The sequence below is a fragment of the Equus caballus genome, chromosome X, assembly GCF_041296265.1.
Source record: "Equus caballus isolate H_3958 breed thoroughbred chromosome X, TB-T2T, whole genome shotgun sequence".
Lineage (NCBI taxonomy): Eukaryota > Metazoa > Chordata > Mammalia > Perissodactyla > Equidae > Equus > Equus caballus.
The window spans coordinates 144,860,284-144,931,925 of NC_091715.1; the positions used below are offsets into that span (position 1 = coordinate 144,860,284).

The window sequence follows — 71,642 nt, forward strand, 5'->3', positions numbered from 1 at the left end:
CTAATTAAGCAACTAAATAGCAGCACTGTTTATAATAGCCAAGGGCTGGAAACTATCCAAACACCCATTAACAGTAGAATGGATAAACTGGAGCAGTACAAAACACTGCCATAAAGTAGTAGGTAGCTGCCAAGAAATTCTATCACATAAAACATGGAATTGTGTCATTGTGGGATTAATGGGCCATCCAAACCTGTTCTGATCCTGGCAGTAGTTTTGTGGTAGGTGTTGCTCTGGCATAAACATTGATGGAGAAGATTCTGGGTCCAGTGTCTGGCTGGGACTTCCAGGACAATGGCAGTAACTCTGGGAACCTCCCAGTTAGTTGAGGACTTGTTTTATTGACTTGATCTGGGGAGATTGGGCTGGGAGGATACTGGGGAGACTCTCCCTCTGTCTTGCTTCTTGAGACAAGGTCATGTGCCTCTTTGGTACCTGGCTTTACCTTCTACTCCATGACTTTCTGCTGAAGGTAAAAACTTTAGCCTGCCTCTGTTTGAGAATGGGGGCTGGGCAGGGGAAGGGAGTCAATAACCAACTGGGTTATGTCTGATTTTTAGCTATTCCTGGTCTAATTGTGTTATCAGGTTGTGTTATCTGTTTTGTTTCTTGTGTTATCTATCATTTAATGGAATATTTACAGCAGTGAAAATAATGAACTAGAGATATACACAATGGCTCGACTGAATCTTTCTTAAGCCTTTTATTGTGAAATACAACACACATACAGCCAGAGGCACAAACCAAATGTACAGCTTAATACATCATTATAGACATCAGTGTAACCATCACCCAAGGCAAGAAATAAAACATTGCCATAGCTCCAGAAAGCCCCTTGTATCCTTTCCAAATCACGACTCTCTCCCTCCTCCCTAGGGGTAATCACCACCCTGATTTTTATGTTAATCTTTTTTTCTTTTCTTTATAGTTTTGCTATTGTTTCAGTTATCTATTGCTGTGTTACAATTCCTCTTTGTTGTTTTCTCCTCCTCCTTCTCTTCCTCCTATTGCCTTTTAAAAAAATCACTTATTGGGGTATGACTGACATACAAGAAGCTGTTCATATTTAATGTACACAACTTGGTGACTTTGAGGATAAGTATACACCCAGGAAACCATCACCACCATCTATGCCATAAAGTTTCCTCCTTTCTTCATCATCATCATAATCATTATCATTGTTATTATTTGTCTGTGGGTTAAGAACACTTAACATAAGATCTACCCTCTGAGCAAATTTTAAGTATACAACACAGTATTGTTAGCTATAGGCACTGTTCTGTATAGATCTCCAGAATTTATTTATCTCACATAACTGAAACTTTGTACCCTTTAATCATCATCTCCCCATTTCCCCCTCACCCAGATCCTGGCAACTACCATTCTACTCTCTGCTTCTATGAGTTTGACTATTTTAGATTCCACATATAAGTGAGATCAGACAATATTAGTATGTGGCTTCCGTATTTCCTATGTAATTTTCGTATGTGGCTTATTTCACTTAGCATAACACCTCCAGGTCCATCCATATTGTTGCAAATGGTAGAATTTACTTCTTTTTAAGTCTGAATAATATTCCATTGTATGTACATACCACATTTTCTTTATCCATTCATCTGTTGATGGTTATTTAGTTTATTTCCACATTTTGGCTATTGTAAATAATGCTGCAATGAACAGGGGAGATCCTGATTTCAATTTTTTTGGATAAATAACCAGAAGTGGGATAACTAGATCATGGGGTAGTTCTAGTTTTAATTTTTTGAGGAAACTAATACTGTTTTCCATGGTGGCTGCACCAACTTACATTCCCACCAACAGCGTACCAGGGTTCTCTTTTTTCCCCATCCTCACCAACGCTTGTTATCTTTTCTTTTTGAAATAATAGCCATCCTAACAGGTATAAGATGATATCTCATTGTGGCTTTGGTTTGCATTTCCCTGATGGTTAGTGATGTTGAGCACCTTTTCATGTACCTTTTGGCCACTTGTATGTCTTCTTTGGAGAAATGTCTATTAAGGTCCTTAGACAATTTTTTAATTGGGTCATTTGTTTGTTTGATCTTGAGTTGTGTGAGTTCCTTACATATTCTGGATATTTACCCCTTATCAGATATATGGTTTGCAAATATTTTCTCCCATTTGGTCTCTTGCCTTTTCGTTTTGTTGATGGTTTCTTTTGCTATGCAGAAGCTTTTTAGTTTAATGCAGTCTCTCTTGTCTATTTTTGCTTTTGTTGCCTGTGCTTTTGGTATTATCTCCAAATAATCTTTGCCAAGACCAGTGTCAAAGAGCTTTCCCCCATGTTGTTTCTAGGAGTTTTACAATTTCAGGTCTTAAGATTAAGTCTTTAGGGGCCGGCCCTGTGGCCGAGTGGTTAAGTTCACGTGTTCTACTTTCCCCATTGTGTATTCTTGGCACCCTTGTCAAAGATTAGTTGATCATATATGCATGACCTTATTCTGGGCTCTGCATTCTCCTTCATTGGTCTATTTGCCTGTTTTTATGTCAGAACTACATGCTGTTTTCATTGTTGTAGCTTTGTTATTTAATTTGAAGTCAGGAAGTGCGATGCCTGCAGCTTTGTTCTTCTTGCTCAAGATAGCTTTGGCTATTTGGGATCTTTTGTGGTTTCATATGAATTTTAGGATTGCTTTTTTCCATTTCCGTGAAAAATGCCATTGGAATTTTGATAGGGATTGCTTTGAATCTGTAGATCTCTTTGGGTAGTGTGGACATTTTTATTTTACAATATTAATTCTTCCAATCCCTAAACACAGGATATCTTTCCATTTATTTTTGTCTTCTTCAATTTCTTTCATCAATATTTTATAGTTTTCAGTGTACAGATCTTTCACCTCAGTTAAATTTAATCCTAAGTATTTTATTGTTCTGATGTGATTGTAAGTGGGATTGTTTACTTAATTTCTTTTTTTGGATAGTATGTTGTTAGTGTACAGAAATGTAACTGATTTTTTAATGTTGATTTTGTATCTTGAAACATTACTGAATTCATTTATTAGTTTTAACAGTTTTTTAGTGGAGTCCTTAGAGTTATCTATATATAAGATCATGTCATCTGCAAACAGGGATAATTTTACTTCTTCCTTTGTGATTTGGATGCCTTTTATTTATTTTTCTTGCCTAACTGCTCTGGCTAGGGCTTTCAGTACTATGTTCAATAGAAATGGTAGGAGTGGATAGCCTTGTCTTGTTCCTGATATTAGAGGAAAACTTTCAGCCTTTCATCACTGACTATGATACTAGCTGTGGGCTTACCATATATATTCTTTATTATGTTGAGGTACATTCCATGTATACCTAATTTTCTGAGATTTTTTTTTTATCGTGAAAAGATGTTGAATTTTGTCAAATGCCTTTTCTGCATCTATTGAGATGATCATGTGATTTTAATCCTTCATTCTGTTACTGTGGTGTATTGAATTGATTTATTTGCAGATGTTGAACCATCCTCACATCCTGGGGATAAATCCAACTTGATCATGGTGTATGATCCTTTTAATGTACTATTGAATTCAGTTTGTTAATATTTTGTTGAGGATTTTTGCGTCTATATTCATCAGGGCGATTGGCCTCTAATATTTCCTTTATAGTGTCCTTATTTAGCTTTGGAATCAAGGGAACTTTGGCCTCATAAAACAGTTTGGATTTGTTCCCTCCTCTTCAATTTTTTGGAAGAGTTTAAGAAGGCTTGACATTAATTCTTCTTTAAATGTTTGGTAAAATTCACCAGTGAAACCATCTGGTCCTGGGTTTTTCTGTGTTGAGAGGTTTTTGATTACTGATTCAATCTCCTTACTCATTATTGGTCTTGAACAGCTTTTCTATTTCATGATCTAGTTTTGGTAGGTTGTGTGGTTCTAGGAATTTGTCCCTTTCTTCTAGGTTATCTAATTTGTCAGCATATAATTGTTCACAGTAGTCTCTTGTGATTATTTGTATTTCTGTGATATCAGTTGTAATCTCTCTTCTTTTATTTCTGATTTTATTTATTAGAGTTCTTGCTCTTTTTTTCTTGGTAAGGTTACCTAAAGGTTTCTTAACTTTGTTTATCTTTTCAAGAAACTAACTCTTAGTTTTGTTGATCTTTTCTAGTCTCTATTTCATATATTTCTGATCTAATCTTTATTATTTCCTTCCCTCTGATAACTTTGGATTTAGTTTGTTTTTCTTTTTCTAGTTCCTTGAAGTGTAGAGTTAGGTTGTTTACTTAAGATCTTTCTTTTTTCTTAATGTAGGCATTTATTGCTAAGAACTTTCCTCTTAGAGCTGCTTTTGTTGCATCCCATAAGTTTTGCTATATTACGTTTCCACTTTAGTAGGTCTTGAGATATTTTTGATTTCTCCTTTGACCCATTGGTTGTTCAGGAGTGTGTTGCTTAATTTCCATATGTAAGACTTTTCCAGGGAGTGGCATCAGCATTGTGACAAAGTGAGTTGTTCCTTTTGTCTCTCCCCTCTAAGCTACATCCAGTAGGACATTCATTTACCAAAAAAGCACTCTCTGCACAGCACACCAGGACACCTGAGAGACCCATACATCTATACATCTGAAGGTGGGAGACTGGGTCTCTAGGAGGAAATGGAACTAGGGAAGCAGTCCCCTCTCTCTCCCCGAGTGGTGGTGATCTAAAAGGCAGATACCCCTAGCAGGGGCAGTGGTGCCTAGACCTGAGGTTTCAAGAAGCACACCAGCGTGTACTGGTGACCAGAGGCTGCAGGAGCAGTAGTGGTGCTCATGGCTCAGCCTCTACCACTCCCCCAGCAGTGGCAGGTGGCATCTGCAACCTGAGGCTTCAGGAGCCACAGCAGAACCTGTGACCAGGCCCCCAGTGGTGACACCTTTACACAGGCTCTACCAGCAGTGGGGGCTGCATACAAGACCCCGGGCCCCTAGTAGTGGCAGTGACATCTGTGAACCCAGTGCCCCTAGCAGTGGTGCTGCCAGAATAACAAGATAATCTGAGGGCAGTAGTGCAGGTGGTGCATAGGGCAGCAGCACCTGAGCCTGTGGAGAGCCCACAGAGAGCCAGAGGGGGAACATGAGACCCAGGCAACCCCAGAAGAATCAGAAGTGCTTTCAACCTGATGACCCCGGTTGTAACACCTGTAACTGCAGTGACACTGAAAGCAGCAAGGCACCATCAACCTTGGAGACACAAGCAGCACAAGGAGGGCACTGGCAACACCTCTGGCAGAGGCAATGGAGGGTGGAAAGGGCAGCCTCTCAAATACAACCAGAAGCAGCTCAGAATCAAAGTAAACAAAGCCTTAACCAAAAAAGAAAGATATTTACTACCAAAAATGTGACAGCAGAGGATCAGCTCATCAAGCACCATGAAGAACTACAGTAACATGGTACAACAGAAACAAAATGACAACTCTCCAGAAACCAAACTTGAAGTCACAGAAGATTGCAATCTAACTGACAGAGAATTCAGTATAGCTGTTATGAAAAAAATCAATGAGTTACAAGAAAACTCAGAAAGACAGTTCAATGAGCTCAGGAATAAAATTAATGAACAGAAGGAGTACTTCACTAAGGAGATTGAGACTCTAAAAAACAAACAAACAAACAAAAAAACCAAACAGAAATTCTGGAGATGAAGAACACAATTAATGTGATAAAAAAAAGTAGAAAGCTTTAAAAATAGAGCAGGCCATATAGAAGAGAGACTGAGTGAGCTCAAAGATATAATCCTAGAAATGATTCAGGTGGAAGAGGAGAGAGAACTAAGATTCTTTAAAAAATGAAGAAATTCTATGAGAAATATCCAGCTCAATTAGGAAAAGCAACATAAGGATATTGGGTATCCCAGAAGGAGAAGAGAGAGAAAGGAGTAGAGAGTTTACTCAAAGAAATAATAGCTGGGAACTTCTAAACCTGGATAAGAAACTGGATATATAAGTACATGAAGCTAATAGGACTCCTAATTATCTCAATGCAAAAAGACCTTCTCCAAGGCATATTATATTAAAACTGTCAAAAGTCAATGTCAAAGAAAGAATATTAAGGACAGCCTGAGAGAAGAAAATAACTTACAAAGGAACCCCATCAGGCTATCAGTGGATTTCTTGGCAGGAAATCTGTAGGCTAGGAGAGAGTTGAATGATATATTCAAAATATTGAAAGACAAAAGCTACCAGCCAAGAATACTCTACCCAGCAAAGTTATCCTTCATATATGAAGGAGAAATAAAGGCTTTCCCAGACAAACAAAAGCTGAGGGAGTTCATCGCCACTAGACTTTCCTTACGAGAAATGTTGAAAGGAGCCCTCCTACCTGAAACAAAAGGCAAAGGTTTACAAAGCTTTGAACAAGGTGATAAATAGACAGAAAGAATCAGAAAATTGCAACTCTATATCAAAATAGGTTAGTAAACAATTATGACATAAAAGCTAAAGGGAAAGAAAGCATCAAAAATAACTATAACTACTTCAATTTTGTGGCAAACTCACAACACAAAAAAGATACTTTGTGACAACAAAAGCATACAAAGAGCAGAGGAAAAGGACAGAACCTGCATAGCCTAATGGAGATAAGATGCTATCCGCAAAAAAAGAACTATCTCACCTATGAGATATTTCAGGCAAACCTCATGGTAACCACTAAACAAAAAATCAGGGCAGAGTCACAAAACGTAAATAAAGAGAAAACTGCAAAAAAAATCACATAAAACCACAAAAATGAAATAGCAGAAAGAAATACAAGGAAAAATATACAATAACCAGAAAACAAAAGATAAAATGGCAATGTTAATCAAGCCCTCATATATTAATAATAACTCTAAACGTAAATGGATTGAATTCACCAATCAAAAGGCACAGAGAGGCTAGATGGATTAAAAAACAAGACCCAACACTATGCTGCCTCTAGAAGACCCATCTCAGCTCTAAAGACAAACATAGGCTGAGAGTAAAGCAATGGAAGGTGATACTCCAAGCAAATGACAACCAAGAGAAAGTAGGTGTGAGCATACTTATATCAGATAAAATAGACTTCAAGTCAAAAAAGATAAGAGACAAAGATGGACATTATATAATGGTAAAGGGGACAATCTATCAAGAAGATAAAACATTTATTAATATATATGTACCTAACATAGTGTAACATATATAACAAAGTATATAAAGCAACTATTAACAGATCTAAAGGGAGAAATTGAGAGCAACATGATGATAGTAGAGGACTTTGATACGCCACTAATGCCAATGGATAGACCATTTAAGGAAACATTGACCTTAAATGAAACACTAGACCAGATGGATATATATATATATTAATGTTTGGGATGGAAAACATTCCATCCCAAAACAGTGGAATACACATTCTTCTCAAGTGCACGTGGAAAGTTCTCAAAGATAGACCATATGTTGGGAAACAAAACAAGCCTCAATAAATTTAAGAAGATTGAAATCATATCAAGCATCTTTTATGATCACAATGCTATGAAACTTGAAATCAACTACAAGAAGAAAGCTGGAAAAGTCACAAATATGTGGAGACTAAACAACATGCTACTGAACAACTATTGGATCAATGAGGAAATAAAAAAATACCTGGAGACAACTGAAAACAAAAACACAACCTACCAAAACTTATGGGATACAGCAAAAGCAGTACTAAGAGGGAATTTTATTGCAATATAGGCCTACCTCAAGAAACAAGAAGGATCACAAATAGGAAATCTAACTCTATATGTAAAAGAACTAGAAAAAGAACAAATCAAGCCCAAAGTCAGTAGAAGGAAGGAAATAATAAAAATCAGAGAAGTAACAAATGAAATAGAGACTAAAAAGACAATAGGAAGGATAAATGAAACTAAGAACTGGTTCTTTGAAAAGATAAACAAAAATGATAAACCCTTATCTAAACTCACTAAAAAAAGAGGGAAGGCTCAAATAAATAAAATCAGAAATGAAAGAGGAGAAATTACAAGCGATACCAGAGAATTACAAAGGATTATAAGAGAATACTGTGAAAAGCTATATGCTAACAAATTGGATAACCTGGAAGAAATGGATAAATTCTTAGAATCATACAACCTCCCAAAACTACATAAAGAAGAAACAGAGAATCTGAATAGACCAGTCACAAGTAAACAGATTGAAAGAGTACTCAAAAATCTCCCAAAAAACAAAAGTCCAGGAACAGATGGCTTCTCTGGTAAATTCTACCAAACATTCAAAGAAGATTTATTATCTATCCTTCTCAAACTCTTCCAAAAAATTGAAGAGGATGGGATGCTTCCTAACTCATTCTAAAGGCCAACATTACCCTAATACCAAAACCAGACAAGAACAACACAAAAAAGGAATATTACAGGCCAATATCACTGATGAACATGGATGCGAAAATCCTCAACAAAATGTTAGCAAATAGAATACAACAATACATTAAAAAGATCATGCATCATGATCAAGTGGGATTTATTCAAGGGATCCAGGGATAGTTCAACGTCCACAAATGAATCAATGTGAACAAAATGAAGAATAAAAATCACATGATCATCTCAATAGTTGCAGAGAAAGCATTTGACAAAATTCAACATCTATTTATGATAAAAACTCTGAATAAAATGGATATAGAAGGAAAGTACCTCAACATAATAAACGCCATCTATGACAAACCCACAACCAACATCATACTCAATGGTGAAAAACTGAAAGATATTCCTCCAAGAACAGAAACAAGATAAGGATGCCCACTCTCACCACTCTTATTTAACATAGTACTAGAAGTCCTAGCCAGAGCAGTTAGGAAAGAAAAAGAAATAAAAGGGATCCAAATTGGAAAGGAAGAAGTAAAACTGTCCTATTTGCAGATGACATGATTTTATATATAGAAAACCCTAAAGAATCCACCAAAAAACTATTAGAAACAATTAATGAATACAGTAAAGTTGCAGGGTACAAAATAAACATACAGAAATCAGTCACATCTCTATACACTAACAATGAACTAGCAGAAAGAGAAATCAAGAATACAATCCCATTTATAACTGCAGCAAAAAGAATAAAATACTTAGGAATAAATTTAACCCAGGAGGTGAAAGACCTATACACTGAAAACTATAGGACATTAGTGAAAGAGATTGCCGAAGACATAAAGAAATGGGAAGATATTCTGTGTTCATGGATTGTAGGAATAAACATAGTTAAAATGTCCATCTTACCTAAAACAATCTACAGATTAAATGCAATCCCAATCAGAATCCCAATGAAATTTTTCACAGAAATAGAGCAAAGAATCTTAATTTTTTTTGTATTTTTAAAATTTTTCCTTTTTCTCCCCAAAGCCCCCCAGTACATAGTTGTATATTCTTTGTTGTGGGTCCTTCTAGTTGTGGCATGTGGGACGCTGCCTCAGGGTGGCTTGATGAGCAGTGCCATGTCCGCGCCCAGGATTTGAACCAACGAAACACTGGGCCGCCTGCAGCGGAGCATGCAAACTTAACAACTCGGCCACAGGGCCAGCCCCAAGAATCTTAAAATTTATATGGAACACCAAAAGACCCTGAATAGCCAAAGCAATCCTGAGGGAAAAAAAAGCAAAGCTGGAGGTATTACATCCCATGATTTCAGAATATAATACAAAGCCATAGTAATCAAAACAGCATGGTACTGGCACAAAAACAGACACACAGATCAATAGAACAGAATTGACAGCCCAGAAATTAACCCACACATCTATGGACAGCTAATTTTCAACAAAGGAGCCAAGACCATATAATGGAGAAAGGAAAGTGTCTTCAATAAATGGTGTTGGGAAAACTGGACAACCACTTGCAAAAGATTGAAAGTAGACCATTATCCTACACCACACAACAAAATTAACTCAAAACTGATTAAAGACTTGAATGTAAGACATGAAACCATAAAACTCCTAGAAGAAACATAGGCAGTATGCTCTTCGACATCAGTCTTAGAAGTATCTTTTTTTTTTTTAAACTTTTTATTGAGATTATGATAGTTTAAAACCTTGTGAAATTTCAGTTGTACATGATTGTTTATCAGTCGTGTTGTAGGTGCACAACTTCACCCTTTGTGCCCACCCCCACACCCCCTTTTCCCTGGCAACCACTAATCTGTTCTTTTTGTCTACATGTTTAACTTCCACCTATGAGTGGAGTCATACGGAGATTGTCTTTCTCTATCTGGCTTATTTCACTTAACATAATGCCCTCAAGGTCCATCCATGTTGTTGTGAATGGGACGATTATATTCTATTTTATGGCTGAGTAGTATTCCATTGTATATATATATAACATATCTTCTTTATCCAGTCATCAGTTGATGGGCACTTGGGTTGCTTCCACGTCTTGGCTATTGTAAATAACGCTGCAATTGACATAGGGGTGCATGGGACTTTTGGAATTGCTGATTTCAAGTTCTTTGGATAGATACCCGGTAGTGGGATGGCTGGGTCATATGGTATTTCTGTTTTTAATTTTTTGAGAAATCTCCATACTGTTTTCCATAGTGGCTGCACCAGTTTGCATTCCTGCCAGCAGTGTATGAGGGTTCCTTTTTCTCCACAACCTCTCCAACGTTTGTTACTTTTTGTTCTGGTTATTTTTGCCATTCTAACGAGTGTAAAGTGATGTCTTAGTGTATTTTTGATTTGCATTTCCCTGATGATCAGTGATGATGAGCATGTTTTCATGTGCCTATTGGCCATCCATATATCTTCTTTGGAGAAATGTCTGTTCATGTCCCCTGCCCATTTTTTGATCAGGTTGTTTGATTTTTTGTTGTTGAGTTGTGTGAGTTCTTTATATATTACGGAGATTAACACTTTGTCGGATATATGACTTGCAAATATTTTTTCCCAATTAGTGGGTTGTTTTTTTGTTTCAATCCTGTTTTCTCTTGCCTTGAAGAAGCTCTTTAGTCTGATGAAGTCCCATTTGTTTATTCTTTCTATTGTTTTCCTTGTCAGAGAAGACATGGTGTCTGAAAAGATCCTTTTAAGACTGATGTCAAAGAGTGTACTGCCTACATTTTCTTCTAGAAGCCTTATGGTTTCAGGTCTCAGCTTTAGGTCTTGGATCCATTTTGAGTTTATTTTGGTGAATGGTGAAAAAGAATGGCCAATTTTCATTCTTTTACATGTGGCTGTCCAATTTTCCCAGCACCATTTGTTGAAGAGACTTTCTTTCCTCCATTGTAGGCCCTCAGCTCCTTTGTTGAAGATTAGCTGTCCGTAGATGTGTGGTTTTATTTATGGGCTTTCAATTCTGTTCCATTGATCTGTGCACCAGTTTTTGTTCTAGTACCATGCTGTTTTGATTACTGTAGCTTTGTAGTATGCTTTGAAGTCAGGGATTGTGATGCCTCCAGCTGTGTTCTTCTTTCTCAGGATCGCTTTAGCAATTCGGGGTCTTTTGTTGCCCCATATGAATTTTAGGATTCTTTGTTCTATTTCTGTAAAGAATGCCATTGGGATTCTGATTGGGGTAGCGTTGAATCTGTAGATTGCTTTAGGTAGTATGGACATTTTAACTATGTTTATTCTTCCAATCCATGTGCATGGAATGTCTTTCCATCTCTTTATGTTGTCATCAATTTCTTTCAGTAAAGTCTTGTAGTTTTCGTTGTATAGGTCTTTCACTTCCTTGGTTAAACTTACCCCAAGGTATTTTATTCTTTTTGTTGCGATTATGAATGGGATTGTGTTCCTGAGTTCTTTTTCTGTTAGGTCATTATTAGGGTATAGAAATGCTACTGATTTATGTAAGTTGATTTTATACTCTGCAACTTTGCTGTAATTGTTGATTATTTCTAATAGTCTTCCAATGGATTCTTTGGGGTTTTCTATATATAAGATCGTGTCGTCTGCAAAAAGTGGGAATTTCACTTCTTCATTGCCTATTTGGATTCCTTTTATTTCTTTTTCCTGCCTAATTGCTCTGGCCAAAACCTCCAGTACTATGTTGAATAAGAGTGGTGAGAGTGGACACCCTTGTGTTGTTTCTGTTCTCAGAGGGATGGCTTTCAGTTTTTGCCCATTGAGTATGATGTTGGCTGTGGGTCTGTCATATATGGCCTTTATTATGTTGAGGTACTTTCTTTCTATACCCATTTTATTGAGAGTTTTTATCATAAATGGATGTTGGATCTTGTCGAATGCTTTCTCTGCATCTATTGAGATGATCATGTGTTTTTTGTTTTTCATTTTGTTAATGTGGTGTATCATGTTGATTGACTTGTGGATGTTGACCATCCCTGCGTCCCTGGTATAAATTCCACTTGATCATGGTGTATGATCTTTTTAATGTATTGTTGTGTTCGGTTTGCCAAAATTTTGTTGAGGAGTTTTGCATCTATGTTCATCAGTGTTATTGGCCTGTAGTTTTCCTTCTTTGTGTTGTCCTTGTCAGGTTTTGGGATCAGGGTAATGTTGGTTTTGTAGAATGTGTTAGGAAGTGCTCCATCCTCCTCAATTTTCTGGAATAGTTTGAGAAGGATAGGTATTACATCTTCTTTGAATGTTTGGTAGAATTCTCCAGAGAAGCTGTCTGGTCCTGGACTCTCATTTTTGGGGAGGTTTTTGATTACTGCTTCAATTTCTTTACTTGTGATTGGTGTATTCAGATTCTCTACTTCTTCCTGCTTCAGTTTTGGGAGGTTGTAAGAGTCTAAGAATTTATCCATTTCTTCTAGGTTTTCCAACTCGTTGGCATATAGTTTTTCATAGTATTCTCTTATGATCTTTTGTATTTCTGTGGTATCCGTTGTGATTTCTCCTCTTTCATTTCTAAGTTTATTTATTTGAGTCTTTTCTCCTTTTTCTTAGTGGGTCTGGCTAAGGGTTTGTCACTTTTGTTTATTTTCTCAAAGAACAAACTCTTTGTTTCATTGATCCTTTCTACTGTCATTTTTGTTACAATATCATTTATTTCTGCTCTAATTTTTATTATTTCCCTCTTTCTGATGACTTTGGGCTTTGTTTGTTCTTCTTTTTCTAATTCTGTTAGGTGTAGTTTGAGATTGCTTATTTGAGATTTTTCTTGTTTGTTGAGGTGAGCCTGTATTACAATGAATTTCCGTCTTAGTACTGCTTTTGCTGCATCTCAAATGAGTTGGTATGGCATGTTTTCATTTGAATTTGTCTCCAGATAATATTTGATTTCTTCAATGATCCACTGGTTGTTCAGTAGCATGTTGTTTAGTCTTCACATTTTTGCCCCTTTCCCAGCTGTATTCTTGTAGTTGATTTCTAGTTTAGTAGCATTATGGTCAGAAAAGATGCTTGATATTATTTTAATCCTCTTGAACTTGTTGAGGCTTGCTTTGTTTCCCAATATATGGTCTATCCTTGAGAATGTTCCATGTGCACTTGAGAAGAATGTGTAACCTGCTGTTTTTGGATGGAGTGTTCTATATATATCTATTAAGTCCATCTGGTCTAGTTTTTCATTTAATTCTATAATTTCCTTGTTGACTTTCTGTCTGGATGATCTGTCCATTGGTGTTAGTGGGGTGTTGAGGTCCCCTGCTATTACTGTATTGTTGTTGATATCTCCTTTTAGTTTTGTTAATAGTTGCTTTACATACTTTGGTACTCCTGTGTTGGGGGCATATATATTTATGTGTTATGTCTTCTTGGTGGGGTGTCCCTTTTGTCATTATAAACTGCCCTCTTTGTCTCTATTTACCTGTTTTGCTTTGAGGTCTACTTTGTCTGATATAAGTATGGCGACACCTGCTTTCTTGTGTTCGTTATTAGCTTGGAGTATTGTCTTCCATCCCTTCACCCTGAGTCTGTGTTTGTCTTTGGGGCTGAGATGTGTTTCCTGGAGGCAGCATATTGTTGGGTCTTGTTCTTTAGTCCATTCTGCCACTCTGTGTCTTTTGATTGGAGAGTTCAATCCATTTACATTTAGAGTGATTATTGAAATGTGGGGGTCTAATGCTGCCATTCTATCGCTTGTTTTCCAGTTCTCTTGCATTTCCTTTGTTTCTCGTCCTATGATTTTTGGACTACCAATTCAGGTAGGTAGGTTTCTATATTGGCTTTCTTCTTATTTGTAATTTGTGTCTCTATTCTTGATATTTGTTTAGTGGTTACCATGTGGTTTGTATAAAACATCTTATAGATGAGATAGCCTCTTATTTCCTTAGACTAAGCCATTCCATCCCTTCCCTCTTCCCCTTCTAGGTTGTTATGGTCAGATTGTTTTTCCTTCCTGTGTTGTGAGTTTGTGGTTAAAATGACAAGATTATATTTACTCTTGGTGTTTCCCTTCCTTTTATCTTTAATATTATGCTTAGCCTTTGCTAACCTGGTCTGATGGAGAGCTGTAATTTTCTGATTTTGTCTTTCTACTTATCTCCTTTGCTCTGGGTTTTGTAACCCCTTTCCTTTTTTTGATTTTTTCAGGTATGAGGGCCTTCCTGAGCATTTCTTGTAGGGGAAGTCTTGTGGCAATGAACTCCCTTGACTTTTGTTTATCTGGGATAGTTTTTATTTCTGCATCATATTTGAAGGATATTTTCGCTGGATAGAGTATTCTTGGCTGCAAGTTTTTGTCCTTCAGAGTTTTTAACATATCATTCCACTCTCTTCTAGCCTGTAGAGTATCTGCTGAGAAATCTGCTGACAGCCTTATGGGGGTTCCTTTGTAGGTTATTTTCTTCTGCCTTGCTGCCCTTAATATTTTCTCTTTGTCGTTGACTTTTGCAAGCTTCACTACTATATGCCTTGGGGTTGGTCTTCTTACATTGATAAAGTTTGGAGATCTATTAGCTTCTGTCACCTGGAGTTCCATCTCTCTCCCCAGGTTTGGGAAGTTCTCAGCCATCATTTCTTTGACCAGGCTTTCTGCCCCCTTCTCCTTCTCTTCCCCCTCTGGGGTACCTATAATCCTTATGTTGCATCTCCTAATTGACTCGGATATTTCTCAGAGAGTTTCTTCATTTCTTTTTAGTCTTAGTTCTCTCTCTTCCTCTATCTGCGGCATTTCTATATTCCTATCTTCCAAATTGCTAATTCTGTCTTCCATATTATCGACCCTGCTGTTCAGAGAGTCCAGATTTTTCTTAATCTCCTCCATTGTGTTCTTCACCTCCAACATTTCTGATTGGTTCTTCTTTATAGTATCAAGCTCTTTTATGATGTAGCTCCTGAACTTGTTAAGTTGTCTATCTGTATTCTCTTTTAACTCATTGAGTTTTTAAATGATAGCTATTTTGAATTTGTTGTCATTTAGGTTATAGATTTCAGTGTCTTCGGGATTGTTTTCTGCATACTTGTCATTTTCCTTCTGTGCTGGAGATTTAATATATTTTTTCATACTGCTTGATGGCATGGATTTGTGCCTCCACATAGAGATAGAGTTTGGTTACTGCTTCCACTTGCTTATACTGGTGGGGAGGGGACACCAGCTGTGTAATCTGCACCAACCAGGAGCCCTGTCAGCTGTTCCTGACTGAGCCTAGGCCCCTCCTTGTGATTGCAGTGGCCCTGTGGGGTCTCCCATCAACTGTGAGAACAATTGCAAGGGGACCTCAGGTTGCTGGTGCCTACTCTTGCAGACCACCTAGACATGTTCACTCCTTAGGGTCTGCGGTGGTATTGTGGGTTTTCACAGCAGCTTGGAACAGGTTCACCTAGACTCACAGCTCTGACACTGTCAGGTCCCACAGGATCTCACTTGTCCACTGTGGGATGCAGCAGAGCTATGGGTACCTAATGTAGCCTGTGGTTAGCTCACCCAGCCACACCATTTCTGCCCCAGGGCCTCCCAACTTTTGTGATTGCTGGGTAGGGCCTCTCCACTAAGGTCAAGTAGAGGCTTTCCCTGTAGCTGCTGTGGGACTGTGGATTTTTCCCCTGGACCAAGGATCAGTCACGCTGGGGCTCCAAATTGTCACCACCCACTCATGTAGTCCTGCTGGGTCTCCCTTGCTCCCTCAGGGCTGCAGCAGGGCTGTGTGTGTTAAATGCAGCAGGCAGATTGCTCAGCCAGCTGAGTTCCTTTTGTCCCAGGGCCTTCCAGCCTTTGTGATTGCTGGGCAGGGCCTCTCTGCTAAGGCAGAGTAGATGCTTGCCCTGCAGCTGCTGTGGGAGTGTGGATTTTCCCACTGGACTAAGGAGCAATCATGGGGGGTTTAGGGCTGTAGTCACCTGTTTCACAGTCATGCTGCCAATGAGTGTGCATGCCTGCCCTCAGTGCCATGGTGATGCTATGAGCGTGTCAGCCAGGAGAGAGTTGCTTGCAGGTAATAGGCTGTCTGGGAGTTGGAGAGTTTTTACCTATCTCCACCTCCTCCCAGGGGGAGGTCCATCCACCTTCTGATGTATAGCAGCGCAGGTCTCTCAGGCATCCTGAGTTGCTGTGTGGATATCCTTTTTTGAATGATGAATGTCCAATTAGTTGTAGTTGGAAGGGGGAGAGACAAAGAAAACTGCTCACTCCACCGTGTTGCTGATGTCACTGACTCAGCAGTATTTGAATCTGTCTCCTCAGGCAAGGGAAACAAAGGGAAAAATAAGTAAATGGGACTACATCAAACTAAAAAGCTTCTGCACAGCAAAGGAAACCATCAACAAAACGAAAAGACAACCCACCAACTGGGAGAAAATATTTGCAAATCATATATCTGAAAAGGGGTTAACATCCAATATATATGAAGAACTCATACAACTAAGAAACAAAAAAACAGATAACCCAATCAAAAACTGGGCAGAGGATATGAACAGACATTTTTCCAAAGAAGATATACAGATGGCCAATAGGCACATGAAAAGATGTTCAACATCACTAATTATTAGGGAAATGCAAATGAAAACTACAATGAGATATCACCTCAAACCCATCAAAATGGCTATTATTAAAAAGATAAGAAATAACAAGTGTTGTAGAGGATGTGGAGAAAAGGGAACCCTGATATACTCATGGTGGGAATGTAAATTGGTATACAGCCACCATGGAAAAGAGTAAGGAGATTTCTCAAAAAATTAAAAATAGCCAGCTATTCCGCTTCTGAGTATTTATCCAAAAAACATGAAAACACTAATGCAAAAAGGTATATGCACCCCTATGCTCATTGTAGTATTATTCACAATATCCAAGACTTGGAGGACCTAAGTACCCATCAAGAGATGAATGGATAGGGGCTGGCCCCGTGGCCGAGTGGTTAAGTTCACGCGCTCCGCTGCAGGTGGCCCAGTGTTTTGTTGGTTCGAATCCTGGGCGCGGACATGGCACTGCTCATCAAACCACGCTGAGGCAACGTCCCACATGCCACAACTAGAAGGACCCACAACGAGGAATATACAACTATGTACCAGGGGGATTTGGGGAGAAAAAGGAAAAAAATAAAATCTTTAAAAAAAAATAAAAAAGAGATGAATGGATAAAGAAGATGTGGTATATATACACAATGGAATACTGCATAGCTATAAAAAGGATGAAATCATGCCCTTTGCAATGACATGGATGGACTTTGTGGGTACAATGCTAAGCAAAATAAATTAGACAGAGAAAGACAATAACTGTATTACTTCATTCATGTGTGGTAGATAAACAAACAAACAGATATGGAGAACAGATTGGTGGTTACCAGAGGGGAAGGGTGTTGGGAGGAGGACAAATGGGGTAAAGGGGCACATATGTATGGTGGCAGATGAAAACTAGACTTTTGGTGGTGAACACGATGTAGTCTATACAGAAGTCAAAATATAATGATGTGCACTTGAAATTTCTATAATGTTATAGACCAATGTGACCTCAATAAAACAAACAAAAAAAAAGAAGAGCAAGGGAGAGATCTCTCTCTCTCCACATGCGTGCACTGAGGCAAGGTCATGTGAGCACACTCTGAGAAAGTGGCCATTTGCAAGTCAGGAAGAGAGAACCAGAACGCAACCATGCTGACATCCTGATCTCAGACTTTCAGCCTCCAGAACCGTGAAAAAATAAATTTCTGTTTTTTTTTTTTAAAAGAACATAAAGCATGTTAAATGGGTGTTGCTCTCTGACATCTTAAGGAAATTCCTTTTCTTCTTTCTCCCTCATGACTTTCGGTAAAACATCAATTTCTCAAAAGAAGAGAAATTTTCCCAATTTTCTTCTTGTTATTGATTTCTACTTTCATACCATTGTGGTTGGAAAAGATACTGGATATAATTTAAATTTTCTTAACTTTAAGACTTGTTTTGTACCTAAAATATTATCTATCCTGGGGAATGTTCCGTGTGTGCTCAGGAAGAATGTGTGTTCTCTGCTCTTGGATGGAATGTTCTCTATATGTCTGTTATGTCCATTTGGTCTAAAGTATAGTTCAAGTCCAATGTTCCGTATTGATTTTATGTCTAGATGATCTATCCATTGTTGAAAGTGGAGTGTTGAAGTCCCCTTTTGTATTAGGATTTCCTTTCCTCTTTGTTTCTTTATGTGGATTTGAGTCACTGCTGTTATTTCCTTTTAGCCAGAAAGTCTTCCATTAGTATTTCTTGTAAGTTAATTCCACTAGGAACAAATTCCTTCACTCTTTGCCTGAGAATGTCTTTATTTTAACTTTATTTTTTTGCTGAGGAAGATAATTTTTATTGGTTTATCTTTGAGTGTACTGATTCTTTTGTCTTTCATGTCATATCCACTCCAAGTCCACTTAGTGGATTTTTCCTGTTAGTTCCTATATTTTTATTTTTATTTTTTAAAGATTTTATTTTTCCTTTTTCTCCCCAAAGCCACCCGGTACATAGTTGCATATTTTTGGTTGTAGGTCCTTCTAGTTGTGGCATATGGGATGCCGCCTCAGCGTGGCTTGATGAGCGGTGCGATGTCAGTGCCCAGGATCCGAACTGGTGAAACCCTGGGCTGCTGAAGTGGAGCACGTGAACTTAACCACTCGGCCATGGGTCTGGCCCTAGTTCTTATATTTTTAAACTCTAGAATTCTCATTTGGTTCTTTAATATAGTTTCTATTTCTCCACTGAGATTCTGTATTTGTTGACATCGTATTTTCCTTTAATTATTTGAGCATACTTTTCTATACTTCTTTGAACATATTTATAATGGCTGCTTTGAAGCCTTTGACTGGTAAATTGAATATCTAGATCCCCTCAAAGTCAGATTCTATTGATTGCTTTTACTCACGAGTTTGGGTCACGCTTTCCATTTTCTTCATGTCAAGTTGTCAAGCAGTTCCTAAGCAGCAGCACCGTGGCTGCTAAGTGCGCTTGCCACATTTCCATGGATTCAGTTGGTAAGGAGACAATGAGCCCAAACAGATTCAGACAGTTTGTTACTTACACAGTCAGCAAAAGCAAGGTCAGCATAGTGTCAGATCATGTCTCCAGTTCCACAGGATGACACCAAACTAGAGGGACCAAGTGACAGGTGGTACAGGCAGTAGATCACTCTGCCACTGAGGAGTCACCTCTAAAATTACAGCCAAGGAGGTTGATAGACTCTTCAGGTTGGTAGAGAAACCTGAAGGTGTAGCCTAAGGGCAGACAAGGTGAAAAGTTCTACATCAACTGCAACTAGGGAGATGAATAAGAAATAGCCTTAGTGAAGTTTCTCATAAGATGTGGATGAGAAACTGCCTCGCAGCAACTCCGTACCAGGCTTCTTGCCCCTTGCTCCAGGAGAATCATGGGGTATAGTGCCAAGACCCAGGTCAGACTGCAGTCAGTCCTTGCCTGTGTATCCTATGTGGAGATGCCACACAGAATTTCCAATCCCCTACAGTTTGCATGTTTCTTTTTTTTGGTTGAAAAATGGCATTTTGCATAATGTAGAAACTCTGGATTCTGAGCTTTTTCTGAGTGTTTTTGCATTGTTCTGCTCTATTTTAATAACTTTCCTAGACCTAAACTGTCTAATCTATCGCTCCCACAATCTGTGTATTCCTTGGGGTAAAGCTGCGGTTTTCTCTCCTCAGATTTTAAAAATTCTTATTTTATTTTTTAACCTGGCTTCCTAGTGTCTGTATAGCTTAGTGGTCAGCCAGTGATTTTGGCAGAGATTTTGGCAAACTTCTTGAGCCGAAAACACTTCCACCATTTTCAGATTGATCTGTGTGTGCTGGTGTGTGTTCCAAGTTCAGACAGCTTTCAAATCTTCCTTGATTCTTATTTTCTGCTGGTCTCTCTTGTGTCTCCCCTGCTCGTGCATGTAATTTCCTAGTCATCCAGGGATGGGTGGAAATCTTATTTTCCCCTTTCATGACTCTCTTATTTCCAAGATTTTTCTGCTAAATTTATGGATGGCTCACTGCTCACCCCAACCATGATCACAACCTCAGGTTATTCAAATTGTGGCTTTCCTCTGTTTCCTATAAAATTCTCCACTTTTAGCTGAAGAAGCTTCACTTTTGCTCCCTGCTCCAAATCAAGACCACCTCCTGTGGCAGCACAGCTGCTGATTTTCACATCTAGCCCTGCAGTGGTAAAGTACTGATCTTGCCTAACTAAGGGGATGGGCAAGAAGGCTGGAGATTCCTGCTGTTCTTAACTGAAGTTGTAATAGTTCATTGTCTGCCTTTGGTCACTTTCCAGAGCCCTACAATGGTTGTTTTTGATAACTTTGTCTAGTTTTGTACTTGATTTTTTGTGGATAGAATTTTTCAACTTCTTCCCTCTGTCATAGTGGGAATTCCATATACATCACCTTCATTTTTGAAGGATATTTTCACTGGGTATATGGAATTCTAGGTTGGAAATTATTTTTTTCCTTTCAGCACTTTAAATATGTAATTTTCTTGTTTTCTGGCTTCCACTGTTTCTGTGGGGAATTCAGCTGTTCATCTTAGCATTGTCTCTTTCCCCTCCTTTTTTCTTCTGGCTGCTATTAAGTTTTTCTCTTTGTATTTCAGCACTCTTACTACAGTGTAGCTAGATATGGTTTTCTTTGTATTTATCTTGCTCGACCTTTACTGACCTTCTTGAATCTGTGGCTTGATGTCATTAATTAATTTGAAAAATTCACATTCTAATATTGACTCTGCTCCATTGTCTGTGTCTCCTTCTGAGACTCCATTTATATGTATGTTAGACCTCTTAGCCATGTCCTACATGCCTTTTACAATCTTCGGTTTTTAAAAAAAGTCTATTCTTGGGGTCGGCCTGGTGGCACAGTGGTCAAGTTCACACGTTCCGCTTCGGTGGCCTGGGGTTCGCCGGTTTGGATCCCGGGTGCGGACATGACACCACTTGGCAAGCCATGCTGTGGTAGGCGTCCCACATATAAATTAGAGGAAGATGGGCATGGATGTTAGCTCAGAGACAGTCTTCCTCAGCAAAAAGAGGAGGATTGGCAGCAGATGTTAGCTCAGGGCTAATCTTCCTCAAAAAAAAAAAAAAAAAAAAACCTATTCTGTCTGTTTCAGTTTAGGTATTTTCCTTTGGCCAGTCATCCATTGAGTTCTTAATTTCAAATATTGGAATTTTCAGTTTTAGGATGTCCATTTGATTCTTTTTTATAATTCCAATTCTCTATGAAAATCTCCATCTTCTCTATTTTTCTGAGCATATTAGTGATAGTTATTTTAAAAGTCATTTCTTGCCCATTCTAATATCTGGTCACCTCTCAGTCTGCTACTCTTGGTTATCTGATTTTCCTCTTGGTTATTTGGTCATACAGTCTTGTCAATTCTCATGCCTAGTAATTTTGGTTGAGTCCCAAACATTATGTATAAAAATACAGTAGATGCTCTAGATGAGGTTGTCCTCCACCAGAGAGGGTGAAGCAGTTTTTCTGCTGACCACCATACTCTGTCTAATCAGAGACTGGTCTATATTGATGCTGGGTTGCAGGCTTCTTCTGGTTCACTAGGGTTTTCCATTGACAGCCCTAGTGGGTATGGGTCTTCGTCTTCTCAGCACTGAGAGACTGCAGAAATTTCTACTCTGATATTTAGAAAAAATTGTAGTAAAATACACATAACACAAAATTCACATTTTAACCGCTTTTCAGTATACAATTCAGTGACATTTAGTAATTCACAATGTTGTGCAACCATCTCCACTATTTAGTTCCAGAACTTCTTCATCACCCCAAGTGGAAACCCCACACCCAATTAAGCATTACTCCCCAGTCCTCCCCACCAGCAACCCCTAGCAACTACTAATCTTTCTATGTCTATGGATTTACCTATCCTGGATATTTCATATAAATGGAATCATACGATATGTGGCCTTTTGTGTCTGACTTCTTTCACTTAACATAACGTTTTCAAAATTCACCTATATTGTAGCATGTATCAATACTTCATTTCTTTTTGTGGCTGAGGAATACTCCGTTGTATGGATATACCACATTTTGCTTATTCATTCATCAGTTATTGACATTTGGGGTGTTTCACCTTTTGGCTGTTACAAATAGTGCTACAATGAATATTCTTGTACAAGTTTTTGTTTGAATACCTGTTTTCACTTATTTTGGATACATACATAGGAGTGAAATTTTTGGGTCATCTTGTAATTCTATGTTTAATTTATTGAGGAAATGGCAAATTGTTTTCCATAGTGGCTGCACAATTTTACATTCCCACCAGCAATGTATTATGAAGGTTCCAATTGCTCCTTATCCTAGCTAACACTTGTTATTGTCAGTCATTTTAAATATAGCCATCCTAGTAGATATGAAGTGGTATCTCATTCTGGTTTTGATTTACATTTTTTTTTTTTAGGAAGATTAGTCCTGAGCTAACATCCTTGCCCATCTTCCTCTACTTTGTATATGGGATGCCACCTCAGCATGGCTTGATGAGTGGTTTGTACATCTATGTCCAGGATCCAAACCTGCGAACCCCAGGCTGCTGAAGTGGAATGTGTGAACTTAACCACTATGCCACCGGGCCAGCCCCTACACTTTTGTTTTCTTTTAAGAGTTTTATAATTTTATCTCTTAAATTTAGGTCCACGATCAATTTGAATTTAATTTTTGTGTATGGTGTGACGTAGGGGTCTAAATTTATCCTTTTTTATGTAGATATTCAGTTATCCCAGAACCATTTGTTGAAAAGATTGTTTTTTCCCCATTTAATTTTCTTGGCATCTTTGTTGAAAACCAATTGACCATAAATGTGAGGGTTTACTTCTGGACTCTCAATTCTATTCCAGTTGATCTATATGTCTGTCCTTATGCCAGTACTACACACTCTTGATTTCTGTAGCTAGTCCTACAACTTTGTCCTTTTCAAGACTGTTTTGGGGGCTGGCCCTCTGGCTGAGTGGTTAAGTTTGTGCACTCCGCTTTGGCGGACCAGGGTTTCACCAGTTCAGATCCTGGGCATAGACATGGCACCACTCATCAGGCCATGCTGAGGTGGCGTCCCACATGCCACAACTAGAAGGACCTACAACTAAAATATACAACTATGTACTGGAGGGATTTGGGGAGAAAAAGCAGGGAAAAAAACAGAAGATTGGCAACAGTTGTTAGCTCAGGTGCCAATCTTAAAAAAAAAAAGACTGTTTTGGATATTCTTGGTCTCTTTAATTACCATATGAATTTTAGGATCAGTTTGCCAATTTCTGCAAAGAATTCACCTGGGATTTTGATAAGGATTGCATTGAATCTATATATTAATTTGTGGAGTATTGCCATCTTAACAATATTAAGTCTTCCACTCCATGAACATGGGATGTCATTCAATTTATTTAATTTCTTTCAACAATATTTTGTAGTTTCTAGAGTGTAAGTTTTGCACTTCCTTTGCCAAATTTGTTCATAAGTATTTTGTTGTTTTTGATGCCATGTAGGTGGAATAATTTTCCTAATTTAATTTTCAGATTGTTCATTGTAAGTGTATAGAAATACAATTGATTTTTGTATATTGATCTTGTATTCTGCTACCTTGCTGAACTCATTTATTAGTTATAACAGTTTTTAGTGGTTTTCTTAGAATTATCTACATGCAGGATCATGTCACCTGCAAATAAAGACAAGTTTACTTCTTCGTTCCCGATATGGCTGCCTTTTATTTCTTTTTCTGGCATGATTGCACTGGCTAGAACCTCGAGTGCAATGTTGAACAGAAAAGTCAACATCTGACATCTTTGGCTTGTTTTTGATCTTAAGGAGAAAGCTTTCAGTCTTTCATCATTAAGTATGATGTTAGCTGTGGGTTTTTCATACATGCCATTTATCATGTTGATGAACTTCTACTCCTAGTTTTTTGAGTATTTTTACCATGAAGGGTGTTGGATTTTGTCCAATGCTTTTTCTAAGTTTATTGAGGTTATCATGTGGTTTTTATCCTCTATTCATATCAATAGATATGCTGTAAGTATGTCTTGAGCTGAGGACCAACTGAATGTTTGAGGTCCTTTGTGGACTGAATAGTGCCCCCCCCAAAAGATATGTTCAAGTTCTAACCCCTGTTACCTGTGAACATGATCTTATTTGGAAAAAGGGTATTTGCAGGTGTAATTAAGTAAAGATGAAATCCTACTGGAGTAGGATGTGCCTTAAATCCAATATGACTGATGTCCTTAGAAGAGAAGAGCTAGACACTGACACAGAGAGGAGAATGCCAAGTGAAGATTATGGCAAAGATTGAAGTGATGCATCTACAAGCCAAGGAATGCCAAGGACTGTTGGCAACCTGAAACTAGGTGAAAGGCATGGAACAGATTCTTTCCTAGAGCCTTCATAGAGAGTATGGCCTGCCAACATCTTTCTTTTTAAAGATTTTATTTTTCCTTTTTCTCCCAAAGCCCCCTGGTCCATAGTTGTGTATTTTTAGTTGTGGGTCCTTCTAGTTGTGGCATGTGGGATGCTGCCTCAGCATTGCCTGATGAGCAGTGGCATGTTTGCACTCAGGATTCGAACTGGCGAAACCCTGGGCTGCCAAAGCAGAGCGCGTGAACTTTACCGCTCGGCCACGGGGCTGGCCCCAACCTGCCAACATCTTAATTTTGGACTTCTGGCCTCCTGAAATGTGAGAGAATACATTTCTGTTGTTTTAAGTCACCAAGTTTGTTGTACTTTGTAACAGCAGCCTTAGCATACTAACACATCCCCCAAGTCTCCAATTTTGTCACTTCAGCTCTACTTGACCACTTAAAGCTCTGCTGATTTCTCTGCCCTCTAGCAGCAACATTCAGCCTCTGTCTTCACTGAGATCTGAAATTATTCCCAGGAAAAAAGTGGTTGCAGATGATCAGTGTAAATTCACCAATCCCTCCAGGGTTTTCACTCATGTTTGTTGTGTTTTCAAGTGCCCTCCTTTAGCGGGTCTTTGTTTCCCAAGCACGTGAGACCACAGAAACTGCCTACCACTGCTTAGCTTAAGTCTGTAGCCTCCCACCCTGTGAAGCTTCTGAACTATGCAAATGTCTTGGGGAAGAGAAGCTGTGGGTTTGAGGGCCCTAAAGTCTCCAATTTTGTCACTAGCCCCTCATAACTGCTAAAAGCTCTGCTGGTTTTTCTGAACCTTAGCAATAGCTTTCTGCCTGGGTCAAGTTCAGATTCTCAGCACCTAGTTTTCAACTAGAGCTAGCATATTCCTTTAAGCAAAAAGCAGCTGCAGTTCCTCAGCTGAAGTCTGAAAGTTTCTCCCTGTCTTAGTCTGCTTGAGCTGCCATAACAAAAATACCACAGACTGCGGCTTATACAAAGCAGACATTTATTTCTCACTGTTTCAGAGGCTGGAAGTCTGAGATCAAGGTGCTGGCAGATTCAGTGTCTGGTGAGGGCCTGCTTCCTGGTTCACAGATAGCCGTCTTCTCATTGTGTTCTCACATGGTGGAAGGGGTGAGGGAGCCCTCTGGGTTCCCTTTCCTAAGGGCACTAATCCCACTCATGAGGGCTCCACCCTCATGACCTAATCACTTCCTAGAGGTCTACCTCCTAATATCATCACATGGTGGTTAGGATTCAACATAGGAATTTTGAGGGGACATAAACACTTAGACCATAGCATTCCACCCCTGGCCCTCAAAATTCATGTCCTTGCATGCAAAATGCATTTTATCTCAATAGACTCAACTGTCTTAACCAGTTCCAGCACCAACTTTAAAGTCTAAGTTCAAAGTCTCATCTAAATATCATCTAAATCAGATACGAGTGAGACAATTCATCCTGAGGCAAAGTCCTCTCCAGCTGTGAACCTGTGAAACCAAACAAGTTATCTGCTTTCAAAATACGATGGTGGGACAGGCATAGGATAGACAATACTCATTCCAAATGGGAGAACTAGGAAAGAAGAAAAGAGTGACAGGTCTGTTAAAAAGAAACAGACCCAAAATGGAGTCACTTATGTTAATCCCCACCAAGACTTAATACCTAATTTAATTGAAGTTTTGGCTTCTCCCAGGAGTGGAATTTTAAGCCAATCCATCTGGAATTTCCTGATCAACACTACTGAGGTAATCTGCCTGATCAGACCCCCTGCCCTCCTTAAGGGAAGGTAACCTACCTGAAACAATCTTTTCTTTTGCTAATAACTTTCTTGTCCCGCCCAGTTTCTGCCTATAAAAATCTTTCATTTTGTACAGCTCCTTGGAGCTCCCTTCTATTTGCTAGATGAGATGCTGCTTGATTCATGAATTGTTTAATAAAGCCAATTAGATCTTTAAATTTACTCAGTTGAATTTTGTTTTTTAACAGGTCCCAAGTAAGTCCAAAACCTAATGGGGCAAATGCCAGTAGACCTTAAGGCTCGAGAATAATCCTCTTTGGTTCAGTGCTCTGCCTTCCAGGCCCACTGGCAATGTCATCCTATGACTTGGTGGGATGGCCCTGCAGCTGCTCTTTGCTGGGGCCCTGGACTGGGGTCCTACACTTGCAGCTCTTCCAGGCTGAGGTTGCATGCCTGAGGCTTTGCTGGGTAGCCCCATCCTTTAAAACCTAGGTGGAGGCAGCCATGCCCCTCCCCAGCCCCCATACTCTGGGCCTATAATGGGAGTGTCAGCCTCTGATGATGTCCGTCCGAACCATCTTTGGGGTCGTTCTTCCATTGTCTTGAAGAATAGTACTGGCTTCTGTTGAGGTAGCTAATCCATACTAATCTCCCTATCAAATGGTCCCTTGGCCACATCCTTAGTCTTCTCAATTTTTGCAATATGGATAGTCTGACAATTTTCCAAATCTTTAAATTATACTTCTTTTTGCTTAGCAATTCTGCCTTTAAATCATTTCTTTCTTCTCCAATTTTACTATAAGCAGTCAGGAGGGGCCAAGCTGCACCTTCACTTTTATTGGAAATTTCTTCAGCTAAATATCCAATTTCATTGCCTACAAATTCTACTTTTCACAAAATACTAGGACACAAACACAATTCAACTAAATTCTTTGCCACTTTATAACAAGGACGGCCTTTCCTCCAGTTTCCAATAATGTGTTCCTCATTTCCATCTGAGACTTCATCAGAATGACCTTTACCATCCATATTTCTACCAACTTTCTGTTCAGGATTACTTAGCTATTCTCTAAGAAGATTGAGGCTGTCTCTACAGCTCTCCTCTTTTTTTTTTGAGCTCTCACTAGAATGGACCACTTAATGGTCCATTCATGGCAATTTAGGCTTTTTCTAAGCATGTATTTAAAAACACTTCCATCCTCTACTCACTACTCAGTTCCAAAGCAGCTTCCATGTATTTAGGTGTTTGTTATAATAGCACCCCCACTTCTTGGTACCAATTTCTGTCTTATTCCATTCAGGCTGCTACAGCAAAGTACCAGAGTCTAGGTGGCTTATAATAACAGACCTTTATTTCTCACAGTTCTGGAAGTCCAAGAGCAGATTGTTGGCAGATTCAGTGTCTGGTGAGGACTTTCTCTTGGTTCATAGACAGCTGTCTTCTTGCTGTGTCCTCACATAGTAGAAGGGGTACGGGAGCTCTCTGGGGTCTCTTTTATCAGGGCACTAATCCCATTCATGGGGGCTCCACCTTCATGACCTGATCACCTCCCAAAGTCCCCACCCCCAAATATCAGCACACTGGGGATTAGATTTCAACATATGAATTTCGGGGGGACACAAACATGCAGTGTATAGTACTCCCCTCTCTGGAACTTTAGTCCTTTTAGTTCTTATTGTTTCTTTAGTTCTATGCCTTTAAAAATATAGTTTTATAATTTTCAGCATTTCTAACTGTCCTTAGTGAGAGTGTTGTTTTGGTTATCTGATCTGTGTAATAAACTACTTGTAATTATTCTAACTTAAAACAACAACCACGGTATTATATTTTACAATATTTTGCATCAGAAATTTGAGCAGGGCTCACCTGGCCAATTCTGCTGTTTGTGATATCTACTGTGGTCAGTTGGTGGTATTCAGCTGGTGGCTGGTCTTGTCTGGAAGGTCTAAGATGGTTTATTCTAAAGGTGATCATTGTCATCTACCTTTTTCTCCCCTCCTTCATATCCAATCCATTTACCAGTTCTGTCTCTCTTGAATTCATCAACTTTTCTCCATACCACTGCTGTCCCCCTAGTTCAGGCCATCATCATCTCTCTTCTGAAAGCTACTGACAATAAAGTTGCTGGTCTCTAAGCATTCAGCATAGTCCCCTTCAAATCTATTTTCCAGGGTGATCTTAAAACATAAATAAGATCATCTTACTTCCTTGTTTGAAACCCTTCTATGCCTTTCATTGCACTTCAAGCTGAAATACAAATTCATTACTATGGCACACAAGGCTCTGCCTCATCTAGGAACTACTCTTTCTTTCACTCACTGAGCTCCAGCTACATTGAATTATTTATGCATTTATTCCACAAATATATTTTTATTTATTTATTTATTTATTAAAGATTGGCACCTGAGCTAACAACTGTTACCAATCTTCTTTTTTTCTTCTTCTTCTCCCCAAAGCCCCCCAGTACATAGTTGTGTATTCTAGTTGTGAGTGCTTCTGGTTGTGCTATGTGGGACACCGCTTCAGCATGGCCTGATGAGCAGTGCCATGTCTGCGCTCAGGATCTGAACCAATGAAAGCCTGGGCCGCTGAAGCAGGATGCACGAACTTAACTGCTCAGCCATGGGGCTGGCCCCTATTCCACAAATATTAATTGAGTGTCTTCTATTGCTCGGCACTAGGCCTGCAGTGGTGAACAATCCAGTGGTGAACAACTGCTCCACGAGCAATTTCCCATGTAGCTTATATTCCCATGGAGGGAACAGATAATAAATAAAGTCAATAAATAGTGTTTTAAATGGCAATAATTACTAAGGGAAAAGAGCATAAAAGAGAGATAAGAGATTGAGGAGGTATGTCATTTTAGATATAGTGGCCAGGGAAAACTTTGTTGAGAACAGACATTTGAGCAAAGATTTGAAAGAAGTGAAGGAGCAAATCACATGGATATTTGGGGAAGATAACCTGACAGATGTATAATAAGTAAAGAGATTGAATCAGTAATAAAAAATTTCCCATAAAAGAAAAGTACGTGACCAGAAGGCTTCACTGGTGAATTGCACCAAACATTTAAAGAAGAATTAACATCAATCCTTCTCAAACTCAAAAAATAGAAGGAGAGGGAACAGTTCCTAACTCATTCTATGAGGCCAGCATTATCCTGATACCAAAGCCAGATAAAAGACATGACAAGAAAAGAAAACTACAGATCAATAGCTCTTATGAAGATAGACGCAAAAATCCTCAACATAATACTAGCAAACTGAATTCAGCAGCATATTAAAAGAATCACACACAGCATGACCAAGTAAGATTTATCCAAGGAATGCAAGGATGGTTCCATATGTGAAAAATCTATCAAAGAATCAATGTAATAACACCACATTAATAGAACAAAGGAAAAAAACTCAACATGATCATCTCAATTGATGCAGAAAAAATCTTGACAAAATCCAACACCCTTTCATGATAAAAATATTAAAAAAGCTAGGAATATAAGGGAACTTCCTAAACATGATAAGGGCATTTATGAAAAACCTTCTGCTAATATCATACTCAATGATTAAAGACTGCCCTCTAAGATCAGGAAGAAGACAAGGATGCCCACATTCACTTCTATTCGATATTGTACTGGAAGTTCTAGCTAGAACAGTTAGGCAACAAAAAGAGATAAAAGGCACCCAAATTGGAAAGGAAAAATTAAAACTATCTCTCTTATGGATGACATGATCTTATATATGGAAAACTCCAAGGACTCCACAAAAAACTGCTAGAGGTAATAAATGAATTATGGCAAAGTTGCAGATTACAAGCTCAATATTCAAAAATCAGTTGTTTTTCTATACAAAAGCATGAACAATCTGAAAATGAAATTAAGAAAACAATTCCACTTACAATAGTATAAAAGAGAATAAAATACTTAGAAATAAATTTAACCAAGGGGGTGCAAGACTTGTACAAGGCCCGGACCCTGGCCCAGTCACCTCCCGTTGCAATAGGGGTCCCTGGCAGAGACTCCCCTCTCCCAGGCAATGCCGCCCCCCAGCCCTGCCGTCATCCCCAGCCCCGCCCGCCTCCAGCCGCGCCTTTCCTGTTGACTTGACCCCCTTCCAGACACAGAAGGACACCAGCACCCAGCAGGCCAGCAGACACAGGGTCACCTCCCAGTTGAGGGCCCCTGGCACCTCCAGCCCCCCAGAGGGCTGCAAGACTTTGCTCCCGGGGGAGGGAGAGCCCATGAGGGCTGTGCCAGCAGAGGGCAAAGCGACGGGGAGCTGTCCCAGGGGTGGTGCTCCCCCTCGTGCAGCCCTGGAGGCCAGCTGGTCCCTCCTGGGCCCCGCTACTCGCAGACTCGGGCCACGTGTGGAGCCCAGAGAGGGGGACAGGCCGCCCGGCCCAGAGGAGCCCGACTCCCTCCCGGAACTCGATGACAGGACACTGGCGGTCGGCAGGCTGGTCACAGGCGAGGTCGGCCCGGCGGGCAGCAGCCCGGGCTCCCAGGCGCAGGACGCACGCCTGGGGCGCGGCAGCCTTGGCGGGCAACCGTCACCTGCCCAGAGGCCTGAGCACAGAGGCCCAGCGCACCGCTCTCCTCCCGGGAAAGCCCCAGGGAAGGGTCGGTTCGCGCAGGCGCACTGAGGTTACGTCGTGCTCTATTGGGCGGGGCTTCACGAGGGAGTCCCCATTGGCTCGGCCGGCTACAGGGTCTCTGGGCCGGCTTGGCGGGAGCCTGTCACACTCCGAGGGACTCAAAGCGGGTCTGTTTGCGCAGGCGCACTGGACATCCCGAGTTGCATTGCGCGCGAAAGGGGGGAACTCGGTGAGAGGGCTTCAGTCCCTGAGCGGCGGGCTGAGAGGGCCGGCGGATTCGGCTTGGACTCTGAGGGGAACGACGGAGTGGCAGCAGCTATGCAGGCCGCAGACGAAGGTGGCGGTGGTGCGGCCGGTGCGAGGGGTGGCCCCAGCGGCCCTGGAGGCCCTAACAGCCATAGTCCCCCCAGCGTTCTGGAAGGCCGGGGTGCTCCTGTCAGCCCTGGCGGCCCCAGCGACCAAGTTAGCCCTGGCGGCCCCGACAGCCAGGGCGGCCCTGGCGGCCCCAGGGCCCAGGGTGGCTCTGGCATCCCTGATGGCCAGGGTGGCCCTGGTGGCCCGGGCAGCCCTGGAGACGAGGGGGCGGTGGGGCCAGCAGCCGTAGGTGCTCCCGATGTCGCACCGGCAGCACTTGAGTCAGGGCTAGGTGGAGATGCAGCACCAGTGGATGTAGGACCAGAAAACCGACAGATGGTCTTGTATCCTTTCCATTGAGCCCCTGCGGCCTGGTGGCCACAGGATGGGCCAGGGACGTGTCAAAAGGCCCGGCACAGGGCACAGGGCAGCCGGGGGCTGGGACACACAAAGGGGAGCAGTGAGGGGAAGCTGGGGTAGCCTGACGCGGGGTGGGGGAGGGTGCGCGGTGGGGGGCGGGGGGCGGGGAATTGACGCCTGAGGAGGCTGGAGGGTGGGGACACAGGCCGGAAGGAGCGGGGGAGGTGGGACAGGGTGAACTGAGTGAGGAGGGAGGCGGGCAGCCCAGGGTGGCCTGAGCTGGCAGGACTGGGTTTGTGTGTTCGAGGGTGAGGGTGGGGGTGGACGGCCTGAGGGGAAGCTGGGGTGAAGGCCAGCCTCTGAGACGTGCGAAGCCTGAGGCACCAGCAAATTCAGTAGCAGATGGTGCCTTAACCATGCCTCCCCCAGCACACTCACCGTGCCTTTCCGGTCCCCCCTGGAGGCAGAGATGGCCCGCAGGGCCTTGGCCCCAGAAGCCCAAGGCCACCAGCAGGCGGTTCAGAAGGAGTGCACCGTGAACGGCAGCGTCCTGGCTGTGTCAGTTCTACACGGAGCTGAGATGGGGGTGGCGGCAAGGGCTCAGGGCCTGAGAGCCAATCTCAGCCGGAGGGGCTCGGTGATGGACACAGGGAGACTCGGTCTCAAGTGTCAGGTCTCCGGGGCGGGTGTGGTGTGCTGGGTGTAAGAGAGAGTCATCACCTTGAACTTGATCTTTACCCCTCGCTTTTAGCAGATGGACTGCTGAAGACGCTGACCTCCTCCAGATTTCCATCAACTCCTTCCTGGACCTGCTTGCCCTCGTGGTGGGGAGCATTCAGCACTTTGGACTCCCACCTCCGCTTAGCTTAGGCTGAAGAAAGGGGACTGAGGCCAAACTGTTTTGTCCCCTACTAAGCAAGGCGTAGGGAATTGATACTTGGAGTACTTGCCACTTTAATATTGGGATCTAATTTTTTGCCTGTACTGGCCCTTGGTATCTCTTGGTCCACTTGTTTTATTTCCCTGTTGCTGGAGGAGGGGATGATTAAACGTTTGTTACAGCAGAAAATAAAACTGAGTTTCTATTTTGTGTCTGAGTTTCTTTTCAGCTACTGCACCTCAAGATTTTCTTGCCTTTGTCCTTGTGTGGGACGCGAGGTTCTGGGATTCAGATAGTCCAGTAGTACCAGGTAACTGAGCACAACTTAGGAAAACGAAAACCAAGTCCCGTGTTCACTAGATACTGTCAACATTTTGCAATATTTTCTTAGTTATATTTACACATTAAATGTATAACAACGTATAATGTGTCAGTTTTCAAGTTTAGCATAATTCTTTTCCTTTTTTTCACTTACCATACTAGCTTTTCCACTTTCTAAAAACCCCTCAAAAAAATGTTAGTGAGTGGATGCGTAAAGTGCGTTATAACATAATGTTGGACAGTTAAAATTGTTATCAGTTTTGCCCCTGTTATAGACAAGGATTCAATGGAATTCTTGTACGTAAGTGTTTGCATGAATGGTTATTTACTTAAGATAGATTACAAGAGGTAGAATTACCGAGTTAAATACGTTCATTTCTATTTATTTTCTTAAGCTTATCAATCTACAGTATACAAATGCTCTCCAGAAAATATGCCCTCCCACAGAATTCTGGTCCTCCCGCACATCCGTGTCACCGTTAGGTTGGCTTCCTGCCAAAATAAAAAGCATTTTTTTTTTTAAATGAGAGAAGTACACACAGAAACACTAGAATAGGAATTCGGGGGCTTACCGGCCTTGTTTCAGTGAAGAAGTGCTGGGACAATTGGCTAAGTGTTGGGGGGGCTGGGGTGGGCAGCTCCCTCTAAATAGCTTGTGTCTTGGAACCTTGCTAAACTTACGACTAATGGCTAGTAACTTGTAGATGCCATCAGATTGTCCACATAGACAATCAAATCTGTAAGTAAAGCAGTTTTATTTCTTCCTTTGTAATTTGGATGCCTTTTATTGGTTAATCTCTCTCCTCACTATGAGTTGGATTTTCCCGCTGCTCTGCATGCCTGGTAATTTTCGGTTGGATGCCAGGCATTATGATTTTCCCTTGTGTGCTGGCTAACTTTGTATTCCTCAACATCTTCCTGAGCTTTGCTCTGGGGTGTGTTAAGTGACTCGGAAACAGTCGGATCCTTTTGAGTCTTGCTTTGAAGATTTGCTGCGTGACACCAGAGCAGCTTTCAGTGTCAGAGTCATTCTTTTCCATGACCCTGAGGCGAGACCCTTCTGAGCACCCTGCCCGAGGCCGCCTGAATTATGAGGTTTGCCATTTTGGCCAGTGGGGGGGGGGGGGGTGGGCAGCCACTAGTCCCTGTCCTGCTGTAGGGCTGGGCATAGTTAACCTTTCATCCTTTGGGGGAAGGGAGGGGTCCTTTCACGGCCTCCCTCCAGTAGTTTCCTCACACACTTGTGCTGATCGGTGGTCTGCAGATTGCTTCAGCAGGACCCCCTGCGGATATGCAGGGTTCTCTCCCTCTGCAGCTCTCTTCTCTCTGGTCCCCTGTCCCTGCCAACTCTAGGTGCTCAGAGTTTCAGTTCCATCTCCTAAACTCAGGGTGTCCGTTGGGCCCCATCAGGAAACGCCCTCTCCAGTCAGTCAGCTGGGGCAACTGCAGGGCTTACCCATTTGTCCCCAGCTCCAAGAGACCACTGTCCTTCCCTGCCTGATAGCTGGTGTCTCCAAACCTGTAGTTCAGATCTGTTGTCTGTCTTTTGGGGTGTTTCAAGTGGGACGGTAGGTCCAGTCCCTGTCACTCAGTATGCCTGGACATAGTCCGCCACTGCAGAACTTGGACAGCTCTGATGTTGTGGGTTGGAGGGAGAGAGATGCTGTTGACGGGGCTGTGGCAGTGGTCCTGATGATGATGAAGAATCTCACCTGACAGCATGCAGCAGCTCTAGTGGCTACAGTGAGGGTCTCTCTCTCTCTCTCTTCCGTCCTTCCTTTCTCTCTCTCTCTCATTCTTTCTTCCTTTCCTTCCTCCCTTGCTTCCTCTCTTCCTTCTTTCTTTCCTTCCTTCCTTACTTTTTTCTTTCTTTCTCCTTTCTTTCTTTCCTCCCTCCCTCCGTTACTAAACACAAACACAGGTTTCTTTAACCACCACACAGGAGGGCCAAAATCTTGAAATGCCAGGCTGTGGTAAAGAAAGAGGTTTATTATCAAAAGGCTGCCAGACAAGAAGATGGGAATTAAAACACAGATCCACCTCCTTGAAGGGAAAAAGGTAGTGGTTTCTATCTGGGGTTTTAGATAGGGGAGGGACAGCATGTGGCCATGCTGGGTGGCGTCTTCCCACCAGCCTGCGTTTGGCCTTGAAGACTGAAATTCTTTTTCCTTGACCTTCTGGACTTTTCTGGTTAGTTTTCATCTTCAGCCTGCGTTTGGCCTTGTGAGGCTGACTCTTGATGTCTGGACCTTGACTTCCTGGGAAACACAGCTCAGTCACATACTGAAGAGTGACAGAAAGACCTGGTTAGTTTTGAACAACAGTTGATTATGCTGAATATGCACAGCTGCAGTTAGCAAAGCTTATCTCAAAGTTTCTTGCTCTAGCGGAGATGTTTTAGCTTCTTTGTTCTCAGTTTCAATCCTCACTGTCTTATGATCACTCCTCAATCTTGGGGAATGGAGGCAAAGACTGTTCTAGCTACTTCCTGCTGTGGAAGGGTGAAGAGCGTGGTCAGAGGAATGAGACTGTTCTACCGATATTTTAAAATATTTTGAGTACCAGATGGAAAGAGCAAGATATGCTTTGCACGATTAATATTTTAGTACTCTGATCAATGGCTTTGGAACAACACAAGGTCACATTTTATAATTATATAGATGACCACACACATTAACAAAATAGACATTCCAAGTTTTAGTATCCCCTCCATAATGGACCTCAGTACTTGGGGAATCCAGGAGAAGAGGCCCATAAACCAATCGAGGTTAGTGCCTAGAAGCCCAAGTGAAAGCTGATGTAGCCAAGTAGCCTGCTGTCTAATAGTCAAACAAGTAAGGGAAGAACCTGGGAATCATTTATTACTTATCTTTAGGAGTCTGTCTTCTGTACAGCAACTCACGGTCTCTCAGGGGTTCACTTCTTCATTCAGAAAAGTTAGTGTCTAGAGTATGAAGCCAGTCAAGGTTTGGATGATCCCAGTTGTGATGTACTTTCAAGGCATGGTTCATATTCCTTGTGGCATTTTTTGTGTGGCCCCATCCAGCAGGGGCGAAGTCCAGGATTTCAGTAGGACCATGTATTTCTCCATGACAAAGATGATACAGAGAAACATCTGACAGTGTCTGGTTCCCTCCAGGTCTTTTGGATTATCTCTAGAACATAGGAAGGATCTCCCAAGGTTAGGCCTATGTTATGTAAGCAAGCAACTAAGTATTTAATAAGAAGCATTTCTAGAGGAACAAAAAGAAAAACAAGGTTAATAGTTGGAGCAAATTATAAACCAATTTCTGAGCCCAGGGGATGGCCACTCAAGATTTTTTAGATGTCAGTTCGAAGAAACATTTTGAATGGCTTATATAGCAACAGGCATGAAAATTGTCCAAACATGGGCTATCATGCTCTTTTTTCTTACGTTTATATAAGGCTGTCCAGCTTCAGTTTGGGGGGCTTCAGGAAAAAGGGAGGTTTTAGTTCTCAATGATTCCAAGTGAAAAGGACAGGAAAAAATTGAAAATGTTAATTTGGAGATCTGTACCAGACATTTGAGGAAACTAGAAGAATTCAGGATCCAGTCCAGTTTACAGATAGAAAACAAAAACCTCAAAGACAATTAACAAAACCAGAATCCAACACCCGCAAATGTGCATTATAGTCTCTATTGAAACAATTTTTCTCTGTAAAAGTCACCCTCACTTTTACCAAAGATAGCCAAATTTAGACTCATTAGTTTGTAAAATAAGTCTAGTTTTAATAAACTTGGCCTGATTACTTACATAAGTACGGCAAGAATAGCAATTGATCATATACGCTCTTTTAAATCTACTTTGCTGGAACTTTTTATAAGGAATCTCAGATTGAACTTTAAAGACCTGTTGAGCCCAGGAAAACCAAGCCAAGGACTTGTCATCAGACTCTGCCTGCAATACCTATAGATTCAGGTGAGTCCCTCTCTTCTCAAGGTCCCCTAAATATCCTGAGGTTCCTTGCACCTGCCAGAGAAATGACTTTCTTTCTTTCTTTCTTTTTTTTTTTTTTAAGATTTTATTGTTCCTTTTTCTCCCCAAAGCCCCCCAGTACATAGTCGTGTATTTCTAGTTGTGGGTGCTTCTAGTTGTGGCATGTGGGATGCTGCCTCAGCATGGCTTGATGAGCAATGCCATGTCCATGCCCAGGATCCGAACCGGCAAAAACGTGGGCTGCCAAAGCAGAGCGTGCAAACTTAACCACTCGGCCATGGGGCCAGCTCCTGGAAGTGACTTTCTTTACCCACCTAGTAAGGTTGTTGGGAACCCTGTAATCAAGGTAATGGGCCAATATTTCCACGTGGCTTTAGTCCATAAAGTCAATCCTTGTTCCTCAAAGCTCTTTGGTCAAATCTGAGTTTATACATATTTTTTCTCAAATATGACATTCCAGTCAAAGCCTTGGTAATATAACCAGTGTTTCCAATTGTGACTTGCTATAAGAAGAGCAGATTCTTCCTGAACTTATGCAAACAACTATATTGTCATGAATATAAGAACACTCATTCATCAAGAATTTTCAAATTCTGGAGGGATAAGATAGGGAGAAAAAGATAAATGCTTCAATTCTGCTTACAAATTGCTATAAGTCATAGTTGCTTAAGAAAAAAGAGAAAGTTTTTTTTCTCTGAAAAAACAAAACATTAAAAAATCCGCAATATTTCAAATGAAAAGTCATAAGAATTATAATCATCCTCATCAATTTATTTAGTCCCGTGTAGCCGATTTTTGATCCTTTGTTAGCAGTTTTATGAGGCCATCAGTTTCTCCATTAGAGTTCTGTAATTTCTTACCCAGCTCAGTTTCATAACCTGGAAGTTTATCAGAAACCTGTATTCTAGAGCAAGTGTCAGGGTCCTTTCCATGAATCTCTCTGAAGATGAAACATATTTGCAAAAACATCAGGGTAAAACAACAACTGTCTACAAATAACAAAACATTTAAAAATGTCAATTGACAAAGACACTGGGTTATTTCAGTGACATACAACCTTTTGACATAATAACTAGAATTATGAGTGACAACCAGGACAGATAAGAATTTTTGGAAAGTTATATAATTTTTTTTAAAGATTGGCACCTGTACTAACATCTGTTGCCAATCTTTTTTCTTCTTCTTCTCCCCAAAGTCCCCCAGTACATAGTTGCATATTCTAGTTGTGAGTGTCTCTGGTTGTGGTATATGGGGCACAGCCTCAACATGACCTGACGAGCAGTGCCATGTCCATGCCCAGGATCCGAACTGGTGAAACTCTGGGCTGCCAAAACAGAGCTCATGAACTTAACCACTCAGTCATGAGGCATGCCCCTATAATTTTTTTTTAAACACAACATCACCTGTTGGTTTTTTTTAGTGAGGAAGATTGGCCCTGAGCTAACATCTGCTGCCATTCTTCCTTTTTTTTGTTTCCTCACCAAAGCCCCAGTACATAGTTGTATATCCTAGTTGTATGTCATTCTAGTTCTTCTATGTGGGACACCACCTCAGCATGGCTTGATGAGCAGTGTGTAGGTCCATGCCCAGGATGCACACCAGTGAACCCTGGGCCACCAAAGTGGAGTGTGTGAAATTAACCACTCAGCCACGGGGCCGGCCCCTATATAATTAAAAAAACCCAACACATATTAATAACATTTACCCACATGATATAACCTAGGAAGACTTATTATCATTTATTTGATAATGTTTCCCATGTAATTTAACCTGCCAAATAAGTTTAATTAGTTTAATATCTTCCTCTTTATAGAAAGAGAGAACAAATTTTTTGAGAAGTCTTGAGGTTGATTGGAAATTTTCAAATTTCCCTTTTTAAAGATTTTATTTTTTTCCTTTTTCTCCCCAAAGCCCCCCGGTACATAGTTGTATATTCTTCGTTGTGTGTCCTTCTAGTTGTGGCATGTGGGACGCTGCCTAAGCGTGGTTTGATGAGCAGTGCCATGTCCGCACCCAGGATTCGAACCAACGAAACACTGGGCCACCTGCAGCAGAGCGCACGAACTTAACCACTCGGCCACGGGGCCAGCCCTTCAAAGTTCCCTTTTAAGTCAAAGAAAGACTTTAATTTTGGGAGAAGTTTGTCAAAAATATCAAAAGGGTTTATAACACTTGGTTAAATAAGAAACAATTCTTAGCTATCCATTCGATCAAGGTGACAACAGAAGATGTCAAAGGCAAACAGAGATAAAACTGTAAAAAGAAAAAAACCTTAATAGAGAGACCTCAGTCTGTTTGAAGATAGGAACTTATCTTAACACAACATAGATTTTCTGTCTTTTAGGTAAACTTACTCAAAAATAAAGAAAAACCTTTTATAACGTTGTTATCAAGAGTAGACCAAAAGTTCAAGAAAATTATCTTTTTTAGAGAGGAGAAAGCCAAATTCTAATTTGGTACCAGCTTACTTTTGATATGGAAACTCATTCATTTAATTGAATTCATTTTAGTCTCAGCTAACTTGACCATGCACAAAACTCCTTAGGGTTTTACTTCCACAAACCTTGTGTCCCTTACTTTTTACATTCAGAATTTGTTCCATGTTTTCTTTCCTTTTTTCCTTTCCTGGTGCTTTAGGACAAATTTATCTTTATTAACACAAACAAACAAAAATATCTTGATTTCTTATACCTTCTTTACTGAAAATATACATTTTACTTTCCTTGTATACAGACTTTCTAGAAACACCTTTTCTCATAGAAAATTTCTCAGCATGCACAAATCATGTTTATCAATAAACCTAAGCATTTTTTAGTTTCTCTGAGATAAGAAACCAAAGGCAGACAAATCTATGCTTAGTAGTCAATTTCTAATATTTTATCTTATTTGGAAAATGATGTCGATATTCAATGACATTTCATCATTTAATTTAACTTAGCCAAACTCTAAAGTTTTAAGTTGCCAAAAAGACTTTGGAAGCTGTTTTTCAAGCGTATATACCACAAAACATAATTATGGCACCTAAAATCTCTTGCCCATTTTTATCTATCTAAATCATTTGTTCTCAACAATTATTCGTAGATTACTCACAAAAACTTCATGTGACATTAAAGCAGTCAGTCATTACCCTAAGTCGTTTTATGTACATACACCATAACACATACTTGTTGTTAAAAAGTTCCTCCAAAAGCTTTCATCCTTTGCACATCTACTTAGTCTACTTGGTCCCAATAACTATATTTAGATTGCCTACAAAGTCCTTGTGAGACATGAGACAAAAACAGCTATTAATCTAAGTTATTATTTTTTGCAAATTTTGTAACAGACAAACGTGTTTACATCATAGCCAATGTTGATAACTCTGAAAACATATTTATTTTAATCAAACCAACAAACTCAAATAAGCTTTTATTTGCCAAAGATCACTTTATATCATGTTAACTTGAAAGACACCTGGGTTAGTTTCTATTACATTTAGAAATAATATATACAAGCACTTCAAGCCAGTTAAACATAGATCCTTTAGAAATTATATAATCTGGAGGCAGACAAATAAATACAGAGAGACTTACATATGGAGAGGCACGAACAGAGATCCTTAAAATTTTAGCCAGCTCTCAGGTACAAAACTCTGAAGAACAGTTGGATCCAAATTATTCCCTGGCAGATGGACCTGCTGAGATGGCCAAAGATATTTACTAAAGATTCCTTTTGTTGTAAGAATCCTTTTTAGAGCTGTTTTTTTCTTTTTAAAGATTTTATTTTTTCCTTTTTCTCCCCAAAGCCCCCCGGTACATAGTTGTGTATTCTTTGTTGTGGGTTCTTTTAGTTGTGGCATGTGGGACGCTGAGCGTGGTCTGATGAGCAGTGCCATGTCCGCGCCCAGGACTCGAACCAACGAAACACTGGGCCGCCTGCATCGGAGCCTGCGAACTTAACCACTCGGCCACGGGGCCAGCCCCCTTTTTAGAGCTGTTTTTGAAGTCATTTTGTCTTCTGGAAGTTTCTGAACATTAATCAAAGATTGCATTCCATTAGGAGAGGTTTTAAATCCTCTCTTTTACTGGTGGGTGATTCTCAGAGGTTCTGAGACTGGCCATTGCTACTCCAAATTATCTCAAATGTTTACTTATTTTCACTTGCTTAATTTTAGGTCAGGAATTTTGGGGGAGTTGAAGTAGGGAAGCTCAGCAGGAGAGGAGAGAGGAGCAACAGATTTGATTTTGGCTGCTGGTGCAGCTGTCATTCCCCACTCTGGCATGTTTTTTGCTTAATTATTTTCTTTTTTAAATAGGCAGTGAGGTATTCCTGATTTTATTTAGAAGTCTCACAAGATTAAAATCAGCTTCCTAATCGTTGTTTAAGTTTATAGCCGGCTTGTTCCAATTGCATATGCAAATGTACCAGTTTGGATAACCTGAAATTACCCAATTTTGGCCATTTTAAAGTGAGATCTCCTTTGGCATGTTTAATTAACATTGTCTGAAGGGTGGACTTATATCCTCTTACCATATCAGGCAGGGGAAATGTTCCCCAGTGAGACACAATGTTTATCCCCACAACATAATCTGTAATACAATCAGGCAAAAGAGATGCAATCACTTTACATAAAGCCCATTTAAGTAGACTACATTTCTAAAATAAAGTCTTATGTTAACTTTATCAATTTTTATACCTCTAATCATAGCTTCCATTAGGACTCCATCAACATGTCTCAGTCTTATGATATTGTGTAGGGAAAGTATTCCCAGTGAGACATAACATCCATTCCAAAAAAAAAAAAAAAAAACCCATCTAGACAAAGTTGACATGACCTCTCCGTATAATATTAGCTCAAACATTTTAATGTTTATAATCTTATCAACCTGAGCAGAGTAACTGTTGCCTGAAATGATTGTTGGCCAGGTTTCCCATTGTGAATTCTGCCTTCTGGCTTTATAAATTCTTTTTTCGAACTGGAGTGAATAGAATGGGCTTGTTTGAGGTCCTTCAATGTTGGGTGGCAATAGGGGGTCCTTTTGGCCCACCCAACCTTAGGCAGTGTTTTATTAGAAGCTTTGTTTTAGCCCCATTAATGTCCATTTTATTTATCCCATTTTTCTTTTTAATGACTAGCTAAAGAATTCCATCCTGCTGAGATGAGCCATATGGCTCTTCCCTTTCTGATTCTTCTTTGTTTCCCCCACTTTAAACATTTGTCCTATTTGCCCCACTGTCTTATTTAGCTTACTTAAAAAGAAAAAAAAAACTTTAAAAATTTCCACCTTGTTGAAAAGAGTCCCTTTATTTTTTTCTCAGCTTCTTTTCATTCTTTTGTTAACTGGTTTTCATCAGCATCTGTAAGACCATTAGAGGAAGCTGACACCCCAAATTTTATTGTTTCACCTTTTTCTTTTTCATAGGTTTATAACTGAATACATTCCAAATTTGCAATACATAACCCAGAGGGCTGCCACTGGGAATCAAATCGAGTTTCCCATTGTGGCACCACCCACACACACCACAGTATACACACTCACACATATCCACACAAGTATCAAAACAAATGGAGCCAAGAGTTAGTCCTTTCAACAATTGGGGCTCCCCCCAAACAAACTCCAGTAACCTGGAACAAAACCCCTGAAAAAGATGCAAACAAACTACATATTCACATACACACCCCCCCCACACACACACAAGTATCAAAACAAATGGAGCTTGGCATTCCTCTCTTTTTCTTTTGTTTTTCTTTTCTGAGGGGAGAGTTTCTCTCTGAGTGAGGTCTCTAGTCCTTTCAACCAATTGGAGGGCCCCTGAACAAACTCCAGTAGCCTGGAACAAAACCCATGAAGGAGAGGCAAACAAACAAAAGGAAAAGTAGGACTCAGTCAGTTTTAGCAAGGAAACTCACCAAAAGTATGTCTGTTCCAAACCAGAAGCAAAACAAGCAAGCAAATGTAGAGCCTGTTTCCGTGCCCAGGGCTAGCGATACCAGGTCAGATGGAAGATGGAAAGTACTGGGGATGGTCCCTAGGTCAAATCACCTAGGCAGCTGTTGGGCTGCTTCCCAGGAAATCCCAGTTGGCCCAGAGCCGCAGAGCCACAGGCACAGAGTCTCCTGGCTGGCTCACCAAAGTGTCACAGAACACTAACACAGGTTCGTTTACCCATTGCACAGGAGGGCCAAAAACTTGAAATGCCAGGCTTGTGGCAAAGAAAGAGATTTATTATTGAAAGGCAGCCAGACAAGGAGATGGGTGTTAGAACTCAGATCCACCTCCTTAAAGGGCAAAGGGGGGGCTTTTATGTGGGGTTTTTATCTAGGGAGGGGGAGCACATGGCAATGCTGGTTGGCATCTTCCCACCAGCCTGCGTTTGGCCTTGAAGACTGAAATTCTTTTTCCTTGACCTTCTGGACTTTTCTGGTTAGTTTTCATCTTCAGCCTGCGCTTGGCCTTGTGAGGCTGACTCTTGATGTCTGGACCTTGACTTCCTGGGAAACACAGCTCAGTCACATACTAAAGAGTGACAGAAAGACCTGGTTAGTTTTGAACAACAGTTGATTATGCTGAATATGCACAGCTGCAGTTAGCAAAGCTTATCTCAGAGTTTTTTGCTCTGGGGAAGAGTTTTTTAACTTCTTCATTCTCAGTTTCACCTTCTCCCCTCCCTCCCTCCCTCCTTTCCTTCCTCCTTCCCCTCCTCCCTCCCCTCCTTCCTTCTTTCCTCCCTTTCTTCCTTCCTTTTCTTTCTTTTTTTCTTCTGCCTTTTTTCTTTCTTTCTGTTTCTCTTCCTTCCCTTCTTCCTTCCTTCCTGCCTTTCTTCCTCCTTCTCCCCATCCCTCACTCTCTCTCTTTTTCGGTGCTTTCTCCTTTTTCCTTCCTTTCTTGACTCTTCTTTTTTAGAGATTAATTATTGATGAACAGAAGAGGATTCAGCTCTTTTACAACACCATCCAATCAGCTTCTCCTCCTCGTTCTTCCATTGTGGTTCTTTTAGGTTCTGTTCATTTCTGAGGGCTTGGATATTTACAGTTAAAATATAATGCACGGATGTTCTGGGTGACATCAACAAAGGGCAAATGAGGATCTCCAGGGCTCCATTCTTCCACAAAAGCAGCTAATGAGCTGGCCAAAACTGTCAGAACCGACGTTTACAGAACTCTGGAATCTAGTCGAAAACATACCTTTAGGGAAAAGCTTGGCAAAGAAAGAAGGGGCTGATTTGTGGTAGGAGAGCACTGTGGCATTTTAAATTGCCCACCCAACATCTCTCAACACTCAAATCAGTGGGGCTGGAGAGGGCATCCAGCACACCTGACGCAGGTTGCTAGTGCCATCATGTTCACAGCTCCCTTCTGCCCTCGAGGGGAGGAGATTATATAGGGCAGACACAACAGGGATGGGAATCTGTGCGGACATCTTCAAATTCTGCCCACCACAGGAAAAGACTGGGGAAAGGGGATGTCTGTGAATTACAATTTCCACCTTTTATGCTTTTGTATCACGGAATATTTTTATGGCGAGGACTTGTCAGTTTTAAAATGAAAAAACCAACGAAAGTAAGCATGTATATGTACATACATGCACATGTGAGGAATCTTGGGCGGTAAGGAGCTGTTGAACAGTGTTAGGCAGGTTCCAAGTGGCCTGTACCCTGTACCAGTGTTCCCTACTCCTCCTGGCTCGCCCTCTCCTGTCCTGAACGAATTCTGTCCTTCTCCTGGGCACTGTAGATCTGGACTGCTCTCCATTTCTCTTTCTGCCCTGTTCCTGTGGTTTCAGGCATGTAGGGCAGCAAGAGGTGACCGTTGGGAGCACTCAATGTGATAGCTCATCACCTGCTCAAAATAAAAGCTTGAACTTCGTGGAGACCGTTCGAACTAAGAACTGTTGTTTTCCTCTAGATCGCTTCTAATCTTTTTGTTAATCTGTTCCGTTGCCGTCTCGAGACACATTGCCACTTGCTCAGAATCTCGAGTCTGGCTAGTTGTGCTGGAATGTCTGAAAGGTGCCCCAGACTCTAAGAAAATAAGATTGTATCAATCCCAGCCTTCTCCTGGCATCAGCAAGGTGGCACTCATCCTTCCAGTTTTGGAGGTGGAGCTTTATGCTTGTCTCACTAATGTCCCTCAGCACATTTCCTAAATAAAAACTGAAATAGGATAAGAGCATCCTCTGCCATTGCCCTCTGGCCCCATGACCTCACTGTCCACCCAGCGCAAGTTAGGGTGCTGGAAAAAGAATCGGGGGTGGCCCACCACGCAGCAGAGTGGCTAAGAGCGTGGGCTGTGGAGCCAGACTCTGGGGATTCAGTCGTAGCCCCTCCACTCGATAGCTATGTGACCTTTGGCCAATAATGTGCCAGCTCGGGACCTAGGCTTCATGGTCTGGGGACTGGAGATGGTAAGAGTACCTACCTGGCAGGATTGTCATGAGAAGTAATTGGAGTGAATGTAAGTAAAGTGCTTGGAATAAGGACCTGTGCAAAGCCAGTGTTGCGTAAAGGTTAGCAACCATCATTTTGTTGTTTTCTTGCTGTAGCCATCACTATTTGTTCTAGTTACTGCAGCTGCATAAGAAATTACCCCACGAGGTAGGTGGCTTAAAACAGCCACAGGTTGTGCACACAGATTCTGTGGGTCAGGAATTAGGACAGGGCACAGTGGAGACATGTTGTCCCTGCTCTGTGATGTCTGGGACCTCGGCTGGGAGGACTCAAGCAGGTGTGCGCTGGAATCCTCCGAGGGCGGGGCCAGCCCCGTGTAGGGCCTGTGGTGTTTGCAACCCAACTGGAGACCCCAATAGGCAGGAGACACAGAGGTGTGGACTTAAGGATGCATCCTTGCCTGGAGACAAGAACTTGTGAGTCAGGACATGGCCCTGAAAGCCCCGAGCCTGGCTGAGCTCACCAAGGGCGGCCGAGTGGGTGTAGAGGGAGAAGCGGCCCCAGCACTGGGCCCTGGGACACCCACAGGTGGCCGAGAAGACAGGGAGCTAGCAGCAGAGACTGAGGAGGGGCGGCCAGAGGCGTGGAAGGGACCCCAAGAGTGCCAGGCGGGTCCTGGAACATGAGTGAGGCTCCCCGGGGCGGGGGGCGCTCAGGGAGGAGGGAGTGATCGGCTCTGTGGGGTGCTGCCGACGGTCGAGGGAGATGAGGCCCCAAACGCTCACCGGGACTTGGCATCAGGATCATGGAGACCTGGACAAGAGAGGTTTGGGGGGGGGGCCGATAGGAGCGGATGGGAAAGGGGAAATCGGGGACAGCGAGTGCAGACCACTCTTGGGAGGGGCCGCGCTCTGGCTGTGGAGAGGACGACAGAGAGTTCTGCAGTTGGAGGAGGATTTGGGGTCGAGGAGAAGCCGGAGGGTGTGTTCAGAGGTGAGAGATTGCAGCCCTTCCCACGCGCCTGCCCAGGGCCCCCTGGGAGGAGGGATGTGCTGAGGCGTGAGGCAAGGAAGAGCTCAAGCTGCTCAAGCTGGGGAGGGGGGCTTTGCCCCGGAGGAGCCGGCCCCTCCTCGAGAGCCCAGCTCCGGGGGGCCGTCCTGCCCCAGGTTCTCACCGCTCTGGACCGAGATGCGTCTTGTCGGAAGCATAAGTTGCGCCAGAAGCTGGAACACATCATCACCCTCCTGTCCAGCAACAGTTAAGGGTGGCGGAACCGGTGAGGAGGGGCCTTTTCGGTCCTGAGCTGTCCTCCCGTTGAGGGGGCGGCTCACGCCTGGGTCTGGGGGCTGAGCCCTGGATCGGGTGGCACGGGGGAGGTCACTGGGCCAGTGTGCCCCTGGCACACCTGGGCCCCCTTCATTAGTGCCTTGCTTTGGGCCCCACCGGGGTGGGGGCTGGGGGCGGAGGGGGAGAGGATGACAGGACCAAGCCCCGCACCCCAGCAGCAGCAATACCCTTAGCCTCCTGCCCTTGTGCCCAGGTGTTGCCACGGCCCCTGCCTTCCTTGCTATGTATACCCTCAACCATGTATTTACTTAATTTACCGCCACCTCACCATCTCCATCTGTAAATGCGTGTCCCCCCCACCCCAGCCCCCGCTCCCCGGCATGTTGCCAGCCTCACTCACTGGCACTCTGCCCTGGCCTCCCTCAGCCTGTCCTCAATGTGGGAGGTGGAGAGAACCTGCTAGGATGTAATGCAGATCATGTTGTCGCTGTGTTCAAATCCACCCCCCCCCCCCCGCCTCCGCCAGTTGCTCCAGTGCACCCAAACTCCCTAAAATCTGGCAACTCCTTCCTGTCCCGGCTGTATCTCCATCATGGTGAAGCTAGCGACCTCTTCTTCCCTCCCCCGCCCGTTAATGCTGGGTGAAGGAGGAGAGCTCGGCCAGGCCCCAGGAGTGTTCTGGGCCAGGAGAATGGCCTTTGACGAGATCCGGCTGACAGAGACCATGGTCTGACAAAGGAGCACACCTATCTGGGGCTGCTCTGTGCCAGGCAGGCAGCGTTCTCGGAGCTGGGGATACTGCAGGGGTAATAAGTAACGCAAGGGGTGAGAGAAGCGGGACGCAGGCCAGGAAAGCCTCTCTGAGGGGGTGACATCTGAGAAGGACCTGAAGGAGGTCAGGGAGTGAGCCAGGTGGAACCCCGGGGGAAGAGAGTTCCAGACAGGAAAGAGGCCAGTGCAAAGGCCCTGAGGTAGGTGTGGGCCTGGGGTGTTTCAGAAAGGGGAGGAGGCCAATGTGGCTGGATCAGAGTGAGCCAGGTAGAGAGGGGAGGAGAGGAGGCCAGAGAGGAAGCAGGCCGATTCACATCGGACTCCGTAGGCCACCATAAGGACCTTGGCTTTGTCTCTGAGTGAGAGGGGAGCCCAGGGAGTGCTGGGAACAGGGGAGTTTCGTGACCTGACTTAGGTGTGAAAGCTGCCTGCAGCTTCAGCAGTCCATCCGTGGGGCCAAGGTGGCAGACTGATTCTGGGCTTTGCTGCGTGATGGAGGGAGAAGCAGATTGAAGTGGGGGCCCTAAGGCCCAGCGTACTGTAGATTGAGCTGCAGGCAGAGAGGATCCTGGACATCTGCAGAGGGTCCCTCTTGAGTATTGAGGAGAATGCCGATCAGCACAGGCATGGGAGGAGACTACCCTCATCCTGGGAAAGGATCACCAGAAAGGATTAAAGGTTAAACAGGACCTAGGTGAGCACCTGTGCCCACCGGCCTTCACGGAAAACCTCCTAATTCGAGTGACATGGGATACAGTACTCAGAGGGATCTTGGATCGATAGTCTGGAAAATAATTCATTCTACAGTAAAAGCTGCTCTGCTCCTACATAGCAAACCCTCAAAGTGAGACTCAAAAGGATCAAACTGTTTCTAAGGAAGTTGACAACATTCGATAAGGAAAAAAAAAAAAAAGCCCAGGAATATATTTAGGAACACAAACATACCCAGCACCCAAGGAAAAATACACACAGTCCGCACTGAAAAAATAACCAGATATGCCAAGAGTCAAGAAAACGCAACCCATTACGAGGAGATAAGTTAATCAGTGAAAGGCATCCCAATCGGAAAGGAAGAAGTAACACTTTATCTGCAGACAACATGATCGTCTGTGTAGAAAATCCAGTGGAGTCTACAAAAGAGTGACTGGACCTCCATCCGTGGGTTTGGCAACATTGCAGGAGACAAGACGTGTTAGAGGGAGCTAACCTTCCCCCGCCGAGACACTTTGCCAGTTGTCCCCCCACTTTTCTTCACTGACCTGGAACAAGGCCAGCCAGCCACAAAATTCCTATTTAGGTGCTCCTGGGTCTTTTCTCTTTTCATGCAAACTAAGTTTTTATTTTAGTAGAGAACCAACTCAGTGGTGACAAGAACACTGGAAAACCAGAAATCTGGTAGGAGGCAGATTTTCTGAAGAGCAGTTGTGATCAAGAGTCTTAAAAAAGAGGGGCTGGCCCGGGGGCCGAGCGGTGGGTACGTTCGCGCGCTCCGCTTCAGCGGCCCCGGGTTTCGCCGGTTCGGATCCTGGGCGCCGACATGGCACCGCTCCTCAGACCACGCTGAGGCGGCGTCCCGCGTAGCACACCCAGAGGCACTCACAACTAGAATATACAACTATGTACCGGGGGGCCTTGGGGAGGAGGAGGAGGAGGAGAGGAAGAAGAAGAAGAGGAGGAGGAAGAAGAATAAGAAGAAAAGAAGACTGGCAACAGATGTTAGCTCAGGTGCCAATCTTAAAAAGGAAAACAAAAGAAACAGAGTCTCCAAAAAGAAAAAGAAAAGGAAAGGTTTAGGTCAATACTTCTACCTTTGGGAATCTATCTTAAGGAAATAACCATTCACGGAAAGACTTACAAGAATTCCATTGAAAAAACTGGAAACAATGTAAATGTTCAATATTACATTATAATGCATCGTTTACGCATCCATTCACTAACATATTTTTGAAGCACACTTAGAAAGAGGTAATGCTCAGATGTTAGATGAAAGAATGTCAGGAAAACTTGGTGCTAAACTTGCAAAAACATACTTATAACTAATAACCTCATATGTTTATATTATCATTACACATTTAATGTACAAATACAAGTATAAACCTACAAAAATATTCCAAAATGTTGACAGGACTTAATGCTGAATATCAGGACACAACTGACGTTCATTTTCTTCCATCTCCTAGTTGTCAGTTACCTGGTACTACTGGACTATCGGAATCCCAGAACCTCCCCTCCCACACGAGGACAGAGGCAAGAAAACCTGGAGGTGCAGTAGCTGAAAAGAAACTCAGACGCAGACTACTAGCTCAATTCCGTTTTCTGCAGTAACCAGCATTTAATCATCCCCTCCTCCAGCAACGGGGAAACAACACAAGTGGGCCTAGAGAGTCAAACGCCAATAAGGGCAAACAATGAGGCCCCAGTAAGATAGTGGCCGCCACTCCAGGAATCAACGCCCTGTGCGTTGCCCGGTCGGGGTCCCAGGGTTAGGGCTCAGCCTCCTTTACCCCGGCCAAGACTTAGGGGAACGGTGGGTCCCATGCGCCGAATGTTCCGCACCACCCGGACAAGCAGGTCCAGGAAGGAGTTGATGGAAATCTGGAGGAGGCCAGGGTCTTCAGCAGTCCATCTGCTAAAAGCGAGGGGTAAAGATCAAGTTCAAGGTGATGACTCTCTCTTACACCCAGCACACCACACCCGCCCCGGAGACCTGACACTTGAGACCGAGTCTCCCTGTGTCCATCACCGAGCCCCTCCGGCTGAGATTGGCTCTCAGGCCCTGAGCCCTTGCCGCCACCCCCATCTCAGCTCCGTGTAGAACTGACACAGCCAGGACGCTGCCGTTCACGGCGCACTCCTTCTGAACCGCCTGCTGGTGGCGTTGGGTTTCTGGGGCCATGGCCCTGCGGGCCATCTCTGCCTCCAGGGGGGACCGGAAAGGCACGGTGAGTGTGCTGGGGGAGGCATGGTTAAGGCACCATCTGCTACTGAATTTGCTGGTGCCCCAGGCTTCGCACGTCTCAGAGGCTGGCCTTCACCCCAGCTTCCCCTCAGGCCGTCCACCCCCACCCTCACCCTCGAACACACAAACCCAGTCCTGCCAGCTCAGGCCACCCTGGGCTGCCCGCCTCCCTCCTCACTCAGTTCACCCTGTCCCACCTCCCCCGCTCCTTCCGGCCTGTGTCCCCACCCTCCAGCCTCCTCAGGCGTCAATTCCCCGCCCCCCGCCCCCCACCGCGCACCCTCCCCCACCCCGCGTCAGGCTACCCCAGCTTCCCCTCACTGCTCCCCTTTGCGTGTCCCAGCCCCCGGCTGCCCTGTGCCCTGTGCCGGGCCTTTTGACACGTCCCTGGCCCATCCTGTGGCCACCAGGCCGCAGGGGCTCAATGGAAAGGATACAAGACCATCTGTCGGTTTTCTGGTCCTACATCCACTGGTGCTGCATCTCCACCTAGCCCTGACTCAAGTGCTGCCGGTGCGACATCGGGAGCACCTACGGCTGCTGGCCCCACCGCCCCCTCGTCTCCAGGGCTGCCCGGGCCACCAGGGCCACCCTGGCCATCAGGGATGCCAGAGCCACCCTGGGCCCTGGGGCCGCCAGGGCCGCCCTGGCTGTCGGGGCCGCCAGGGCTAACTTGGTCGCTGGGGCCGCCAGGGCTGACAGGAGCACCCCGGCCTTCCAGAACGCTGGGGGGACTATGGCTGTTAGGGCCTCCAGGGCCGCTGGGGCCACCCCTCGCACCGGCCGCACCACCGCCACCTTCGTCTGCGGCCTGCATAGCTGCTGCCACTCCGTCGTTCCCCTCAGAGTCCAAGCCGAATCCGCCGGCCCTCTCAGCCCGCCGCTCAGGGACTGAAGCCCTCTCACCGAGTTCCCCCCTTTCGCGCGCAATGCAACTCGGGATGTCCAGTGCGCCTGCGCAAACAGACCCGCTTTGAGTCCCTCGGAGTGTGACAGGCTCCCGCCAAGCCGGCCCAGAGACCCTGTAGCCGGCCGAGCCAATGGGGACTCCCTCGTGAAGCCCCGCCCAATAGAGCACGACGTAACCTCAGTGCGCCTGCGCGAACCGACCCTTCCCTGGGGCTTTCCCGGGAGGAGAGCGGTGCGCTGGGCCTCTGTGCTCAGGCCTCTGGGCAGGTGACGGTTGCCCGCCAAGGCTGCCGCGCCCCAGGCGTGCGTCCTGCGCCTGGGAGCCCGGGCTGCTGCCCGCCGGGCCGACCTCGCCTGTGACCAGCCTGCCGACCGCCAGTGTCCTGTCATCGAGTTCCGGGAGGGAGTCGGGCTCCTCTGGGCCGGGCGGCCTGTCCCCCTCTCTGGGCTCCACACGTGGCCCGAGTCTGCGAGTAGCGGGGCCCAGGAGGGACCAGCTGGCCTCCAGGGCTGCACGAGGGGGAGCACCACCCCTGGGACAGCTCCCCGTCGCTTTGCCCTCTGCTGGCACAGCCCTCATGGGCTCTCCCTCCCCCGGGAGCAAAGTCTTGCAGCCCTCTGGGGGGCTGGAGGTGCCAGGGGTCCTCAACTGGGAGGTGACCCTGTGTCTGCTGGCCTGCTGGGTGCTGGTGTCCTTCTGTGTCTGGAAGGGGGTCAAGTCAACAGGAAAGGCGCGGCTGGAGGCGGGCGGGGCTGGGGATGACGGCAGGGCTGGGGGGCGGCATTGCCTGGGGGAGGGGAGTCTGTGCCAGGGACCCCTGTTGCAATGGGAGGTGACTGGGCCAGGGCCGGGGCCTGGGCCTGAGGTCGCATGGCGGGGGGGGCGGGGGGAGGTGGCCAGGTGCTTCAACCCAGGCCAGTTGATCCCCGCCCCACCCTCCAAATGCAGCCCCAGCAGTCTTCCCTCCTGAGCGGGAGAGGCCACCCCTTGCCTGTGTCGGCCTTCCCCCTCCCGGCCCCCTTCCCGGTTTCTCTCTATTCCTCACTCACGATCTGAGTGTGTTTTGATGGTCTGGGTGGGCCTGGCCTATGGCTGTCTCTCTCGCCTGCCTCTCTGGCCCCGGGGACCCAGGGGGAGTCCAGACACATGCCCTCCCTCGGGGGCTCTCTGTCAGGTTGGGGAGACAAATGTGTGAACAGACGCATAATAAGACAGTGTGCCGAGGACTGTGGGACATTGCCAGGTCCCTGGAGGGCTGGCTCATTCCCTGCGGGGTCCACAGAGCAGCCGCTTGCTGGGCTGGTAGGCCCGCTTAAACGGGAGGCAGAGGCCTCCATCGGCCGCCTTGCTCTTGCCTCTGTCTCTGGCTGGGCCGCTTCTAATCCCAGCTACCTAGGACCCCACCTCTCTGCAGAGGATGACCTGGAGTCGCTGGCACAGGAGGCATGGGAACTGCCCCCATGCTGATGTCCCACTCTGCCTGGGGAGGGCCCTGCCTCTCCCCTCCCTCCGCGGCTGACCTGTGATCGCCATGGGGCTGCTGGTGCTCCAGCTGAGCACCTAGCTTCCTTTGGGAGGAGCCATGGCTCCGAGGAGTAGAAGTGGGGGGCGCTGCTGACTGGCCTCCCTCCTTACCTCTGAACACACTGTCCAGTAGCCCGGGACCGTGGCCTGCCCGGCCGTCCTGCTCAGGCTGGGGGCCTCCAAGGGGGAGGTGGGTGCTGCAGGCCCCTCTGAGCAGCCTGGCCCCTCAGATCGTGTACTTCACCGCTACATTCCCCTACGTGGTCCCTCGTTGTGCTGCTGGTGCGTGGAGTGCTGCTGCCTGGCGCCTTGGACGGCATCATCTACTACCTCAAGCCTGACTGGTCGGAGCTGGGGTCTCCTCAGGTGAGGTGGAGGCAGGGCCGGGTGGGGGGGGGAGGGAAACAGGGGGCAGGCCGGCCCAGCAGGGCCCCCCATACCCACTCTTCCCTGCCCGTCTCCAAGTATGGATAGGTGCCAGGACCCAGATTTTCTTTGTAAAACAATTGCAAGATGTTGCAAATACAGGGTGATATTTAGTTAACAGAACAGTAGCTACTTCGTTGAGGCTGCATCAAATGCATGTGAACCAGAAGAACCCGCCATCCTCAGAAACCAACAAGAAACTCCTATACGTGTCAAGGCCAGGTTCAGTCACCCGGTGGACAAAGTTGGTGGCTACTGAAAACTACGAGGAAGGACAAGGCTGTCTAAAGACACATACAGTACGGCATTGAGTACCCAAGAAAAGTCTAAAGAAATCTAGAGTACTTCTAGAGTACTGAATTTGCTTTTCCAAAAGAAATTTAGAAGTAGTGTGATTTGTAATGGGATTTAAATGCTTTATAGACACGAGAAATCTTGGTTAAAACCAGTTTTTTTCAGCGGAATTATAATTGTTGTCATCCTTGTCTTCAGCCTCCTCTTTATTTCCATTATCATCTTTGTCTTCTCTTTCTTCGTTTTCTTGCCGTTTCAGCCTTTCCAGCTCAATTTCTTAAAAAGAGACCTCTTTTTTCAGTACCCGAAGACAAATTACCATCCCTCACTGTACACATGTGCCCTATTACCCCTTTCGCCCTCCTCCATCCCCGCCTACCCTCTGGTGACCACCAGTCTAGGCTCTGTATCTATATGTTTGTCGGTTGCTGTTATTGTTTTTTTATCCCCCACCGATGAGTGAGATCTTATGGTGTTTGACTTTCCCCATCTGGCTTATTTTGCTTAGCGTTAGACCCACAAAGTCCATCCAGGTTGTCACGAATGGCAAGGCTTCATCTTTTTTATGGCTGAGTAGTATTCCGTTGTGTATGCATACCACGTCTTCTTTATGCATTCATCCATTGATGGTCACTTACATTGTTGCCAAGTCTTGGCTATTGTGAATAATGCTGCAATGAACATAGGGGTGCATATATCTTTTCGACTTAGTGTTTTCTCGTTCTTTAGATAAATACCCGGCAGTGGAATAGCTGTATCATATGGTAGTTCCATTCTTAAGTCTTTGAGGAATCTCCATACTGTTTTCCATAGTGGCTGCACCAGTTTATACTCCCATCAGCAGGGTCTGAGGTTCCCTTTTCTCCACATCCTCTCCAACATTTCCTATTTCTTGTCTTGTTAATTATAGCCATTCCGGTGGGTGCGAGGTGATATCTCATTGTAATTTTGATTTGCATTTCCCTAACAATTAGTGATGTTGAACAGCTTTTCACGTGCTTTTTGGGAAAAATGTCTCTTCAGCTCCTTTGCCCATTTTTTAACTGGGTTGTTTGTGGGGGTTTTTTTTGTTTTTTTTTTTTGGGGGGGGTTGAGTTGTATGAGTTCTTTATATACTTTGGATATTAACCCCTTATCAGATATTTGACTTGAAAATCTCTTCTCCCAGTCGTTAGTTTTTCTTTTTGTTTTGTTGATGGTTTCCTTTGCTGTGCTCCGGGCTCGCTATTCTGTTCCACTGATCTATTTGTCAGTTCTTTCACCCATACCATACTGTCTTGATTACTTTAGTTTTATGGTAAGTCTTGAAGTTGGGCAGTGTCAGTCCTCCAACTTTCTTCCTTCCCTTCAATGTTATGCTGGCTGTTCTGGGTCTTTTGTGTCTCCATATAAACTTTAGAATCAGTTTGCCCACATTCACACAATAACTTGCTGGGAGTTTGATTGGGATGGCCTTGAATCTATAGATTAACTTGGGAAGAACTGACATCTTGTCAATATCGAGTCTTCTTGTCCATGAACACAGAATCTCTCTCCATTTATTTACTGCTTCTGTGACTTTTTTAATCAGAGTTTTCTAGTTTTCTTCATATAGATGTTGTATATGTTGTGTTAAATTTATGCCTAAGGGTTTCATTCTTTGGGTGCTAATGTAAATGGCTTTTAGTTTAATGTAGCTTAACGTAAATGGTTTTAGATGTGTTTTTAATTTCAACTTCCATTTGTTAATTGCTGGTGTATAGGAAAGAAATTGGTTTTTATATACTAACCTTGTATCCTGCAACCTTGCTATAATCACTTGTTAGTTTCAAGAGGTTTTTTGGATTTTCTACATCGACAATCATGTCATCTGCTAAGACGGTTTTATTCCTTCTTTTTCAATCTGTATGCCTTTTATTTCCTTTTCTTGTCTTATTGCGCTAGCTGGGACTTCCACTACAATGTTGAAAAGGCATGGTGAGAGGGAAGATCCTTGCAAGTTCTTGATCTTAGCAGGAAAGCTTCTAGTTCCCCTCCATTAAGTATGATGTTAGCTGTAGGTTTTTTATAGATGCTCTTTGCCGAGTTTAGGAAGTTACCTTCAAGTCCTGGTTTGCCGAGAGTTTTTATCATGAATGTTGCATTTTGTCCAATGCTTTTTCCACATCTTGATGTGGTCATATGATTTTTCTTCTTTAGCCTGTTGATGTGATGGATTACATTACTGGTTTTCGGATGGTGAGCCATCCTTGCATGCCTGGGATAAATCTCACTTTGTAGTGGTGTATCGTTCTTTTTCTGCATTGTTGGATTTGATTTTATAATATTTTGTTGAGGATTTTTGCACCTGTGTTCATGAGAGATATAGGTCTATAGTTTTCTCTTTTTATTCTGTATTTGTCTGGCTTTGGTATTAGGGTAAGGCTGGCCTTATAGAATGAGTTAGGAAGTATTCTCTGTGCTTCTGTCTTCTGGAAGAGATTACAGAGAATTGGTATAATTTCTTCCTTAAATGTTTGGTGTAATTTACCAGTGAACCCATTTTGGCCTGCTGTTTTCTGTTTTGGAAGGTTTTTAACTATTGATTCAATTCCTTTCATAGATACAGGCCTGTGCAGATTGTCTGTGTCCTCTTGTGTGAGTTTTGGCAGATAGTGTCTTTCAAGAAGACATTTCATCTAGGTTATCAAATTTGTGGATATAGAATTGCTCATAGTATTTCATTATTATCCTTTTTTTTTTTTTTTGAGGAAGATTAGCCCTGAGCTTACATCTGCTGCCAATCCTCCTCTTTTTGCTGAGGAAGACTGGCCCTGAGCTAACATCCGTGCCCATCTTCCTCTACTTTATATGTGGGATGACTACCATGGCATGGCGTGCCAAGCTGTGCCATGTCCGCACCCAGGATCTGAACTGGCAAACCCCGGGCCACTGAAGCGGGACGTACGCACTTAACTGCTGTGCCACCGGGCCGGCCCATTCATTACTATCCTTTTAATGTCCCTGGGATCTGTAGTGATAGCCTGTCTTTCATTTCTGATATTAGTAACTTGTATCTTCTTTCTTTTTCTTTCTTAGTTGGCCTGGCTAGAGGCTTAGAGATTTTATTGATTTTTCTTTTCAAAGAGCCAGCTTTTGGTTTTGTTGATGTTCTCTATTGGGTTCCTGTTTTCAATTTCATTGATTTCTGCTCTAATTCTTATAATTGTTTCTGTGGCTTACTTTGCATTTATAATTTGCTCTTCTTTTTCTAGTTTCCTCAGGAGGAAACTCAGATTATTGGTTCTAAATCTCTCTTCTTTTCTAATGGATGCATTTAATGCTATAAATTTCCCTCTAAGCACTGCTTTTGCTTCATCCCCAAATGTTGATGAGTCGTATTTTCATTTTCATTTAGTTGAAAATATTTTTAAATTTCTCTTGGAATTTCTTCCTTGACCCATGTGTTATCTATATGTGAGTTCTTTAATCTCCAAGTGTCATGGTATTTTTAGAGTTATCCTTCTGTTATTGATTTCTAGTTTAATTCTCTTGTGATCTGAGAACAGATATTGTATGATTTCTGTTCTTTTAAATTTGTTGTGTTTTATAGCGCAGAATGTGGTTAATCGTGATGTATCTTCCATGTGAGCTTGAGAAGAACATGTATTTCTGCTGTTGTATATGATAGTCTATACATGTCAAGTATAGTTGATTGATGTTGCTGTTGAGTTTAACAATACCCTTACTGATTTTCTGCCTCCTGTGTCTGTCCATTTCTGACAGATGGGTGTTGAGGTCTCCAACTATCTTAGTCCATTTGGTCTGCTATAACAAAATACCACAGACCGGGTGGCTTACAAACAACAGATGCTTAGGTCTCACAGTTCTGGAGGCTGGGGAGTCCAAGATCAAGGTGCTGTCAGATTTGGTCTCTGGTGAGCACCTGCTTCCTGGTTCATAGACGGCTGTCTTTTTGCTATGTCTTCACGTGATGAAAGGGGGCAAGAAAGCTCCCTGGGGCCTCTTTTATAAGGGCACTAATGCTATTCACGAGGGCTCTGCCCTCACGACTTGATCACCTCCCAAAGGTCACACCTCCAAATGCTATCACACTGGGGATTAGGTTTCAACATATGAGTTTTAGAGGGACACAAACATTCAGTCTATAGGACCAATTATAACAGTGCAGTCATCTATTTCTCCTTGCAGTTCTATCAGTTTTTGCCTCACGTATTTTGGTGTTGTGTGGTTACGTACATACACGGTAAGGACTGTTATGTCTTTTTGGGTAATCGTCCCCTTTATCATTATGTGATGCCTCTCTTTATCCCTTATACTGTTCCCGGCTCTGAAGTCTGCTCTATCTGAAATTAATATAGCTACTCCAGCTATCTTTTGATTGGTGATACCATGGTATAACTTTCTCCATCCTGTTACTTTTAATCTAAAAGCGTCTTTATATTTAAAATGAGTTTCTTGTAGACAACATATAGTTGGGTCTTGTATTTCGATCCACTCTGATAATCTCTGTCTTTTTGTTGGTGTAGTTACACTATTGACCTGTAGAGTGATTACTGAGGAAGTTGGAATAACATTTACCATGTTTGTTACTGTTTTCTATGCATTGCCCTTGTTCTTTGTTCTTCCACTCCTCGTCTTCCTCTCTTTTTCTGTCTTTTCTGGTTTTAATTGAGCTCTTTATGTGATTCTACTTTCCTTTCTTAGCGTATCAATAATACTCCTTTTTTTAACCCTTTATTTTTAATGGGTGCCCTGAAGATTGCAATATACATTTACGACCAATCCAAGCCCACTTTCAGATGACCCAGTACTGCTTCACAGGCCGTGCAAGGACCTTATAACAAAGTGTTTCTAATTCCTGCCTCCCACCCCTTGTATCATTGTTGTCATTCATTTCACTTAGATATAAACCATAGTCATCGAATGTACCGTTGCTGTTACTATTTTGAACAAACTGTTATCTGTTAGATCAATTAAGAATAAGAAAAACAGTTTTTATTTTACTTTCACCTATCCTTTTGTAATGCTCTTCCTTTCTTTATGTAGATCTGAGTTTCTGGCCATTTTTTTTTCTCTCTGAAGAATTTCCTTTAATGTTTCTTGCAGGGCAGGTCCAGTGGTTCACTCAATTTTTGTTCCTCTGAGAAAGTGTATTTCTCCTTCACTTTGGAAGGATAATTTCATAGGGTATACAATTCTAGGTTGGTAGGGTTTTTTTTCTCTCAACACTTTAAATATTTCACTCAACTCTCTTCTCTTCTTGCTTGCATGGTTCTGGAGAGAAGTTGGATGTAATTCTTATCTTTGCTCCTCTCTGGGTAAGATGCGTTTTCCCTCTGGCTTCTTTCAAGATGTTTTCTTTATCTTTTATCTTTTTCTGAAGTTCAAATATGTTATGCCTACCTGTAGTTTTCTTCGGGGGGGGGGGTAGGGGCGTTTGTCCTGGTTGATGTTCTCTGAGCTTCCTGGAAATGGAGTTTGGTGTCTGACATTAATTTGGGAAAATTCTCAGTCGTTATTGTGTCAAATATTTCTTCTGTTCCTTCTCTCTTTCGTCTCCTTCCAGTATTCCCATTACAAATATGCTACACCCTTTATAGTTGTCCCTCAGTCCGTGGATATTGCATTCTGGGTCTTTTTTTTTTTTTCATCTTTTTTTCTCTTTGCTTTTCAGTTTTGAAAGTTTTTATTGACATATCCTCAAGCTCAGAGACTCTTTCCTCAGTCGTGTCCAGTCTACTAATGAGCCCATCAAAGGCATTCTTCATTTCTGTTACAGTAGTTTCGATCGCTGTCATTTCTCTTTGATTCTTTATTTGATTTTCCATATCTTTGCTTACATTACCCACTTGTTCTTGCATGTTTTCTACTTTTTCCACTAGAGCCCTTAGCACGTAAATCATAGTTATTTCAGTTTGTTGGCCTGGTGATCTGGGTACTAACTACTGCTATGTGCTCAACTTCCTAACAGCAACCTCAAAGAGGTTATCAGTTTGATTATATTGGGCACCTTCCCTCAAGCAAGGGGCAGCATGATTTTCCTTCTGGAATAGAGAATTTTTCTATATATACCTGCCCTCCCCTTGCCACAGTCTTGCCAGTGAAACCACCTTCAGAAATGAAGTCAACTTTACCAGAATCGTAACTGCTGAGGGGATGCAAAATAGGGGTTTTCTAGGGGGAAATAAGGATACGGTACCAGGCGAAGGAGATGCTGGGCAACAGAACCCACAGAGGTCCTCTACAGTGGCACAGACATTGCATCAAATGCAAAATCCATATCTAATGTTTTAAAAACACAAGACCAAGAGAGATTATTCCTTAAGTTAATAGAGCACACTATTATTTTGCGAAATAGAAATGCTTATTTCTGATGCAAGACATACTTGAGGAATATATTTAAATAACATGTAAGTCTGAAATTTGAAAGGTGAAAGTTTCCTTCCCTAATGCTGTTATTAGCACTGAGCATTCTTGTAGTGGAGGTGGCTCATTCCAGGGAGTTCCCTTGCATTTCCCCCCATGCTCACATGGTGGGAGTGTACTGCAAAACAGAGTTTCTTGACTTGTTTTAGTCTCTTTCTGTATTAGTACTCGGGTATCTCCTTTGCTCTTTCTTTAACTGCTGCAGAATGTTCCACTGGGACGGTTGTACCGTGACTTTAGTGAACCTTTCCCAGTTGATGTATATTTACCTTCTTTCCAGTTTTCACTATGACAAATGATGCCGGGATTAATATCATGCTCCATATTGCCTTGTCATATGTACAAGAGCTTCTCTATGAGAGATTCCCAAAGGTGGGTCAAAGTGTATGCAGATCTTTAATTTTAACAAATAATGCTAAGTCAGTGTCCAAATAGATTCTACAAACACTCCAATAGATAGCATATAAGAGGCTTTGTTTCCAACTAGGCCTTCCCAAACATCAGAGACTGTCAATTTGTAAAACTTCAAGCATATAGTAAAAAGAATAATTGTATTTTAAATTGATCTTGCTATTAGTAATGTCAGCCATTGGTATTTTCTCATTGTCATTTAGATTACATATTTCTGTGTCCTCAGGACTGAATTCTGGGTACTTGTCATTTTCTCTCTGGTATGGAGATTTGATATAGTGTCTGATATTGCTAGAGCCGGTGGGTCGGGTCTTACGCATTCTGATATTATTTGGTTGCAGTTACCGCTTATCGCCACTGGGTGGGGGTCGAGAGCTGTGTATTCTGAGCCCTCTGCCTTCAGCCGAGATCCCAGGCAGCAGAGCAGGCACGGGGCAGGTGAGGGGAGGGGTGCTTTCTCCTGCCTGCTCTCCAGGCTTTCTCGCTCTGCTCTCACTCTCTGGTCTCCAGGGGTGTTGGTTTGATGAGGTCACCCCCCCCCCCCCCGCCCCTGCGAAAGCTCTCCCCCAGGTAGAGGTCTTCCCTCTAGGCTACAAAAGCCCTAGGGAGTCCTTGATGTTCCCACAAACGAGTGTCCCCTCTCCTGTTCCTTCCTGCCCAGAGCCTCCCGTGATTGCAGATCACAGTCTTTAGGGGAGGGAACGACGTCCTCTCTTACCCCATTCCAGCTCCTCCCAGGGGTGCGCCAGCCTCTCCGCCCTCTGTCACATGGCTGCGTGTCCCTCTGACGTTTATTTGTTGTATTAGGATGTCCTGTGTTGGAGTATGGATGCCCCTTTTCATTGTATGTTGGAGGGGAGAGAGTCCCAGGCAAGTTCACTCTGCCATGATGCTGACGTTACTCCGGGCATCGGTATTTTCTCTATCAATGAGTTGCTAATGTCATTTGCCACTTTTTTCTTTTTCTTTTTTTACGTTATTCATATTGACTAAAACCTGAAAACAATCAAAATGTCCAGCAACAGATGCATGCTAGTCGGCAACAAAAACGGACCACTACTGATACATGCAAATTCTTGGGTGAAAAACACTCAGACCCAAAGGCTGCATTCTGTAGGAGTTCATTTATCTGACATTCTGGAGAAGGTAAAACTATAGGTAGAGAAATCAGATCAGTGGCTGCCAGGGCCTGGGGGAGAGTTTTACTACAAAGGGGAATGAAGGGACTTTTGGGATAGTGTAAGTATATCTCAATTGTGGTGGTCGTTACGTGGCTCTATGATTTTGCCAAAATGCATAGAAATGTGCACCTAAAAAGGGTGAATATTGTAGTTTGTAAATTATACCTCAGCACAATCTGACTTTAAAAAATAAGCATGTAAACAAAAAGGGGTAAAACAGTAAAAAGAAAGACGTGTTCCAGGATAGTAATTGCATCCCAGGGTAGGGCAAGGGGAAGTCCGGAATGACAGCTGTGCAGTCGGTCTGCCTAGAGAGAACTGGTCCTGACAGAAAGGGGAGAGAAAATGCTCAGGGAAATGGTTTTTAATTTTACCATGGTTAGCAAGGCGACTTTTAACCTCAGGGGGAAAAATACCTAAAATAAATAGAATGCAATAGAACCATCTTGAGAGGGTGAGGAAGTATAGTGGATAGTGGTGTAAAACAGCTAAATTCTCATCTATCCATCAATAATCAATGTCTAAAAATGATGAATTAAAGAAAGAAAGAAGAGAGGGAGAGAATGAGAGAGAGAGAGAGACAAACAGATGCAGCTATTACGGCTGCTGCATCTAGTCAGGTGAGATTCTTTATCATCATTTTCGTTATCTTCATTGTCTTCATAATCATGACCACCAGCAATAGCATCATGAATGACATTTCTCTCCTTTCAGCCCACAATGTCAGAACTCTCCAAGTTCTGCAAGGGCAGACTCTGTTCAGGCATATGGAATAACAGGGACTGAATTTATCCTCACACTTGGTACACCACCCAAAAACACAAACAAAATATATGAAACAAAAGTTTTCAAGACACTGGCTGTCAGGTAATCAATGACAATGATCTGGGAGAAGGGAAAGAAATGAGATGAACCCTGAAGTTGCCCCAGCTTACTGTCTGGTGAGAGAGTTTCCAGGAGGAGCCCAGCACAGTCCCTGACTTGAAGAGACAGAACTGAATATCCCAGAGACTGAGTTTGCAGGGCAAAGGACCAGAGAGACGAGAACGGCAGAGGGAGAAAACACCGCATATCCGCAGAGGGTCCCGCTGGAGCATTCCACAGACCACTAATCAGCACAAGAGTAGGAGGACACTACTCAAGGGAAACCAGGGAAAGGATCCCCCCCCTCCCCCCCTGGAAAGGATCACAGGTAACTATGCCCAGCACTCAAGCAGGACAGGGACTAGTGGCTGTCCCCCCCCCCCCCCGCCACCCTGCCGGAGTGGCGGCAATTCTCACAATTCAGGAGGCATTGGGAAGGGTGCTCAGAAGGGTCTTGCCTCAGGAGCGTGGAAAAATTAATTCTACACTGAAAGCTGCTCTGCTCTCACGGAATGATTCTTAAAAGCAAGACTCAAAAGAATCAAACTATTTCCAAATAATTTAACAGCATCCCAGAACAAAGCTTAAGAGTATGTTTAGGAATACAAAAATACACAGCACGAAAGGCAAAATACAGAATGCCTGGCATCCAATCGAAAATTACCAGGCATGCAGAGCAGCGGGAAAATCCAACTCATAATGAGGAGAGAGATTAACCAATAAAAGGCATCCAAATTACAAAGGAAGAAATAAAACTGCTTTACTTACAGATATGATTGTCTATGTGGACAATCTGATGGCATCTACAAGTTACTAGCCATTAGTCATAAGTTTAGCAAGGTTCCAAGACACAAGCTATTTAGAGGGAGCTGCCCACCCCAGCCCCCCCAACACTTAGCCAATTGTCCCAGCACTTCTTCACTGAAACAAGGCCGGTAAGCCACCGAATTCCTATTCTAGTGTTTCTGTGTGTACTTCTCTCATTTAAAAAAAAAAAATGCTTTTTATTTTGGCAGGAAGCCAACCTAACGGTGACACGGATGTGCGGGAAGACCAGAATTCTGTGGGAGGGCATATTTTCTGGAGAGCATTTGTATACTGTAGATTGATAAGCTTAAGAAAATAAATAGAAATGAACGTATTTAACTCGGTAATTCTACCTCTTGTAATCTATCTTAAGTAAATAACCATTCATGCAAACACTTACGTACAAGAATTCCATTGAATCCTTGTCTATAACAGGGGCAAAACTGATAACAATTTTAACTGTCCAACATTATGTTATAACGCACTTTACGCATCCACTCACTAACATTTTTTTGAGGGGTTTTTAGAAAGTGGAAAAGCTAGTATGGTAAGTGAAAAAAAGGAAAAGAATTATGCTAAACTTGAAAACTGACACATTATACGTTGTTATACATTTAATGTGTAAATATAACTAAGAAAATATTGCAAAATGTTGACAGTATCTAGTGAACACGGGACTTGGTTTTCGTTTTCCTAAGTTGTGTTCAGTTACCTGGTACTACTGGACTATCTGAATCCCAGAACCTAGCGTCCCACACAAGGACAAAGGCAAGAAAATCTTGAGGTGCAGTAGCTGAAAAGAAACTCAGACACAAAATAGAAGCTCAGTTTTATTTTCTGCTGTAACAAACGTTTAATCATCCCCTCCTCCAGCAACAGGGAAATAAAACAAGTGGACCAAGAGATACCAAGGGCCAGTACAGGCAAAAAATTAGATCCCAATATTAAAGTGGCAAGTACTCCAAGTATCAATTCCCTACGCCTTGCTTAGTAGGGGACAAAACAGTTTGGCCTCAGTCCCCTTTCTTCAGCCTAAGCTAAGCGGAGGTGGGAGTCCAAAGTGCTGAATGCTCCCCACCACGAGGGCAAGCAGGTCCAGGAAGGAGTTGATGGAAATCTGGAGGAGGTCAGCGTCTTCAGCAGTCCATCTGCTAAAAGCGAGGGGTAAAGATCAAGTTCAAGGTGATGACTCTCTCTTACACCCAGCACACCACACCCGCCCCGGAGACCTGACACTTGAGAGTCTCCCTGTGTCCATCACCGAGCCCCTCCGGCTGAGATTGGCTCTCAGGCCCTGAGCCCTTGCCGCCACCCCCATCTCAGCTCCGTGTAGAACTGACACAGCCAGGACGCTGCCGTTCACGGCGCACTCCTTCTGAACCGCCTGCTGGTGGCCTTGGGCTTCTGGGGCCAAGGCCCTGCGGGCCATCTCTGCCTCCAGGGGGGACCGGAAAGGCACGGTGAGTGTGCTGGGGGAGGCATGGTTAAGGCACCATCTGCTACTGAATTTGCTGGTGCCCCAGGCTTCGCACGTCTCAGAGGCTGGCCTTCACCCCAGCTTCCCCTCAGGCCGTCCACCCCCACCCTCACCCTCGAACACACAAACCCAGTCCTGCCAGCTCAGGCCACCCTGGGCTGCCCGCCTCCCTCCTCACTCAGTTCACCCTGTCCCACCTCCCCCGCTCCTTCCGGCCTGTGTCCCCACCCTCCAGCCTCCTCAGGCGTCAATTCCCCGCCCCCCGCCCCCCACCGCGCACCCTCCCCCACCCCGCGTCAGGCTACCCCAGCTTCCCCTCACTGCTCCCCTTTGTGTGTCCCAGCCCCCGGCCCCCCGGCTGCCCTGTGCCCTGTGCCGGGCCTTTTGACACGTCCCTGGCCCATCCTGTGGCCACCAGGCCGCAGGGGCTCAATGGAAAGGATACAAGACCATCTGTCGGTTTTCTGGTCCTACATCCACTGGTGCTGCATCTCCACCTAGCCCTGACTCAAGTGCTGCCCGTGCGACATCGGGAGCACCTACGGCTGCTGGCCCCACCGCCCCCTCGTCTCCAGGGCTGCCCGGGCCACCAGGGCCACCCTGGCCATCAGGGATGCCAGAGCCACCCTGGGCCCTGGGGCCGCCAGGGCCGCCCTGGCTGTCGGGGCCGCCAGGGCTAACTTGGTCGCTGGGGCCGCCAGGGCTGACAGGAGCACCCCGGCCTTCCAGAACGCTGGGGGGACTATGGCTGTTAGGGCCTCCAGGGCCGCTGGGGCCACCCCTCGCACCGGCCGCACCACCGCCACCTTCGTCTGCGGCCTGCATAGCTGCTGCCACTCCGTCGTTCCCCTCAGAGTCCAAGCCGAATCCGCCGGCCCTCTCAGCCCGCCGCTCAGGGACTGAAGCCCTCTCACCGAGTTCCCCCCTTTCGCGCGCAATGCAACTCGGGATGTCCAGTGCGCCTGCGCAAACAGACCCGCTTTGAGTCCCTCGGAGTGTGACAGGCTCCCGCCAAGCCGGCCCAGAGACCCTGTAGCCGGCCGAGCCAATGGGGACTCCCTCGTGAAGCCCCGCCCAATAGAGCACGACGTAACCTCAGTGCGCCTGCGCGAACCGACCCTTCCCTGGGGCTTTCCCGGGAGGAGAGCGGTGCGCTGGGCCTCTGTGCTCAGGCCTCTGGGCAGGTGACGGTTGCCCGCCAAGGCTGCCGCGCCCCAGGCGTGCGTCCTGCGCCTGGGAGCCCGGGCTGCTGCCCGCCGGGCCGACCTCGCCTGTGACCAGCCTGCCGACCGCCAGTGTCCTGTCATCGAGTTCCGGGAGGGAGTCGGGCTCCTCTGGGCCGGGCGGCCTGTCCCCCTCTCTGGGCTCCACACGTGGCCCGAGTCTGCGAGTAGCAGGGCCCAGGAGGGACCAGCTGGCCTCCAGGGCTGCACGAGGGGGAGCACCACCCCTGGGACAGCTCCCCGTCGCTTTGCCCTCTGCTGGCACAGCCCTCATGGGCTCTCCCTCCCCCGGGAGCAAAGTCTTGCAGCCCTCTGGGGGGCTGGAGGTGCCAGGGGCCCTCAACTGGGAGGTGACCCTGTGTCTGCTGGCCTGCTGGGTGCTGGTGTCCTTCTGTGTCTGGAAGGGGGTCAAGTCAACAGGAAAGGCGCGGCTGGAGGCGGGCGGGGCTGGGGATGACGGCAGGGCTGGGGGGCGGCATTGTCTGGGGGAGGGGAGTCTGTGCCAGGGACCCCTGTTGCAATGGGAGGTGACTGGGCCAGGGCCGGGGCCTGGGCCTGAGGTGGCTTGGCGGGGGGGGGGGTGGGGGGTGGGGAGGTGGCCAGGTGCTTCAACCCAGGCCAGTTGATCCCCGCCCCACCCTCCAAATGCAGCCCCAGCAGTCTTCCCTCCTGAGCGGGAGAGGCCACCCCTTGCCTGTGTCGGCCTTCCCCCTCCCGGCCCCCTTCCCGGTTTCTCTCTATTCCTCACTCACGATCTGAGTGTGTTTTGATGGTCTGGGCGGGCCTGGCCTATGGCTGTCTCTCTCGCCTGCCTCTCTGGCCCCGGGGACCCAGGGGGAGTCCAGACACATGCCCTCCCTCGGGGCCTCCCTGTCAGGTTGGGGAGACATAAGTAAGAACAGTCGTGCAGTGGAAGGCTCACTAGACGAAGGTTGGAACCGATGGTGAGGAGCCAAATCACAGAATCCACCACAGGCCTTCCCTTTGGCTACTCGGCACCCCAACGTACTTTCTTCTAAGACGTACAGTAGCTAACACTTAGTATGTTCCAGGCCCTCTTTCAAGGGCTTTACATGTATCAATCCATTATGTAAGTTTTCAGACAATGATAGCAGCAACAGTCTTGTGCCTACCGCAATGCAGCTGCCCTCCAAACAGGTAAAAATACGCTCACTCTTCACGACAGTGGAGATTCAAAGCCCCATCCATCTCAGGGTGATGTTCCGTCCATCTCTGGTTCCTTCCCGATGTATTGTGGGGAACCTGTAAGCGAGGGACTAAATTATAAAGGTTAACTTCTACCAACCCAACTGCTATAACATAGTAGAGAGAAGGTGGGGAGGGGAGGAAACTGGCTAATGTGAATGAAAAGATACTTAAAATAACAAAGAAATAAAATAGGCTTAAGCATTGCAGTCCTCATTTCTACATTAGACATGAGGCCAGAATTGGGTATTTTTCATTTCTTTCATCTACTATCCATTCGTTGTTCCCTTTGCCCTCAGCTACCATCCCAGCTGGTTAGGACAGGGTGACCCCAACCTTCATTCCTGAGGGGGCTGAGCCCATGCTGGTCCTGTCCATAAGGACCTGCTGCCATCCTCCACTAAATTGTACCTCCCTACATGGCAGTGCTAGGAGGTGCTCCCCGAAAGTCTGTGGGTCTCAGGCATACTTTCCCCAACCCTGATAGGTAGCAGCAGTCCTCTCTCCTCTGGATCATCAGGATGCATCTCCCCAGCCAACACAATAAGCTTCTCTGGCTTGTGGGCTCTACAGCACGAGGAGCCCCAAATGGCCAGGGAAATGCATCAAATCCAGTTCAGTAGAGCTTTTGTGTGGAGACTGTGATGGTGAAAGAGGCTTTAGTACACCCATGGATGGTATTGCTGGCAAAACCGTGGCAAGGGGAGGGCAAGTACATGTATAGAAAAAGTCTCTATTCTAGACGGAAAAACTTGCTGCCCCTTGCTTGAGGGAAGGCATCCAATATAATCAACCTTCCACCAGGTAGCTGGCTGGTACCTCCATGGTGATAACCTATTAGGGGTTGCTTTTAACAAGTTGGGCATGCAGCAGCAGAAATACCCAGATCAGCCTTGGTGGGCTGAAGATCATGTTGCATCATCCTACACAAAGGTGGTTTTCCAAATGATTATGCTGCCCCTTTCTTCCCTAAAGTCATGACAAGGGTGCTTAAGGAAAAGAAAAACAGAGGTGGTCTCCCTGAGGTGGGGAGGAGAGATGAAGTAGATTCTCCTTCTTCTGCCTTCCTTTGAATGATGCCCCTATTTAACAGCACAATGGGGCTGTTTACTGGGCACCAGAGTAGCAAGGACCGGGAATGGGCGAGGCTCCAGTGCCAGCACCCGGCGAGTCCCTGAGATGGAGAGAGAGGAGGAAGAAAGCATTTCCCGAGGGAGAATCAGCACTGTTTGCAGAGAGAGACTGAGCTGTGTTAAGTCTGTGACTATATGTTTCTGAATTTGCACCTATCTATGTATCTATAAATAGGTCTGTCTGAAGAAATTGGGAAAATAAAGGCAAATTTGTCCTGTCTGTGAGGAAGGTGTCGAAGCAAGAAGGTGACCAGTGTCTAGGGTGGCTTGTGGCTTGAGGAAGCATCTCATTGAGCAAAGTCACCAAAGAGAGCCCGACCTTGGGGCTCAGACTGTCTCTGTCTGTCCTGTGCTCTGTCACTTTCTACTGGGCAGGCAACTTTAATCTCTTAAGCATGTGCAGGAGTGACCTGCAGCCAGAGAACAGAAGCACCACCTGCAGGGCCTCCTGGACCTTGGTCAGGGCCTGGGCTCCGGAGGCAGGCCAGGCCAGTGTCCTTTCAGTTGCATTCAACTTGATTCTTTTTTTCGGATTCCCAAAACAATCTTACTCCAAGTAAAATAATTCAAACACTACAAAAATGAGTAAATCATAGAGTGAAAGCTTACACAGGCATCATAACCACTGTTAACAGCCTGAAAATATACTTCATGATAAAAGCTTTCAGAAAACTAGGAATATAGGGAACTTCTTCACCATGATAAAGGGCATTTACAAAAATCCTGCAAATAATATTATACTCAATGGTGAAAGACTGAAAGGTTTTCCCCTGAGAACAGGAACGAGACATCAATATGCCCACTTTCACCACTCCTTTTTCCCCCGAGCTTTATTGAGATATAATTGATGTATAGCATTGTGTAAGTTTAAGGCATACAAAGTGATGATTTGATACACATACATAGTGCAACATGATTACCACAATAAGGTTAGTTGACAACTCCATCACCTCACATAATTGCCTTTTTTCTTTTTTTTTGTGGTGAGAACGTTTAAGACGTACTACTTCTAGCCAACATTGTACTGGAAGATCTAGCCAGAGCAATTAAACCAGAAAAAGAAATAAAATGCATCTAAATTGGAAAGGAAGAAGTAAAACTATTGCTATTAACAGACGACATGATCCTGTGGAGAGAAAATTCCAAAGAATCCACAAGAAGGCTAATAGAGCTATTAAACAAAACCAGCAAAGTAGCAGAGAACAAGATCAACAAACAAAATCAGTTGTGTTTCTACACATCAGCAATAAACTATCAGAAAAGGAAATTAAGCAATTCCATTTATAACAGCATCTAAAAGAAGAAAATACCCAGGAATCAATTTAACTGAGGTGAAAGACTTGTACACTAGAAACCATCAAACATTACTGAAAGAAATTTAAGTGAGGTAAATACATGGAAAGGCATCCCGTGTCCATGAATTGGAAGACAAAATTGTTGTCTTCTAGTACCCAGCGTGATCTACAGCTTTGGTGTAATCCCTGTCAAAATTCCAATGGCCTTTTTTTTTTTGTAGAAGTGGAAAAGCTGAACCTAAAATTCATATAGAATTGAAAGGGAGCCTGAATGACTAAAGCAACCTTGAAAAAGAACAAAGTGGGAGGAGTCACACTTCCCAATTTCAAAACTTTCTACAAAGCTAAAGTAACAAAAAAACCCCAACAATGTAGTACTGGCATAAGTAAAGACGTATAAATCAAAGGAATAGAATTGAGACTCCAAAAATAAACCCAAAATTTTATGGCCAACTGATTTTCGACAAAAGTGCCAGGCCCACTCAGGGAAAGAATAATCTCTTCAACAAGGGGTGCTGGGATGACAGGATATCTACACAAAAAATAATGAGGGTGGAGTCCTACCTCACACCATATATAAAAATTAACTCAACATGGATCAGTGACCTACATATAGAAGCTAACAATATAAAACTAGTAGAAGAAAACATAGGGGTAAGCCTCCACGACCTTGGATTTTCCAATGGATTCTTAGACATGACTTCGAAAGCATAAGAAAAAAAGAAACAGATAACTTGTACTTCATCAAAATTAAAAGTGTTTGTGCCTCAAAGGAAATTATCAAGAAAGTGCAAAGACAATCCTCAGAATGGGAAACAAATATTCAAAAATTACAGATCTGATAAGACTCTACTATTCAGAGCATATAAAGAACTCTTACAACTTAACAACTAAGAGAGACAAACAATCCAATTTAAAAATGAGCAAAAGGACTTGAATAGACAACTCTAGAAAGCAGATATAGAAGCACTCAACAAGCACATGAAAAGATGCTCAGCATCAATAATGCTAATCAAAACCACAGTGAGACACAACTTCACACCCACTAGGATGTCTACAATCAAAAAAAAAAAAAAAAAAGAACCCTCCAAAACCCATGGATAATAACAAGTGTTGTAAGGATGTGGAGAAATTGGAACCCTCATGGATTCCTGGTGGAAATATAAAATGGTACAGCCATTGGGGAATACAGTGTGGTGATTCCCCAGTAATTGAAACACAAAATTGCAATATCACCTGTGAAACTTCATAAACAGAAACTTCATTTAAAATAGAGTTGGGAGGCCAGAAGGGGGTGCTTTCACAGCCTACCACTCAATGTCAATTGTAGACCCAACAGGAAGAAGCCTACTTTGCTACCCCAGCAGGAGGAAGGAAGATTTTCTCCTTGTCCAGCAACAGCCCAGCCAATGAGCGACTGTCACAACTCAGCCAACGAAAAGCTGCTGTACTTTGAACTCTCAATTTCCTCCAAAGGACTCTTTGTTTATAATGGCCCCTCCCAACACACCTTCTCCTCTATAGAATGGGCCTCTTCTTTGTCTTCTGGACTTGCTTGTAGTTTACCATAGATTGCAGGTCCCAAATTGCAATTCTTTGTTGTTCCCGAATAAACACATTTTTTTCTGGTAACGTAACTGACTTTTATTTTTAAGGCTGATATTACTTGGTGTCAGATGTGGGATCTAGAGAAGATCCCCTCACCTCCAACAGCTCCGAGGCTAGCGAGCAAACAGGTGTTGGTACCCACAGAGTCCATTGAGCTCACTGCTTTCTCATCGACCCTGGAGTTTGAGGGTAAGTTTTCTCCTGGATTCAAGCTCCACTCTCTTTGCATTTTGAAGCTCTCCAGGCTTTATTCAGGATCTGGTGGGGTTTTTTTTTTTTATAGTACTTTTAAAAACTTATTAACAGCAACAGCAGTTTTTAAACAATCTATGCATACGCTATTTGTCTATGAAGAAGAACCTCTTGTTTGTCACACATGGAACAGAGGATTTTGTTTTTGTTTTTGTTTTTAATCTCAGCTTATTGATTGTGTTCTAATACTCTTTTTCAGTGGATAGAGTTTTACTTCCCTGTGAAGGATCTGCCTGTAGTTGAATTCCTCCAAAATTCTATTTGTGTGTGTGTGTGTGTGTGTGTGTGTGTGTTTCATTGAGTTCATAATAGTTTACATCAATGTGAGATTTCAGTTGTACATTATTTCTTGTGTTTTTTGAAGGTTTTGTCCTTTCCGGTAAAGGCTTTGTCCTCTCTGTGAGTACTTCTTTGGCACTTTGGCCTGA

The 71,642-nt window shown here is 43.8% G+C and overlaps 1 protein-coding gene and 2 long non-coding RNA genes across 3 annotated transcripts; 2 read left to right on the forward strand and 1 right to left on the reverse strand.

The window, feature by feature from the left end:
* Nucleotides 1-31,155: 31,155 nt before the first annotated feature.
* On the forward strand, nucleotides 31,156-32,727 carry LOC111771539 (uncharacterized). The gene is made up of 3 exons (XR_011434829.1): nucleotides 31,156-31,635; nucleotides 32,081-32,209; nucleotides 32,403-32,727. It is a non-coding gene; the product is annotated as an uncharacterized lncRNA (long non-coding RNA).
* Nucleotides 32,728-45,546: 12,819 nt separating this feature from the next.
* LOC138921772 (uncharacterized) lies at nucleotides 45,547-49,018 on the forward strand. Its single transcript, XR_011434659.1, has 2 exons — nucleotides 45,547-46,171; nucleotides 46,345-49,018. It is a non-coding gene; the product is annotated as an uncharacterized lncRNA (long non-coding RNA).
* A 14,816-nt stretch (nucleotides 49,019-63,834) lies between these two features.
* On the reverse strand, nucleotides 63,835-65,462 carry LOC100630589 (EKC/KEOPS complex subunit LAGE3-like). The gene is made up of 3 exons (XM_023633736.2): nucleotides 64,943-65,462; nucleotides 64,361-64,489; nucleotides 63,835-64,171 (listed from the first exon to the last, which is right to left on the reverse strand). The coding sequence occupies exons 1-3, from the start codon at nucleotides 65,320-65,322 to the stop codon at nucleotides 64,048-64,050; spliced, it is 633 nt and encodes a 210-aa protein (XP_023489504.2). The 5' UTR covers nucleotides 65,323-65,462; the 3' UTR covers nucleotides 63,835-64,047.
* Nucleotides 65,463-71,642: the final 6,180 nt, after the last annotated feature.

Bases quoted from the DNA above. Each gene is read 5' to 3' on its own strand.
- LOC100630589 (XM_023633736.2), bottom strand. From the start codon at position 65,322: ATGCAGGCCGCAGACGAAGGTGGCGGTGGTGCGGCCGGTGCGAGGGGT. The intron at 64,490-64,942 runs GTATCCTTTCCA...TGCCTCCCCCAG, and splicing joins GAAAACCGACAGATGGTCTT to CACACTCACCGTGCCTTTCC. The intron at 64,172-64,360 runs GTCAGTTCTACA...CCTCGCTTTTAG, and splicing joins AACGGCAGCGTCCTGGCTGT to CAGATGGACTGCTGAAGACG.